This window comes from Phragmites australis, chromosome 1 (assembly GCF_958298935.1).
Source record: "Phragmites australis chromosome 1, lpPhrAust1.1, whole genome shotgun sequence".
Classification (NCBI taxonomy): domain Eukaryota; kingdom Viridiplantae; phylum Streptophyta; class Magnoliopsida; order Poales; family Poaceae; genus Phragmites; species Phragmites australis.
Genome location: NC_084921.1, coordinates 48,329,887 through 48,390,834, shown reverse-complemented (window position 1 = coordinate 48,390,834; position 60,948 = coordinate 48,329,887). Strand labels below are relative to the sequence as shown.

The 60,948-nt window shown below is 42.4% G+C and overlaps 6 protein-coding genes and 1 long non-coding RNA gene across 10 annotated transcripts; 5 read left to right on the top strand and 2 right to left on the bottom strand.

Moving 5' to 3' along the window:
* Positions 1–1,068: 1,068 nt before the first annotated feature.
* On the top strand, positions 1,069–1,755 carry LOC133890360 (uncharacterized). Its single transcript, XM_062330758.1, has one exon. The coding sequence runs from the start codon at positions 1,329–1,331 to the stop codon at positions 1,587–1,589; it is 261 nt and encodes an 86-aa protein (XP_062186742.1). The 5' UTR covers positions 1,069–1,328; the 3' UTR covers positions 1,590–1,755.
* A 7,404-nt stretch (positions 1,756–9,159) lies between these two features.
* On the top strand, positions 9,160–13,306 carry LOC133924094 (serine/threonine-protein kinase AFC1-like). The gene is made up of 12 exons (XM_062369478.1): positions 9,160–9,538; positions 10,258–10,435; positions 10,950–10,976; positions 11,157–11,310; positions 11,393–11,441; positions 11,524–11,638; positions 11,819–11,910; positions 12,081–12,237; positions 12,368–12,432; positions 12,566–12,663; positions 12,816–12,921; positions 13,037–13,306. Exons 1-12 carry the CDS (start codon positions 9,428–9,430, stop codon positions 13,187–13,189), a joined length of 1,305 nt encoding a protein of 434 aa, XP_062225462.1. The 5' UTR covers positions 9,160–9,427; the 3' UTR covers positions 13,190–13,306.
* A 141-nt stretch (positions 13,307–13,447) lies between these two features.
* Positions 13,448–27,838, top strand: LOC133924103 (uncharacterized). Its single transcript, XM_062369490.1, has 2 exons — positions 13,448–13,568; positions 27,170–27,838. Exons 1-2 carry the CDS (start codon positions 13,491–13,493, stop codon positions 27,398–27,400), a joined length of 309 nt encoding a protein of 102 aa, XP_062225474.1. The 5' UTR covers positions 13,448–13,490; the 3' UTR covers positions 27,401–27,838.
* A 3,492-nt stretch (positions 27,839–31,330) lies between these two features.
* LOC133924083 (metal tolerance protein 5-like) lies at positions 31,331–37,165 on the top strand. 2 transcript variants are annotated; one of them, XM_062369469.1, is made up of 7 exons: positions 31,702–31,805; positions 33,128–33,262; positions 33,959–34,074; positions 34,195–34,440; positions 34,885–34,965; positions 35,815–36,048; positions 36,556–37,165. In XM_062369469.1, the coding sequence occupies exons 2-7, from the start codon at positions 33,259–33,261 to the stop codon at positions 36,904–36,906; spliced, it is 1,032 nt and encodes a 343-aa protein (XP_062225453.1). In that variant the 5' UTR covers positions 31,702–31,805; positions 33,128–33,258; the 3' UTR covers positions 36,907–37,165. The 2 variants fall into 2 exon arrangements, with proteins under 2 accessions (XP_062225445.1, XP_062225453.1); XM_062369461.1 differs by lacking the exon at positions 33,128–33,262 and having other exon boundaries at positions 31,331–31,805.
* Positions 37,166–39,753: 2,588 nt separating this feature from the next.
* On the bottom strand, positions 39,754–40,601 carry LOC133890350 (uncharacterized). The gene is made up of 3 exons (XM_062330751.1): positions 40,356–40,601; positions 40,150–40,255; positions 39,754–40,026 (listed from the first exon to the last, which is right to left on the bottom strand). The coding sequence occupies exons 1-3, from the start codon at positions 40,398–40,400 to the stop codon at positions 39,893–39,895; spliced, it is 285 nt and encodes a 94-aa protein (XP_062186735.1). The 5' UTR covers positions 40,401–40,601; the 3' UTR covers positions 39,754–39,892.
* Positions 40,602–49,256: 8,655 nt separating this feature from the next.
* Positions 49,257–52,585, bottom strand: LOC133924069 (uncharacterized). Of its 2 annotated transcripts, none has more exons than XM_062369450.1 (2): positions 52,048–52,585; positions 49,257–51,970 (listed from the first exon to the last, which is right to left on the bottom strand). In XM_062369450.1, exon 2 carries the CDS (start codon positions 51,852–51,854, stop codon positions 49,629–49,631), a length of 2,226 nt encoding a protein of 741 aa, XP_062225434.1. In that variant the 5' UTR covers positions 51,855–51,970; positions 52,048–52,585; the 3' UTR covers positions 49,257–49,628. The 2 variants fall into 2 exon arrangements, with proteins under 2 accessions (XP_062225434.1, XP_062225430.1); XM_062369446.1 differs by having other exon boundaries at positions 52,138–52,585.
* A 102-nt stretch (positions 52,586–52,687) lies between these two features.
* LOC133890339 (uncharacterized) lies at positions 52,688–56,221 on the top strand. Of its 2 annotated transcripts, none has more exons than XR_009904033.1 (6): positions 52,688–53,349; positions 53,964–54,288; positions 54,381–54,578; positions 55,068–55,208; positions 55,291–55,458; positions 55,568–56,221. It is a non-coding gene; the product is annotated as an uncharacterized LOC133890339 (long non-coding RNA). The 2 variants fall into 2 exon arrangements; XR_009904034.1 differs by having other exon boundaries at positions 53,931–54,288.
* Positions 56,222–60,948: the final 4,727 nt, after the last annotated feature.

Here is a 60,948-nt window from a genome sequence, read left to right as displayed (position 1 = left end):
CACTGAAAGAAACGATATATTGCGCAAGTGTCATCAGAAAACTTCCAATAAGAGACTCCTTTAGATTGATTTCGTTGGTGGATTCCTTCTTAGGTCTGCACTTGGGTCTCAGTTAACTATGCCAGAATGGCTCGTGAGTGAAGCACTAACCCAATAAAATTGTTGAGCTCGGTCCTAAGATTCCGGTACATACGCTTCATGAACACCATTTCTTTACTTACCAGGAAGCTTCCTGGAGACATCGTAAACGCACAGAAAATGCGTAAGAATTCAAGAACAACACACTCGCCAGGCAAGTCTGCAGACAGTTCGTGTCAAGTTGATCGTAGTTTGCGAACCAATCTGATCTGAGTAGGCAGAAACGCAGAAATCACACGCTTAGGTTGACCCCGATGAGGCGCCAGATGAGCGCCAATTCAGCAAAACTCCATTTCATCTGGCGATCAGGACGCTTAGGAGTGTTCGGTTTGTAGGATGAATTAAGACGGAACGGATCTATTCTATTTTTTATTTGTTTGGATGAAAAATAGTGGGATATAATTATTCAGAATCCGAGAATATTCTTTAAAGATTTGGGATAGAATCGTTTAAAAAATGGCAGAACGTAATTGTCTTATTTCGAACATAACACTGACAGTAGACCCAAGGTATTAAAATAGTGTTTGGTTCGTAGGATAGGATGTGACAGAGTTGATCCATCCTGTTTTTGAATTGTTTTGATACAGAGTAATGAGGTGTAATGGTCCGAAATTAGATAATATTTTTTAAAAATTCGGGACGGAGTCATTAAAAAAATAGTGAAATGTGGTTATCTCACTTCAAACGTGACACTGGCAGACCCGAGATACTAAAATAGACTCGTTTTATCCCACACACTAAACAAACATTATCCAATAAAAAACTATATATAAATAAAATTATCTTATTCCCAAATATATAAATAAAATTATTACTCTCCCCTAGCTCACTAACCAAACACTGCTTAATATATTGCCCGATCGATCGAGCCCCGACGAACTGCAGCAGGGCCATCCAGACGCACGTCTGCGCATGCATTCGGGTCAGCGCTCTTTTGGGAAGCAGAAACTGTCACGATGTCAGATCCTTATGCGTAGGCCCGCGCGATAGTACTAGTTACTGAACGATTTGTACTGGTTGTGGTCTTGAACTGTTCATGGAGACACATTTTCCATTTGATGCCTTCGCCGATCATGCGTTGGGTAGGCTATATATAGCAGCGACTTCCACAAGGTAGCTCAAGCACTCTTTGTCTAGTGAAAACAACTGCCCAAGTCTTGAAGGTTTTCCTGCTCTTGATTAGCTGCAAGATGTCGCAGAGGCAAGGCAGGCACCAGAGGAGGGCGTCGCAGAGCGTGTTCGTGCTGCCGGAGAACTTCTCCCTGGAGGACGTACCGGCGGCCGTGGCCGAGGGAGGCGTCGAGCAGAGGAAGCCCGCGGCAGCGGACACCTCCGACCTGCAGGCGGCGAGGCAGGCGGGGCGCCACCGGCGGGCCATGTCCATGGCCGTGGCCTCCAGGGATCTGGAGATGATTTCAGAGAACATTGGAAGCTACAAGTACGGGGAGTAGACCACGGTGGTTCTCGGGCCGTTAGGTGCAGAAGGAAGTGGCGGTATTTCGATCGAGTCTGGTGTCCTGTTCTGTCCTGTCATTGTTCGTGCTGTATTGATGCTTCTTCTACCAATTTGTACCTGTCTTCTTGATCTAGAAGTAAATAAAAAAATCTTCCGCTTTAGCAATCAGCTTACGGCTGCGCTCAGGTTAGGTTAGCTCTTTTAACAGAGCTCTCCATTATTTAAATTTTTTGTGAAAATTGATTTTTTAAGGAATTTTATAATAGTTCTCTAAAATAAAATATATGAAGGAAATGATTCTATGCGAGAAGTGAATCAGAAGAAATTATTTTTTCAGCTCCTGAGTTTTTAGTTCATTTTAGAAAATCACTTCCATATATTTCACTCAATAAGCTAAAAGATACTGTTTAACAAAAAAAATTTCTAATCCTAATCAGTAAGCTGCTATGCGAACTCTGCCAAATAAATTTTTAGAATAGGGGTGTAACTCATCCATGAAAAAAAAAACCCACAGCCAATCCCGTCTGCTCTGTACACACAACACGAGCATGCACACAACCAGTCTACCAATCCACACCAGCGCGGGCGCGCCCAGGCGCCGGCCACGAATGACGAACCCCAGTTGCGCCTTCCGCACGCGGGGCGCGGCCTCCGCCTCCGCCTCCGCCTCTGTCGTTTTGTACGAAACGCAGTTGGCATTCTGGGGCGAATCCGCGATGGTTTTTGGTTCGGCCGTCTGCTTGCCAGGTTACGCAGAGAGACAGCAGAACCGGTGGCCGCAACTCGATGGGGGCGCGCGCGTCGTGTGCGATTCAGCGATTGCACATGCGCCAGTGCGACCAGTCCTTTTTATCGATGCGGGCGCGCACGCGGCATTGCGGTACCGGCCCGGGTGCACGGGCACGGCTCAGCACAGCGCTCGCGTGCAGGACCGCAGGAGTGTAAGAAGAAGCGCGCGTGCTTCTGCGGTTCTGCTTGTCCTCGTGATCTCGTCCGCCGCGAACCTGTCTATATCCCCGGTACGGTCGTACGTGCACGTGGCAGGATTGATCACGAACGGATGAACCGGTTGTCTTTGCAAACGGGTGAACCTGGTGTTCCTGGACGACAGCTACTCGCGGAGATGACTGTGATCTATCTTGGTGAAACTGAGCCTTGGTCGCGTATTTTGCGATACAAGCTTGGTGATGGACTTCGACGCTTCGTGTAATCGTATCTCGTTCATGCTGCCTTTCGATGCGGCGTCACAGGCACGAGGCATCATTGTCAATTAGTAAGGTAACGTAATAATAATGTGCCTAATATCACTGTAATATTTTATTATGATAATATTTGATTAATTATATTTTATATATACTTCTTATTTAAGTATTTGATTTTTATAATAATTTGATTTTTTTCTAAGACTATATTTGATATGGGGTCCTTCTTTTTCTATTCTAACCCTAATTTCAATTATTATTTATTTTATTTGAATTTTTTATTTAGATATTTTGCTTCCTAAACCGTATGAAAATTGAACTGCTAATTTTTTATAATTTTTAATTTTGAATCGAACTATTTATTAATCATATTTGATATGGACTCTTCGATTTAATCTAAATCGTTAGAATGTTCATAATAATAAAGGATCTATATCTTTTTTCGATTAATGTGGTAATAGAAACAAGAGTTGTGTGCATTATATGCACTGCACGAGCGAAGTCGAGATGTTGATGAGAAAGGGGAGCTTGTAAAATGGATTTGTCTATCATAAAGAGCTATCTTCTCCTTAGTGAAATATTCATCCTTAAATTATTAACAAATAAAAAAAACAAAATATATCAAAAAATGTATATAGGAATCGAAATAGTCTTTTATTTTTTTAAAAAAAAGAAAAATTGATTTTATTTTTGTGATCTTGAGAGCAAGTGTGAACTCATGGAGGCTCATTTTCATGTGGTAAGGTTTTTTTTTTTCTATCGGTGGCTTGCGTAAATAGCACGACTAGACTTGCTTAAATATTTTTTTCATCATAATCCTTTTGATCGGAATTATAAGATCGAATTGCATTAAATCAAGAGAAGAGAAAAAAACTTTATGCTCCAAACGTAAATAGTATTACTAATACATTGTTCCGATAAAAGAATTAATACTAATACATTGTTATTGGAGAGTTTTAGGGTGAAATCTAATCATTTGAGTAATAGGAATTATAATTGAATATACAGCAATATAACTATATTTTCAACCATAAATATCATAGTTATATAGTTAATACAATTGTATTTCAAATCTTGTCGTACATATGTGTGGGCTGCTCTGCTAGTTATTTTACAACCAAAAATAGTTTATTGTTTTGTGGGCATGAGATAGCATGCACTGGACCTAATCTTGAGCTTTACCTTATTTTTGGAGAAGAAAAATCTAAGCTTTTTTAGCCCATGAACTTTTTAACGTCTGCTCCCATTAAAATCCACCCATAGTCCACTAGTCACCTAAAGTTTTTTCCTCCCATTCACTTCTGTCTCCCGCGAACCGAACAGGATCATCCCCCTTTCCTCCGCGTCCACAGCACATGCTGCTATCGCCGCCATCAAATTTGACGTTGGCAGTGGCTAATCTTAGCACCGCTGGTCATTGGAGGGTAGCCCTCGACACCTGCAATCCATTTTTGTGGCCCTCAACGTCATCGTCGGTCGGGTGCCCACATCATTGTCCTCCTTTTGCTCCGCCCCCACAACAAATAGCTGCCTTTTCTGCCGTCAAATTTGTCGCCGGCGGTGGCTAATCATCACCGATGGACATTGGAGGGCAGCCCTTGACGCTGGCACTCCGTTTTTTCATCCCCCGATGCCGTTGTCGGTCTAGTGGCCATGCCCTGGACGCCGCAGATGTGGTTGTTGCTGGATTTTTGCCACTCCATCGCTCGATCGCATCGTACCCTGTCCCGATCTAGCATGGGGGCTCAAATTGCATGCTCTTAGGTAGCGTTTGGTTGGAGGGTAAAGTTGGATGGATTTTTGTTTTTCAGGATGGGATGAATCAGTTTTCTGTTTGGTTGGATGGATGGGATGAACCAGTTTTCTGCTTGATTGGTGGGATTAGAGTGGATAGGATGAGTCAGTTTTCTATTTGGTTAGTGGGATTAGAGTTGATATGATGATCTATTTATATTTATATGAATTTCATAAGCATTTGAATGAATTTGTGCATGTTTGAATTTTTTTAATTTAAATTGAATTAAAAAGAGAATATCATATGAAATCATAAAAATGCATATAAATAGAGCATTACAATGAAACTTACTTTTTTACCAAATAACCTATGGTTGGAAATATTTTTATAAATTAATACATCATATAAGAAGAATATTATTGAATTTTTCCAGATTTTTGGGAATTTATTTGAGGTATTAAAATTTGTTAGAAGTTATAAAAGTAGGTTTTTTTAAGAATTTTAATTAAATATTGACTCATGCTTTTTGGATCAAACCAATTAAAACGGGTTGCTAGTGAGCTCTAATTTGCGCATGAAAATATTTAGAATTTTTGACCACTTTTTATACTTCTAAATAAAATTCAGAGTTAAATAAAAAATGTGAACACACACGTACATGCCTCTCTTGCGAGCAGGAACCGGACGGAATCATTCGGGTCTTTTTTCCGGATCGGCTCATCCAGGATATCAACGAATATTCGGATGACCATATCCGCCTGATCCATGAAACCAAACACTCGGCAAGCAAAAAAGTTGGACGGGGCGATCCCATCCACCCCTGGTACCATGAACCAAACACATCCTTAGAGGCCGATTGAGTCATGATCTTATGTCTCGCTGAATATCACTTTGTTCCTTGCTACTTAGCACCGCGCCCCACTGCAAGTTCACCGCCGGCACCAACCTTGGCGTTGACGTCATCTCCAGGATGCAGTGCGCCAGGACTCAGAGAGGGAAGTGGAATAAAGGTCTAAGTTCCGGCCCGATTTGTCCGCTTGAGGTAAGGGATAAGGCGGGAGGGGTGGGTCAAGTTCTACTCCGTCTCGTCCTACTCTGCTTGAATTATACGTTACATGCACGTTTAGCGAATTTATTAAAAATTTATTATCTTTTTTAATGAATTTTTTAGTAAACTAATTTAATGTTATGTTAGGTCTTGTGAATTTTAAATATTTTTTTTATTAATTTATATATTGTGATAGTTATTATTTTATAATTAAATTTAATCTAGAGTTTTTAATAATTTTAATCGGACTAGAACGGGACAGGTTGGGTCAAAATCAGAGCTCTATGGGATAAGACGGGGCAAGAAAAAATTTCACCGATTTCAGATTAGGACGGGAGACATACGGGTGGAGGTAAAACCCACCCCATCTCACTCCATCTAGATCTCTAAAACAGAATCTATCACCCTTGTCGCTGCTGCCACCGCCTACATGCCGCTGCTAGGGCCAATCATCTCTTGTCTCATCGTTGATGAATCAACTTCAATCTAGCACAATTGCTTCCGATTCAAACCTTATATACATAGAAATAGATTTCTGGTTCTTCACCGCCTCTAACAACCTCTCATTAAACTCCATCATTATAAATATTTATGTTATACTCGGACATCCTTTGTTTATAAAGAAGATAACAAAAGAAGAAGAAAATCTATCAAGTGCAGTCTTTTGGCCCAACATGGGTGGTTTTTTTAAGAATCTGATTATAACTCTTTATTATTTATTTGATTTGATTTTATTTAGATTCGTTATTTAGATATCTTGCTTTCTAAATTGTATGAAAATCGAACGGCTAATTTAATTATGAATTTAGCTAATTATTAATCATATTTGATATGGATTATTTGATTTAATTTGGACTGTTAGATGTTCATAATAATAAGTGGTTTATATATTTTTGTTATTAACGTGGTAATTTCGTAGTCTTAGAGTGAATATATAATCTTTTTTCTCTTGAAATATTAAGATAATAGATAGATTTGCTATCATGGTGAAGTTCACTGCGTGTCATTTTACCTTCTAGTAGCACAACAGCTCAGATTCTTCAAAAAAAAAAAAAGAAGTGCTTATTGGGAGAAAAGCAAGTTCGCAGCCTAACTAGGCGTCCTTCCGAGATACGAGAGAACGCTGGTTCTGGGACCTATCGATGCGCGATGCATCGTATCAGGCAAAAAATTGATGTTGCAACATGCCAACCGCATCATGCTGCATTGCTGCTACCTGTGTCGTGCTGCGTTTCGTTTCGACACCCCATCTGCCCGGCATGAATTTGGCAGCTCTGCTCTTGCAATCCTAAGCATTGTTCACAAAACGATACCCCGTCGCCAATCTTCACACACATGCATCAGATTTTGCTCCTTTTTAGCGGATGCTACCTGTATGTGCCACGCTTCATAGGCGGGGCTGTAATTTTTTTTAAGAAAAAGCTAAAAAGCACACGTTTCAGGGGACTCGAGCGCTCGATTTTCTGGTCTGCGCTATGCGATTCTCTAGCAAGCTATGGTTAGGGTTCTTGGTTCAGGATGAGATTTTCATCGAGAGGGTGGCAGTTTATAGTTAGAGGGAAGGCTACTAGCGGCAAGCTGTCTGGTATTAGTGGCGGATGCAGGGTAGGAAAGTGATACCATCAGCTACGAGATGCGAACGATCACTGATTAGATGGTGCAAAGGCAAGGGTGTCATATCTAAGATTAGCACGGTGACACATAAGACGACAATGGAGAGTTGTTGGAGACGAGGAAGACGAGCAGAGCAGAGGACGAGGACATGGAGAAGAAGCTCACCGGTATAGAGTAAGAAGGCGCAAGCCTGTCGGCACCAGAGAAGAAGCTGACGAGGCGATGGCGTTAGGTGGCGACAGGTTGAGAGAGGTGTTCAGAGGCGGTACTCGAAAAATCAAGTGCAACGAACCCTTTATTTAGGCAAGTATAGGGACTCCATTTATTATACGGATGGATATCCGAGCACAGTTTATCTCTGCCGCTAACAAAGACTTAAAACTTGTTTTCAATTGGCCTACTCTTTCTCAACAACCAGCACCAACAATCGATGGACCAAGAGCGCCGTAGGCCAAGTCGCCACCAGTCGCCACTTCGCTGCCACCACGAACACCAAAAGACATGCGACTATAGACACAAGTCAAAATACAGGGAGTTTTTATCTAAAGAAAATACAGCGAGTTTTTAAGAAAGACGATACCCGCGAATAGCTTGATGATGGCGTGCTTAAAATATTCCAGTTTCTCACGAGGCCATCATGGTATCCGTGAGTTATCCAGCGCATTGCCCGACGATATCTATCTGTGAGGAATGCAGGAATTGGAAGAAGGTGAATATAGAAGAGGGAAATGGAAACGTGCCCAACGAAGCAGCTGCAGGGGTACGGCTGGAAGTTCAAACCGTTTCCCACCAGCTGCAGAGGACAGGCCGGGCTGAAACTTGACGGGAATTCGTATGGGTTCTCTTGCAAAAGGGTCCCGCAGAATAAGCAGCAACTTCACATCTCCCCGTAGAAAATATGGAAATAATTCTATGATACCTGTCTCATATATTTAAGGTATGTACTTAATTTATAGTGTAATATGTAGTAATTTATTTATTTTCTTGTTTCATCGTATATGGTTTTCTTTATTTTTATCATAACTTTTATAGTAATTTTGCCACATATCACTATGAATTATATCGAGGGTTAATCCTGATAATGATTTCAGAGTTTACCGAGCAATATGTGCGTGATCTACGTTCTGAGTGTGTATGCTACTTAAGAACACAAGAGATTATCTAGGTTCAGGTATTCCGTGGGATAATAGCTCTATGTCCTTATGTCTTTCTCTCATAGAGCCTGTTTTTTGCTACAAAGATCTCTCCGTCCTCCAAACCGGACTCTCCTACCTTTATATGTCAGAGGGATATGAGTCTTATATGTAGATTAAACAAAAATACCTATACATACATAGATGATTAATATAAGCTATCTTACAGGTACACATGTGATGTGCCTGCTTTGAATCAATACAATGTCCGTCTCATCCATCGGTTGCATCTCTGCTTGTGCCTCCTGGATCGCCCAGCCTGCCTTATTTCATCACCGGTTTCTCACATGGCCTGCTATGCTTCCTGTTACGTCTATGAGCTAGTCCCATATCAATTAATGTTACAGGACGGGACACGAAAGTTTTCCGCCGGCCTCGGTCGTCTCAACCGAAGTGGAGCGTCTAGAGAAGTAAAACGGTATGAGTAGCGGCATTAAAATCGATTAGACGAGTATATATCCCGCGACCAGTAGAGGCTGATCGTAAGAATTCCAGCGAAAGTCAGAGCTATAGTCACACGGTAAACTAAAATTAGAGAAAGAAAACTGATCCTGTAAAACTTGACAGTTGTAAACTATCCTGACAGGAACCCCATATTCTTTACCTCGATAAATTAGATTTATACCATAAATACATGAGAGCATGTCTCTCGTAAAGTTATTTTTCCAGAAAACGCGTTGCATCAGCTAACTAACCGAATATCGCATAAGTTGAGGGTCCGGAACGTAACGGAGCTAACAATGAACTAACCATAGTTAGTTAGCATCGCCGCTCCCGCGGGGCACAGACCAAACCAGGGTTTCTCGGACGGGACTCGAGCGCAACCAGCCCACCACCACCTCCTCCTCGAGCTTCTTGCCTTCTTGGCCCCCCTCCCCAAGCCCCCATTCTGCTACAACCGCTTCGTTTCCTCCTCCAACTCCCCCAAATTGAATTCCGATTCGGCGGCTCGTCCCAAATCGCGCATCAATTCCGCATCAAATTCCCCCCGCTGGATTGGACACGTCGATGGCGTAACTGGTTAGGGTTCGGAAGCCGGCAATGGAGGCGCAGTGGCTCGCCGAGTACCCGCACCAGAGCTCCGACAAGAGGCCGCGCAAGCGGCCCCGGCTCGCCTGGGATGTCGCGCCCACGCTATTCCAGCCTCCCAAGGTATCGTGCTCGCGCTGTTTGCCGTCTCGATCGGTTACTAGGCGTGGGGTTGCGGTGGTCGTTTTGGCTAGATCTAGGCGCGGGTTTCGCTAGATTTGGAGCCCGTGGGCTCGATCAGGTCGTAGAGCTCGGAGAATTGCGGATCTGTGGTGCGGTTGCTGCGGATCATCGGGGAGATTTGGCGAATTAGTAGTATATATGGTGGGAGCAGGTCTCTTGTGGCAAGAGCAATTTTTGAGAAAACGGGGAAATTTCGTGGCCTATTCATGTTTTTGTTTTGGAAAATTTATGGAGCTTTCTAACATGACTTTGGAGTTTAGTTATTATTTTATCAATTGATAACTGTCTTTTTTGGCTGGAACATGTAAGTGTTACACCATGATTTTCTCAATTAATGGCTATTGAACAAAACTGATCGTAAATTTGGAGAGTGTAATTATTATTGCATCCATCAATAACGGTCTTTTTTGGTGGGAATATGTAAGAGTTATGTACTTACTTGAGGAATTTCTCAATTAATGGTTTTTGAACAAAATCGATAGTGAATTCAGATAATGTCAGGTCGTGTGACAGGTGTCAAATCATTACAGTACAAAACACAAGACACAAGAGACCGGCATTCAGTTGTTTTTTCTTTTGAATTGGGACTTTGTATTCATGTTGTCAATTTTAATTGTTTGTGGTCAATAAGAGTTTTAGATGGCTTGGTATTTTTGTAGGCAATTCCGATGCTATATTGCGGGCAGGAACTAATCAATGGTAATTTTGCGACTGCTTTTCTGCCGCCGCCACCAATTTATTACACCGGGCCTCCGCGGAATCTTTCGCCTCCTTGGAGACCAGATGACAAGGATGGGCACTATGTTTTTGTGGTTGGAGAGAATCTTACACCAAGATGTATATTTCCACAGCTCAATCATATTTTCTTTACTCTACGTGTGCTGGGTTGCTTGTTTTTGGTTTACATCACTGACCATCATATAGCTTGTTTAGGTGATTTTTCTTTGGAGGAGGTTTATTGTTATTGAAAGTTGCAGTGTTGGACATGGAGTTTTCATCCCTGTATTCGCTTTTACATAAATAGCTTCATGCTTCATGCTTCATGAATTAATCACTGGTTGAATGCAAATTCATGTTTCATCTAACAATCATTGGTTCAATGCAGTTTCAAGTTTCATATCAATCATTCATCAGATACTGTCAAATAAACGTTGGAAAAATGCTTGTGTTATTGGATCCAAACAAGTTTGATAATGTGTACTGGTCTTGGCCTCTAGATTTTGTTGATGATTGTGTTGACAACTGCTCGATCCTTGCACGTGTCTTATCTGGCTTTATATTTTTGTTTCCGCCGGCTATGACTATTTGATTATAATAATTCCTAACGCTCTTTTCCTCTTTGCTCTTGCAGATAGGATACTTAGCAAGATGGGTGAAGGTTAGTGTTCTTTGTCTGATCTACTATAATCTATTCTGTTCTGTAGTGATCTTGTTCTTAGTTGGCATGTTTAGTTTTCATTTGAATTGTACAGGATGAGGAGGCATGGTCTTATATGCTCTCAGTCCCAGTGCTTTCGTTGTTTACGCGTTATATTAATCGTTTTGATTTGTGTCACAGGGACATTTGGACAAGTTTTGGAATGCTGGGACTTGGAAAACCAAGAAGCAGTGGCTATCAAGATTGTGCGCTCCCTCCAGAAATATCGAGAGGCTGCTATGATAGAAATCGATGTGCTTCAGAGACTTGGGAAGCATGATTTTACTGGCAGCCGGTAAGAAATCTACCTCCCTTGTTTCACTTCTTGACCCTTTTTATGAGTTGATGGATTTGCATCAATGGTTCTATGCCTGCAGTTGTGTGCAAATACGGAATTGGTTTGACTATCGTAATCATATATGTATAGTAAGTACATATGCATCAAGAAGGCTATACTTTTCTCTTTTTTGATGATCAGATTATGATATTGGATTGATGTCCTCTTCAGGTATTTGAGAAGCTTGGTCCAAGCTTATATGACTTTCTGCGGAAGAATAGCTACCGTTCATTTCCTATCGACCTTGTTCGTGAATTTGCCAGACAAATATTAGAGTCTGTAGCATGTGGGTACTCAGTTTACTTTTGCATTTTGACACAAATCATCATTTCTTTTCAATTTCCCCCCAATATCATTAAATTACTAACCTGTTGAGTTTGTTCAGCATGATCTTGTTAAGTTGCATTTGCTAGTCCTATATACTTATCCCTTTAAAATGAATCTGATGTTTGTTTTACCTCTGCAGTTATGCATGACTTGCGACTTATTCACACGGATTTGAAGCCAGAGAACATTCTCCTTGTTTCATCGGAGTCTATCAGGGTGCCTGATTATAAGGTTGTTACTGAACTCCTAAATTGTTGATTCTGCTTCTGTATGAGATTTGTCGAGTAAGGTTCTTGTTTATGCTATGATTCTTATTTGTAAGGGATTTATACTGCTGATTACTTAATTTTATTTAGTGCATGAATAAATCTGTCTAAACTTTATTTTGATTTTCAATGAAGGTTTCTATACGGCCACCTAAGGATGGTTCTTTCTTCAAGAACCTTCCAAAATCTAGTGCTATCAAGCTGATTGATTTTGGGAGTACGACATTTGAGCACCAAGACCACAATTATGTAGTATCAACAAGACATTACCGTGCACCAGAAGTTATCCTTGGTATAAATAGCATTTCAGTTCTAGTTACCCCCCTTTCTAAAATGGACAATATGCTTCACTTTAATTTACTATACTTAATGACACCAATCACTTTGTTTTGTATTTTGATCTTCACCATTTTCCTTTTTAGGTCTTGGGTGGAACTATCCATGTGATTTGTGGAGTGTGGGTTGCATTTTAGTTGAGCTCTGTTCGGTTAGTTTACTATGCCTCTTTGTATCTGAATACTTTAATTAATCTTATCCATAGCTGTTGCTGCTATTGCAACTTTCTGGTGCTTGTCTTGATAAGTTGCTCTTGCATTTTTGGTTCTGCGTGGTAATACCAGGGGGAAGCTCTCTTTCAAACACATGAAAATTTGGAGCATTTGGCTATGATGGAGAGAGTTCTAGGCCCCCTTCCAAAGCATATGATTGTCAGAGCTGAGTACGTATAGAAGTCCTTTGTTATCTTTTTAATGGACTGTTTAGATAATTTCAGATGCTGTACATCCAGGATGAGGCAGTTGACGAATTTCGTTTGAACTTCCACTCAGATTAACTGATTACTCACATGTACAAATTAATGCTATTGTACAGTCGACGGGCTGAAAAGTACTTCAAGCGTGGAGTAAGGTTGGACTGGCCAGAGGGGGCGGTCTCACGAGAAAGCATGAAGGCAGTCTGGAAACTGCCTCGGCTGCAGGTAATTTGCTCTCTGATGTAGTTAATCTGTTACTTGTAGCTATGTTTTTTTTGCCCAATCGACATCTTATAGATGGTATGCCTCTTGAAAAATTCTAATCATGCAACTCATGCAGAATCTTGTGATGCAACATGTTGATCATTCTGCTGGAGATCTAATAGATCTTCTTCAAGGCCTTCTTCGGTATGATCCTAATGAGCGCCTCAAAGCACGTGAAGCTCTTCGGCACCCTTTCTTTACCAGATGCATCAGAAGATGTGGTTTCTGAGACTATACTGAGATCAAAATTCTCAATGCTGTATTTCTTCGTTTCGATGTGTAAGAACTACAAAAAAGTGGAGATGTTCTACGAAAAATGAAATATGCTAACTTGCATTCTGTTCAATGATGTGAAAGGTAACTGTTGTATATAAGCAGAGTTCTCCGACAGTCGATCCATTTTAACTGGATGTTATTTTCCATTTATTACAAATTCGTGTCTTTCGCATTCATACTAATTTTGCCGGACTCCTCAGTACTAGCAGGTAGCATGCAGAAATCTTCACTAGGTGGGAGTCAATCGAGGATAGATGGGATTTCAGTGGCTTGCATGGAAGACTGGCACACAGTATTTGGTGGTGACATACGGTGAGCATTCTGGTCAACAGGTAATCATTTTGTGTGCATTTAGATCTTGAATATTTCTTGTGCATGTTGGCAATGATACGTTCACCATGCCTCTTGTTTTTTTTTTTTGTGTTTTTTCTCATCTTGAAATGTGTGATTTGGTCCAGAAACAAAACAAGAGCGCCCAACTTGTTTTGCACTTGTGAGTTCCGCTTGAGATTGGCCTTATATTTTAAAACTAGTCTGTATTTACCTCATGCTTTGTTCGAACTAAGCTTGAGTCTGACATTTGGATTGAAAAAGTTTGTGACAAATTGTTGACATAAGGCTAAATCTCAATGCTGGAGCTCAACATAGATAAGTTCTAGGCACACTCATTACCAGCTCATATTTTCTACTTTCCCATAATGGAACAAAAATAAAAATATTTGTTTCTTAAGATATGCCGTATCCTGTATGATATCGGTAGACCTGTTTTCATGTTACTGTGGATCTACAAGCAGCTTGAGCATGAAATCAAACTTGGCTTACAATTTTTTGGTTTATGTTCAAAAGTTCATTTTACAAAAGGTTTTTTGTTCGGGTGCTCCCAACAATAGTGCATTTCCTTCTTTGTATTACTAGCGTCTTACTCGTGCCAAGGTTTTCTATGAGCTTAGGTGGTAGAAATTTGTCTTGAAATGCTATTATGTTAATCTCTGTGTATTTGCTTTTGAGTTTTATTTTTATTTTTGTACTGGAGCACGCGCTATGTTCTCTCGCGACTACTCATCTGATGAATGGAAAGGCTTCAATGCTCCATCTCGCGTTCAGCCAAAGTACGTGGTTCCAAAAAAACGTACAGCCAAAATATGTTTTGCATAGGCTAGATGGACATGAATAGCCGGTATGTTATCTGTAATAACAGGCAGACGGATCATGCAGTTTCTTGGGCGCTTCGGCCTTTCCACGACAGTTTTCTCGTTTTTTTTTTTCTCGGAGCGGTGTGACTTGATGAGTTTGTGACACCTCCGTTAACAGCCTGAGCCCTGAGGTAAGGGTCACCTGTATTCCTCTCAGAGGACTAAATGATGCGATGGTGGCTCAGGCTGACGGCTGGGGTTAGAGTGTAGACAGTAAGATCACGTGATTCACGGATGTGTCTGGTTATGTGACGTTGCCCCGACCTTGGCTTAGAAAGCGACAACAGCAATCCAAGTGTGCAACAGGACAGTGGAGTGTGGATGCGTTGTATGCTGCCATGAAGGTCAGTTGCTGCATCATGGAAATTCCGAATTGAAGTTCCAGACCTGGTGGAGAAAGGAAGCAGGAAGTATCTCTGCAGGACAGGGGCCTACACAACTTCAACTATGCACGTATATATTCTTCTGGCATGACGTGTTGTTGACTGAGCTTCCATATCTGCTTCGATCACGTTATGATTGCATACGATTGCGTGGGCGGTTCGTTTGGTCATAGAATTATTTCGGCCTTACAAAAAATTATGTTTGGGACAAACAACTCTGTAATTTGCTGTCTCTAGCAACTACACGGAATCAATCCAAGTTATAGTAATATAAAGAAATAAAATAATATACTATAATAAAAGAGTAATTTATTTGTATGATGATTGATTTTAGGTGATCGTGTGATGTGGAGATGGATGATGTTGAGTAGATGTTTGTCGTCTATCTATAGAGGTGGTGATGTTTGATGTGGTGGGTGTGAGTTGACACCCATCTGCGGAGGTAGCTAACACCTATCCTTGGAGGTGATTGACGCGTGACTGGAGTTGAGATTGTTGTCCATCAATCTGTATAGGCGGTAGTAAGGATCGGAGACTGTGATCGGATTTTAAAAATAGATTAAGAGAAGAAAAAGAGTATAATCGTTGGAGATTTTGTAGTTTTGAAAAAGACGAAGAAAATGATACATCATTGATTGGTATTGGTCTTTTATTATGTAATGATTATTTATCTTGATTTAAGTTTTGAAAATAAAGTGAAAGAAGGAAAGAGAACATATTGCGATCAAGTAAGACTATCAAGGATGACATGTGGGGACTAGTTTGATTGTTAATCAGCTAATTAATTGTGACTTTTCATATTATAGGAGAGAGGATGAGATAGAAATCAACTTAAATTATGAACCGATTGATCATATAAAATATATGGTGGAGATCGTTTAATCTATCACAACTTGTCTATTATATATACATATACACGTACATACACACACGATAAGTCTATTCTGCGTCTAGGTGCAGATCAGACTTGCATTATGCCACTACTGCACTACATTTGATCGAGCAAGCTGAGCCTATTGTGAGTCAACAAACTAAGAGACCAATCTGCTGATGTCACCTAAACTACACCCACCAGGGCATGCAACGAAGATTCTTTTTTGTTGATTCAAATCGTTAAAATGCAATATCTCTAAAAACACAGATTCAATTTTTGATCTGTTTGAAATATATTGTTGGAAAAAATACGCTTAACAAAATAAGATCTATAAAGACTATTTTGATGAAGTTTTAGGATCGTTATATAGTTATTATGGGTAAAAAGTAGAATATAGTAGAGTAGAAAGAAATGAACTCTTGTATTCATCGATAAGATTGTGGGTGAAGAATGGGTTTCTTTTCATCAACAAGCACATATTCATATGGATAACTGCTTAAGACAGTTAATCATCTAACTATAGGATAATTGAGTATTATTATTTATTACAACACTCCCCTTGATCAATTATCTTTAGTTGCAAACATCTCATTGAAAACTCCTCTAAAACCCTGTGAGAAAAATATAAGGAAAAAATAGTATATTGATATACCATTAAAACTACTTAAAATCTTATAGGAGAATATAAGGAGAAAATGATATGGTATATATTGGTTATGCTTCATTGAAGCGCATATGAGAAACCTAAATAGGAAAAGCTTATTGGTGAGCATAGAGAACAATAACTATGATATATGGATCATATTAATACCTCCGAAAACCTCTTGAGAAGATAGGAGGAATAATGATGATATGTTGTTAAAACTCTTTTAAAATCTAGTGAAAAAATAAGAAAAAAATAGTACATCATATATTGATTATTGTCTCTATGTAAACTCATATGAGAAAAACTTTAAAAGGAAAAACTCTTAAACGGGTTTAGAGAACAATAGATATATCTTTAATACCTCATTTAAAAACCCAGAAAGGAAAAATAAGAGATATGACATATGATCTTGTGTAGATATTGCCTCATCAAAACCTTATATGAGAAACCGTATAAGAAAAACTCATAAAAGAAAAGAGTGCAATATAATTATGAACATATTATTATTCAGGGATTAACTCCTCCTGAACCTTGCAAATCTTGTAATCATCGCATTCCAATTCTATGAATACATTTTAGAATGTGTAAGTTGGTAAAGACTTTATGAATTAATCAGCGAGATTATCACATGATTTAGTTTGCAAAATATCTATATCCCTATCACGAGGATAGAACAATTTAGGAGCAATATGTTTGGTTATATTGCTCCTTATATAACCTATTCGTATTTGAGCAATGCATGCTGAATTATCTTCATGGATAATGGTTGATGATTCAATAGAATCAATACCACATGATGTATGTATTTTATCATTCTATGAAGCTATATACATGTATGTGATATTTCAGAATGATAGGTGAAAACAGACACTAGAATATGTTTTGATGACTTCTATGAGATTGCTATATCATCAAAAAATCAACATGTGATCTGGCGTTATGGGGATCTGTTATATAGCCAGAATCTAGATATCCCACTATGATCATAAGTTGATTTTTCTGATAGAAAAATCTAGATCTTTGATACCATAAAAATATCTGTGGATATCTTCTTTGACTCCTGTCTAATGGCATTGTTAGAGCTGCACTATTTAAGCTAGCAATTTATCAGCAAATGCAATATCAGACCTGTTGTGATTTGCAAGATATATGAACGCTTTGATGATACTAAGATATAGAACTCTAGGTTTAATATGTTTTCAATATCAATCTAATGTATGAATGGATCTTGATTTATATTTAGGGATTGAATGACCATAAGTGTTTTAATGGATATAACTGTCCAATATTATTTGGATATTGGTGGACTGATAGATAAATATTCCTGAAGGAATATGCTCAAGTTGTAGATTTAAGTGAAACCTAAATCATTCATCTCAAATTCCATCTTTAAGATGATTACATATTTTGTCGTTTGTGGTTTGTGGTTTGAAGATGATACAAAATCCAATTGGGATTTTATTATGAACATACATATGTAATCGTTGTGGTTGGAGTAACTCTTCTGTGGAAGGAACTTATTTAGTCAATTGTAACACAATCAACTTAACTGCTTGAAATTATGAAATGACTTTTAGCTGTACACAATATATATTGCGATTTATATTTAGATTCAGAATATGAAGTCCATTAAGAACTTATATGTACGAATCTATCAAATTCATTTGATCTGCCAATGATATTGAATATGAGAACATAATTTTCACACATACCATGAGGTATGTAACATCGTAATTGATGTCGGGTCTCTGCGTGAACCCTTGTGCTGCTAGCCTCGCTATTTCACCACCTTATAAAATAAAAATTCATTTGGCTTCTATAGGTAAAACATTGAAAGTCTAGGTATTACTTTTATGGATATCTCTCTTTTTGTAAGTGAGTGTAATTCTACCTTAATTGTTTCATTCTATTTGGTCCAGTCCGAGTGCTTGAGGCACCCTGCCATGGCCATAGATTTTGGACCGGATCCAATTGAAGATCTTCTTTAATTTTTGAGGAGAAATATTTGGAGATAATTTGTAGTCTTTGGTATTGATTGATTCTATGGAATCAATGTAGTTTGTGGAAATATTATCCTATTTAACTCCATGTATTTTCCAAAACAATAGAGTTAGAGTGTTCCCATGATCCAGTGCCTGAATTTGTGTATACATTTATGCTGGGCATTTGGATGCTGAGCATCCATAAGCGTTTGGATAGTGAATACCCACAAGGTGTCTATCAACTTGATGTTAATTTGTATTTACTGTTTTGGAAGAGTAATTCCTCTATTTTTGCGGTAGCTTGTAAGAAGCTTTATCCTTTGTGACTGTATTTCACCATCTCTTATTTTGATTTTAGAGTTGAGCAGTTTTATTTGGTACACCCACTCTTTTTAGCACATTTCTTGTAGAAATATAGGATTTTGTGACACATTTATTGTTAGTAAATGTATTTTGGCAGGTATTTGTAATATATTGCAAATACAAGATTGTTCTAAATAAAGATTCAGATATCAGGTACGTGGATATGAGGATTGAATGTGAACGTGTATGACGTTCTCTTATAATTTCTGGCATTCTTTGTGGTATTAATCTCCTAATAATAACGGGAATTGTCCTCAAATTCTTATGAGCACACAGTCAATGCATATGTCCCATATGAGGGACTTGAAATATTATATGATTGACGGATAATTATACATCATATAGATCCACAATGTCCTTTGATGTATGCTGTACGATGGTGATATCGGTACGTACAGAATGTAACTGATTCGCAGATGGGAAAAACTTGGCTGAGGCTAAATTTTCACGTATTAACTATAATGGAGGGAGCCGTATAATTGCAATTGAATGAATTTGGTTTAATGATGCAGTGTGTAAAGCCGTATGTCACCAACAAGATATTGAAAAATTGCAATTTTATGGTTGGTCATGCAAATGAATTGATTCTTTTGGTGAGATATTCAGTTAGACCATTATGAATGTGCACATAGCGTACTTAATGCAGTAATGTCCAAAGCCAAACAATAATTGAATGCGCGGTAAGGAATAACATTATCTATGTGAATGGATTTGATCCTACGCTCAGGATAATTTTCTCTAATTTTAATTATGTGAGCAGTGCGTTTGATATAATTATGGTGCCTTATGTATAAGGGCACACGTGAGACTATTTTGTAGATGTATTAGTCAGTATTGTAGAGTACCTAGATGGTCCATAATATTGCTGAATAGAAGTACATATATGTTCTTGAATGTGTTCAAGAAAATGGTTGGCGCATTATGATTTTTTTTTGGTAAGAGGGTCTTAAATTTAAATTCCATGTGACACATGTGGAGCACATAAATCTGAAAATTTTGTGAATACTGTGACAAATAGAATTGTTAATAATTTTTCTCATCATCTCTAGGGTAGAGTGATAAAGGCAATCATGCCAAGTCTTGATGTGATTACAATAGAAAAATTATTTTGTACGCAATATGTGGTACGTGATTTTATATATGTATAGGACAATCCAGATGGTATATAGAGAAGCTTGCCATATTCGTTATTTTTTTTGTTATCATGGATTTCAATATGAAACCATTATGATAGATATCTCTAACTTAGTAGAGTACGAGTTGAATCAGGATACAATAGTGCATCATCAATTATGATTTGAGTAACTATATAGAGAATAATCATGGTGCCAATGCCAACAATCATAACATCGCCTCCAACGATTGTCATAATATTTACTTTACTCTTTTTAAGAGTTTGAAAATATTTGGTTTCCTTAAATATAGAGTTAGTGTTATAACTATCCACTAAGCAGATGTTATCTTCCGTAAAATTGAATCTCGTAGAAATCTATATATAAAAATGAAGAATTTAATATAAAATTCTTATCAAATATATAGAATACATACAAACTTTATGTAGTATCATAGTGCTGATACAATATTATACTATAACATTTTTTGGGACATAGATAACATGATATCTAAGGAATTGAGAGACTAGTTAAGATCTCCAAACATGTCAAGCGAAGCAAATTTGATAAACATGGGATCTTATGGTTATATAATAGTCTGGTTGTTATTTGGTTCTTGTGGAACATGTTGTGAACAACTAGCCTCCTTGATAGAGTCAGTTTGAAGATTGAAGTGTGCTTCCAATCTGTGACCTTGAGCAGGTTGGTTGCGCCTCACAAATTATAAATGCAGATCAACTAAATGTCTTGGGTTGTGACATTTTTAAATGGAGTGCTTGTAGCATCCACACTTACGATAAACATTAAATTTGTCAAGTTTGAAAATTCCTTTACCCTAATTCGATACATAGTGCTTCTGCTTCTTATTACGTTTGCGTTTGCCATTGAAGTTCTTTGGATGGTGTCTAAGAGAGCCATCAAACTTATTGTTATTCTGGATATTAGCATGTATTTCATGTAAAGGAGCAACCCTAATTGGACGGTGATGATGAGTCCTTAGCAGTTCATCATGCTTTTCGACCTAAAGTAATACATGTATTGAGTCAGAATAAACTTGGTATTCTTTGGCAAAAAACAATTTTGAACAGATTTTATGAACAACGTGATTGTATTCCCTGACGGATTTAAAGTCTTAGAGTCGGAGATTTGTTAATTCATGAAAAACAATTTTGCCTTCTGCGGTTCATATCTAGATCTAGCCATAGAGTGCTCATATTTGTTTCCATCAAGATACTCAGATTTGAGATCTGGATGGATACGGTGCCTTATTATGTATAAATCTCTATATTTTACTTGATCTGTTAGCAGTGGATCTCCCTCTTGGGGTGGTTGGAGTGTCACTACTATTTCGCAGACTCAAGATTGACCTTAACGTCCATGACCCATGTTGGGTAATTGTGACCGTCAAGCACGAGTTTATCGAACTCTCTGCCGTTCATTGTATTCTATATAGATTTGACCATAGATTTGATTAATTTACTGTTGGTAAATTAAAAATCATCATGTTAATGTTGTAATAATGATTTAACTTTTGTGAAGTCAAGTTGAGACATGAATTACATAATGTAGACCTCAAATTATGTAGCTAACACGGTGAAGATAATCACAAAATATGGTGTAGATCTTGTAGTAGTATGAGACATAATTTGATATTTATCAGTAGATGCCTATGTTCCTATTACCTTATATTATACTAAGTAGAATATTTGTAAGAACACGTTGAAGGTAATCATTAAGTCAAGGTGATTAAATATAGATCTCACAGTAATAGTGGATAATATGCGACGCCATTATTTTATTACCTTGTGTTTCACAAATATTAAATGGAGGTAATCATTTAATTTGATTTTGCATTTTAATTCTACTTGAATTAAGCACTATTGGACATAACAACACTTTGGACTTATGTCGGTGTATTTCATAAGACCGTGACCCTATCGCGTGATCATGGAAGGCTCTCGCGACCAGCCCTTGGCCACAAAGGTAAGCCCTGCGACCAGCCTCACTAGTCACAAGGTAGATATTTCATCTTAATCTATCAAGTAGCATTAAATACTATCTACTCAAGTGTTTTCTTCTCCAGGCAACCCCTCCATCGAACAAAACCTTGGACGACGCAGACGGGCAGTGTCCCATCCTGTAGCATTAATTTCTATAGGGTGGCGTTATACAGACAAGCGTGGCACTGCATGGTCGATGGGACGACATCGTAGGCGGGCATGCGGCGTGGGGTGACGGGACATGGCAGATCGGTCGACCAGTGTAGGGTATGCATACCTACCCTAACTAGGGGGTTAGACCGGTGACGCTATTTGCATGGTCTGTCTGTATACACCACTCCTGCTATATAAATAGAGGAGGATCGAGCTTGTAAGAAGGAGAGGAACACATCTGTAAAAAGTTTCAGACTATCCATAAAAGAATACATATGACGTAGGGCTGTTATCCTATGAGAGGCCTGAACCTGGACAACCCTGGTGTTCTTGAGTTCACACACACACTGAATACATCGATCACGCATCCATAGCCCATATACCCCGGAAGTATTATCAGAGATTAACTCTTGACATCTTAATTAAGGTGAATTAATGTATAATTTTTTGCAAGAAAATGAATCTCAATTGCAAAATTAAAGCGATCATAAACTTAATTGTATGTTATAGGGATTGCTTGAAGCAAACACATTGAACAATACATAATATTCTAGAAAAAACAGGGCCTGGAATGTTAAATTACAACAATAAACAATACTGAATGTAATTACAATAAATTATAGGGGCCTAAACATGAAAAGTATTTAATAAACAATACCGATAGTTGGGCCACCTTATAATTTTTAGAAACTCAGTGGGGTTTTCTACAAAATGGCCTAAGGCTCTGCGTGTTTGCCGAATGGGCCAAGGCAACTGGGTTGAGGCCCATTCGGCCTGGTGGGTGGGATGATCTACCTCATATAAAAATGATGGGGGGGGGGGGCAGTTAGGGTTGTCGATCCCCTGCCCACACACACCCTGTGGAGACACCGCCATTGCCTGGTAGCAACCGCGGGATGGGGCGAGGCGTCGGCCGAAGGATTGAGGTTGTGTCGCTGCCCATGGGCGTGTAGAGCCGAAGCGGGCACGTCACCGTGCCACGTTGGGGTCCGTCACCGGAGAGCCGCTGGAGGGCCACAGCCGGAAGAGATCCAGGTGGATCTATCGGGGTCGAAGGGCCACCATGTGGCTTGTGTCTAGTGCCGAATCCGTCCGTCGAGCACCTTCGGAGGGCCGATCGTCGAGCACTGATGAAAATGGTGGTGTGGTTGCCAGCGGCGGCCCAGAGCAATGCGTCTGAAGGGGCACTGCTGCCATGAGGATGGCACAACAGATGGTCCGCCGGATGATGTATGTGCTGGAGGAGACGCGACAGGAGATCGCCCCCGTCCTTGGGCTACCTCTGCCTGGAAGGTAAGCCAAGCACCACCAGATGGGCGCAGGGCGGGAGTAGCCAGATAGACAGACGCCATCGGATGGTGAGCGTTGCTCAAGGGTAGGCCGCTGGATCAGCATTGCCAGTGATGGTCAGCTCGAGCTAGGCCGCTGTGTGTGCAGGCCCTCACATCTGGCTTGGTTATCTCACATGCAGGTGGCTCGAGGCGCCGTGGATCGAGCGCGGACTGCCACTAGCCATGTCGTCGGTGCCACTAGAGGACATAAGAGGATTGCCTCCACCGAGTTCAACATTAATGGAAGATGACGTCCTTGTGCAGTGCGTCGGTGGAGACGGCAGACAGAAAGGTACCGGTGGGTGAAGATGCAGACGGTGAATGGCGTGAAGAGCCTCACACAAGAGGTGCGCTAGTCCGATCAAATCGGATTCATCGTTGTCATAGACGTGAATCAGAGGATGAAGGTTAAATGCTCCATGTCTCACCTTCATGCGTACTTGTTCTTCCTCTGTATGCGTGGTAAACATGTATGCCATGATTGAGGCATTAGGCTTACTTGATGGTGGCCTGAGGCCACACTGTTGCCGCCTTCGTGCGGTTGTCCAAAACGAATACCGTCGTCTCATTTGAGTGTTGATGGGCATTGCCTTTGTGCGGTCGCCGAAGAAGCACGCGGCTGCCATCATGTGTCTGCTGAATCGATTGTTCTCGCGGCCCTCTGTTCGTCTTTCTCTTGTCAATTGTTGCTCGAATGGAAGAATCCATTTAACTCTTCTGGGAGAGGCCTTTGTGCCTCTGTGTGCTTACTTGTTGTGGTGTGGCTGTTCAGCGATGAAGAGCGAAAGTGGCTGATAATGTTTTACAAGTAGATACAGAAAGTAGAGATCAGAGATTGAACTTAGAATAGAGAGAATGATTATTGTATTTATTGATGAGAATGTTTACATATTTATACATGTTGAATGGACATGATGATATGATATGTCTATTGGGAAGACAACCCTTCTCAATAGACACAACTCTTGTAGTTGACACCTAATTGATCACATGGTGTTTATTCTCAACATAATGATAACAAAAAATTGCATTATGTTGTATAAAGGACCATAGGGATAAAGAGTTCACTGAGGTTCCTGTATGCAAAAATTCTATTATGAGTACAGAAGTATGGTAGGTTTGGTCAGCGTGTCAGGTTTGCAAGAGTATTATAGAGTTCATATGAATTATCCATTCAATTGCATGTTCATGTTCCTTTTTCCTGTGATGTGTAGGTGTTCCATAGATCTGTTTTATGAGAGTTTTGTTCAGGACAGAGTGCAGCGGATGACATGATCAGGGCCGCAGATGCAGAGGGGACCCTCCACTGTTGCACCTACAACGAAGATGGGCCCCTTCATAGTTGCAAACACTCTTGTATTGCACCCCGTACCCGATGAGGAGTTAGGTCAGTTCAACATGGGTAGGATGACAAGGGAAGGAAAAAGGTGACCATCTCCAAGAGAAAGAATAAGGCAGAGCCGAAGATGGACCAAACAAAGTGTACATACGAGGAGGACAAGCTGCTCGTGCCCGCATGGTTAAACGTGAGCCAGGATCCTGCAGTGGGAACTGGTCAGACCAAGAAAACGTACTGGGGAAAGATCACCAATTACTTCAACATTTATAGGAAGCCGTTTATGATTGCAAGGTCAAACAAGGCTTTGATCAACCACATGAAGCTCATCATGGACACAGTTAGCAAGTTTGCGGTGCACGTGAGGAAGATGGAGCAGCTCAATCCTAGCGGGACCAACGAGTGTGACAAGATGTGCTCTGATAAGCACTTATTCATGTAGGAGCAGAATTTAACTTATGATATTTCCTGGGGTGGTACTAGCAAGCATGTATTATTCATGTTGGACCACCAAAGAAGACATGGTGTCATGTGTTGAATGAGAGATGCAGTCATGTTTAAATGAGTCAAATACTATGTCGGTGACACAGGAAACAGGGGTCCCCGAGTCCCGAGGCCAGACCAGCAGGATGACACGTGGCGACCTCCCGCGGGGATGATCTCCCCGAAGCGCGAGAAGACTAAGTCCCGGGAGAGGGCGCTCGGGGCCATGAACAGTGGTCTCCGAGTACCCGAGTTCCCCGATGATCTGCGAAGACCAAGTGCCGGGAAGAGAGTGCTCGGGGTCATGAACAGTGGCCCCCGAGCACTCAAGTCCCCCGACGACCAGAAAAGCTGAGTACCGGGAAGGGTGTGCTCGGGATTGCGAACAGTGGCCCCCGAGCATCCGAGTACCCCGAGGACTCAAGGAAGGTAGTTCCGGGAGAGAGTGCTCGGGGCCGCGAACAGCAGCCCCCGAGCACTCGATTCCCTAAGGATCTGAATAGTCGATTCCGGGAGAGACTGCTCGGGGATGTGAACAGTGGCCCCCGAGCATTCGGTTCCCCGAGGACCAAGAAAGGGCATATCCGGGAGAGAGTGCTCGGGGATGCGAACAGTGACCCCCGAGCACTCGGCTTCCCGACGGCCTAAGAAGTCCTTCGCCAGTGGCCCCAACAGAGGTCCAGCGGTGAGGTGTTAGCCAATGAAAGGCCCGATGCCGCATTTAAGAGGGCGCGTGTCCTGTCACTTCCAACTGCTCCAGCCACGCTCAGTGTCAGTCCCTGCTACATTCTGGTAGGAGGGCGTTGGGACATTTAATGCATGGGTCCCATCCCGCGTCATCCGGCGCGGCTCGGGATAGCATCGCGAGGCCCAAGGCGCCCCGCCTGCCGCCCTGCTGTGTCAGGCGTACCGGACCGAGCGGGCATGCCAGGCCGCTCTGCGGCTGCCCGGTGGGCCCTCTCCACGGCACCCGTTGCAGAGCACATCATGACGATCGAGACCGGGCGGGGGGCACGTTTTCAACCCCCTCGTCACTTCACGCAGCAGCCCATAATGGCTGCTTTTCCATTTATGGCGCCTTGGAACTCGTGCCCTCCCTTTCGGGGCACGCTACCGCAGGCGGGTATTTAAGAGAAGCCGGTGGATACAGAAAGGAGGATCCATCTCTCTGACTCTCTCTCTCGGACGGGAACGAAGACCAAAGACAGAAGAACACCCCAGTACAAGCACAGAAGCTGAGACCACCGAAGAACGAGGAGCCCGAAGCTCTAGGATAGACAAACATTCTTGTAACCAATAACGTCCCTGAAAGACATCCTCAATGCATTTATAGCATACACACAGGAGTAGGGTGTTATGCTCAGTGCGGTCCGAACCTGTCTAAAAATCCCCCCAGTGCATTTACTGCATTCTGTATTCGATCATTCCATTCCACCTGCCATCGTATTTACGCCCATTTACTTCACCCGCAAACAGATTCAGAATCATCCCCTAGGCCGAATCTCAAAGGGGGTTCCTCTGGATCCCTGTTTTAGGAGTTCACCCTCTGACATACTATTACTGTGGATTGTTGCGTTGCAAAATGGTAAATTGTGGTGGTGTCTTGCTCAGCTATTGCACCTGAAACATAGGAATAATTCACTTCCTGATGTTGGTAAAATACATTGGAATAACAAAGTACTTCAGCCTTTTGCATCTTTCCCCATTTCCAAAAGGAAAATACTGGCCACGATACATTATACAACTTGTCTATAGAAAAAAGAATGCACAAGTATAAGATTGGCTTCCTGAGGTATATAAAAACCAGAAATAGGTGAGCTTAGAAGTGAGAACTGACATCCCGTTTCTAAATAAAATAAGAAGTGAGAACTTACATCTTTCTAAGTAGATCTAGTAATTAGTACAATATTGTTAGAATTATTTTACTGTGAAGCTAATTGTGGTACTTCTATTGAATGCAAACTAATATGATTCCAGCTTCAAGCTTTCACCACTAGTAGCTAACATTGAGAACAGTAGCAGAGAGTTTTATTTACTGCTCAAAATATAGCTCTCTCATGTTTTTCTTGTTTCGCAGATGGCTCGTGCTTGCATGACATACAAGGGGATTGAGAGGAAGCCGTTTGTATACGTGCACTGTTGGGTCATGCTTGCCGACCACCCCAAGTGGCACGCGCACGAGGCCGCGAAGGCGCAGAAGATGCAAGAGGGAGACAAAGCACATTCCAGCCCAGCAGAATGCAATGAGGTGCCAAACGACGCAACATCGAACACATCTATAGAGATTTCTAGGCCCATTGGAAGGTAGACAGCTAAAGCGGCGCGTGCTCGGGTATCATCTTCTAGTATGTCTCTGCCTACCGTGTCAGATGGGATATATGCAACCCATCTTGCAGAGCTCACTGAAACTAGGAAGGTTATGGTGGAGTTAAAAAAGGAGCACATTGAGGTCATGCGTATGGAGGCATCCATTCACAAAGATGATCAGGATGAGTGTATAATGAAGATTGATTTGGACAGTGTGAGTGATCCCCTGAGAGAGTACTATAGGAAGAGCAGGAGGCAGCCATGGTGCGATGGAACGCCACCGAACGGAACCCATAGCCGCTCGTTGATTATGTCTTTGCAAGGTGCTTTTGGTGGATTTTTAAGAACTCATTTGAGTGTCTACTTATTTTACTTATTTGTAATAATTTTGAAATTCTTTTAAGCTGTGAGTGGATTTACGAGAATGCTATTGCAGTCACCTAGATTGAAGCAAGGGTGTGGTGCCATATACATTACTATGTGATGCTCCTGCTTTGGCTGAGGCTTTTGCTTACACCAATTCTTGTTGGCTTGAATATTGTCACAAGAGAAATTGCCTTTTAATGGTTTTACACTTACTAGAATACTGTCAGTTCGAATAAATGTAAAGGAAGGTATGGGCCTATAGGAGAGACAGAAGATAAAAACGTTTTTTTTTGTTTGGTGTGTGTGGATATCATATTAATTTGGATGGGCACAATGACTTACATTGCGACTGATAGAACTTAAACTATCAGTTTACATACGACGACTAACATTGCAACTGGCAGAATTTAAACTCACATTTTGATACATTATGATGACTAACATTGCAACTGATAGAACTTAAACTCACATTATATTACATTACGATGACTAACATTGCTACTGACAAAACTTGAACGCACTTTACGCTACATTACGATGACTCACATGCCAACGAGAACACATGAACTAGACGGAACGTGATGACCATTTTATTGTGCTCCATGAAGATTCCATAGGTGCTCCACGAGATCATCACGCAGTTGGTGGTGCAATGCCCGGTTCCTGATTGCTTGAGTTACTTCTATATACTGGAGGACAACTTGGTCTAGTTTGCGACCCACTGTGGTTTTCTCGCCCATATAGTCACACACCTCCTCCTCATCGGAGCCGCCCCTCTCATCCTCAATTATCATGTTGTGCATTATGACACATGCGGTCATAATGTTGTGAAGTGTGCTTTCATTCCAAATTCTAGCTGGACTGTGAATTATGAAGAACCTCGACTGCAGGATGCCAAATGCGTGTTCAACATCTTTTCGGATTGATGCTTGCATGGCGGAGAAATGCACGCTCTTGTTCCCCCTTGGTGCTGAAATTGCCTTCACTATGGTCACCCATTCGGGGTAAATTCCATCGCCTTGGTAGTAGCCCATGTCATACGTGTTACCGTTAATGGATGTATGATACAGGAGGCACAATCCTGTTCGTGAGCCTGTTGAAAATGTAGCGGTGCAAAATATTTATGTTATTCAGACTACCGGGCATTCCAAAGAAAGCATGCTATATCCATAGATCGTACAATGCAACCGCCTCCAAAACTATGAAGGGTTTGCGCTTATGACCAATATATGTTCCATGCCGCGCTTTCGGGCAATTCTTCCAAACCCAATGCATGCACTCGATGCTTTCCAGCATCCCGGGGACCCTCTTTGCTCGCCAATGGATAACAGTTGAGCAGTACCCTCTGCAATTGGAGTGCGGAGGTACTGATCGGAAAAAAGTAAGACAATAGCTTCCACAAATTTGGTCAGGGCGAGCATCGGTGTGCCACCCCTGATCCGAACATACTCGTCCACTGTGTTTGCACTGACTCCATATGCCAGTTGCTGTATGACGGCTGTTATCTTTTGGAGGGGGCTTAGGCCCAACTTCCCAGTGACATCCCTCCTCTGCCGAAACCAGGGGTCGTGGTCCTCCACAGTAACGGCAATTCTCAAGAATAATGGCCAACTCATTCGAAACTTTAGAGGGTGACGGGTCGTTAGTACTCATCAAAAGCTATAAATGCGTTTATACTAAAGATGGGCTTACCTACAACGGAACAATGTATCACCATACACTGGGACGTCGGTGAAGTAGTCTCGGAATAGCCTAGCAGCACCTTCCTAGTGCCCACGGTCTATGACCGCATGTCCTAGCATGGAGCCACGGTGACACGTGTGACCTTGGGCAGCAAGCTCTTCCTCCTCGATGGTGATCAACAACATCAATTCGTCCTCATCGTCGCTCAAGTCCGATGAGAACATGAACGAATCTCCGAATATAGACGCGCTCATTGTGTAAATGTGAAATGCGGAGTGCGGAGGTAATTGCGCATCTCTACTTTAGCAGCTGCCCTCTTTTATAGCAATGACAGTCTTCTCGAGCAAGTAACCGTGTCTGGCTTCCCATGCAAGCTAACAATTATGTGCTTCCTAGCTTCCACTGAAAGAATTGTGAAATGGGTATCACGCCTGGTTGATTTGTGCTTGGAGCCATGAAATGGGTATCATGCATGCTGCTCTGCTCTTTGGATTTAGGAAAATAATGAGGATTTAGGAAAGCAACGAAACACAGAAGAGAATGGTAGAGAGAATGGTGGCGGAAGAGATTTGGATTGGAGGCGCATGCACCATTCTTCTCTTCGTACAAAATACATTTACAATATATATGTATCATGTATTATAGTTGTGTTGCACGTGTCTGTTGATGAAAAGAACGAGAAAGAAAATACTATTGGAGCGAAGGAACCTGAAAGACATGAGTTTAAGAAAGAATTTTGAATTAAAAAGAAATTAAATGAAGGAAAACTGTTGAGAGGATGGTCTTACCTTATCCGTGCCCGACGGCTGCTGCTTTACCGTGCGGCCCCGCCGCCCGGTGCCCAACAAGGACAGACAGCCACTTGGACGCATGGCCGCGGCGATGCGAACGTTGCACCTCGCAGCCGTGGCGCGCGCGGGCAACAGGACGCCTTGTTCCAGTGGCTTCATCGTTGCGGAGACGTGTAGAAGAAGACGAGACGGCGAACTCAGTGGATGAGCACGGGGACGGCTCGGGTTGCCCCGTGAAAGCTACGGTGATCTCGACGCAGGGGGTCATTGTGGCCACACCGTACGTTTCCCACCGATTAACCATGCACGTTCCTGATTTTTCGTCAGAAATATTTTTACCGGTTTGAACAAGTAGTTCAATTGAAGGAAATAGCTAATTTCTTTGAAGTAATTAGATGCGAAACAAAGTTTACCTTGCCGTAACTTCAGACAGATTTGGCCTCAAAATTTGGGTAAAGTTTTCCCCCCGTTAGCTTCGCAGAAAATATGTCGTACCTCCTTAGTTTATAGATAACGAATTCGATGGCCGAACTGATAACGATTCCTATTTTTTCGAAGTTTATATATCTATATTTTTATAAAATATATGAGTTATAATAGATTTAAATAATCTTTGTTTTTTATTTAATTTGATCAAATGATTATCTTACAAAGTTAAATTATATTTCTCTTTTTAAAAATATTTTCAATTTTCTGTCAATGTTAGGGATTAACTCATTGTTACTGACAAGATTTATTCTATTATTTATTTTTTATATCTAAATACTCATTATTTATTTTTCATATCTTCATAGCTAAATTTTTTCAAAATAGATTTTACATATATAAAATACATATACAGTTGCTAATAGTAAAACGATCCGGGTCGCCAAACAGACACGCTCTCAATTTCCTTTCAATTTCCTAATGGTGGAAGCATATGTTTTCCTACTGATGCGGTACTCCCGCTCTCGGGCGCTCGCAACCGCGAGATCCCAATCCTCTCAAATCATGTCCCTCCACCTGTCTACCGGTAGATTGCTGGCCCACCAGCCCCCTACACCAAGACTACACTAGACCCACTCACGACCCACCGCTGCCGACCTGAGAACGACCCGTGAGGAACGGCGATCGCCTCTTCCGGCTTATGCACGTCAGCGCGACGGACCCCGCCTCCCTCTTTTGCCGATTTCGCCTGCTCGCCTCCCTCTCTAGTCACAGGGCGGCGCACGCGGGGTTAGTGCATTCGCGATTTCGCCTGCTCGTCCTGCTTGGCGAGTGGCTACACGTCAGTCAGTCTCCTGCAGCTGCGGCTGCTGTCGCTGTTCCTCTCACTTCGCATCTGCGCCGTACGGGAGGGGAGGGAGAACGGCGCGTAGGGTTGCGGAATGGCGGCGGGGGCTGCGGCGAGCTGCGGCGAGGGGGAGGAACTCCTCCTGCTCTCCGCCGTGGAGGCTCGCAACGCCGGCGGCGCGGTCACCGCGGCGCAGGAGTCGTGGCGGCTCAACTTCGACGCCTTCCGCCCACCGGAGGTGCACCAGGAGAGGCCGCCGACCCGCGCGCTCCACCACTGCCTCGGCGTCCTAGGTCCATCTCTCCCTCTGTCTGCTGTGTTGCGTCCATGATGCCTGTGTTGGGTGGGTTATGGTTTTTCCGTGTTTATTTATGCTTGATTTATCTGAATTTACGTGTCTCGTGTTCCTGCAGCTTGGTTCGTTTCGTTTGATGTAGTAGTTGCTAAAGTTGGCATTTTTTTCGTTTCTAGTAAGAGGTAAGTAGACAGTAGTGCGGGCTAGATTCTCCTTTCCAGCCCACAGATGGGGATTGGATCAGGGTATTGACGGTAGTGCTGGGTGGTTCACAAATTCTTTTTGGCAACAAAAACCGCTTGCCAGCGGTTACCGAGAAATCGCGGTTATCGCGATGACCGTGTAAAATTCGGCGAGAATTCGATCAAAATTAACTCGAACAAATTTGAAATTCAAATTCGGTCCGAATCGACCAAACGGTAACCGGTCAGTTTGCTATGGTTACCTACCACATTTAGCTATTTATGGACCGAATTTTTTACATTTTCCGAATTGTCGGTAACCGTTCGAATTCTTGGGTAACCATTCGATTTTAGCGATTTATCAAACGGTTTTCTCGAATTTCAGTGAAGTTCAACAAAAAAACCAAAAAATGGCCTAACCTTGTAAAATCAATAACTAATTCATCTGAGTTTCAAATCAAGTAAAACAAATATTGTTGGTTTCCTTGTAACATGATCTACATGATAAAAGTATTTATACTCATAAAAAAGTTGAATATTTTTTTTGAGAAAATGTATTTGCTAAACCAAGTTAAATATATAGTTTACGCTTTGCTAATCCAAAAATCATGAAACCAATTTTGTTACTCTTCTTACATGATCCTATGTCTTTTAAAAATAATGAACTCATGAAATAGTCATTGTTACATGCACGATTGTGTAAATATGTTACAACTAGATTAATTCATAACCAACTCATCATACCTCTAAAATTAGTGAAACCACTTTTATTAGTTTACTTATACTGTGCTTTATGTAGGAAAAATAATGGTAGACATGAAAAAGTTAATTACAGTGATGTTTCTTAAGAAATTAATAAAACTCTAAATGAAGTGAAACTAATTTTAAAGATCCTCTTAAGATACGTCCTTAAAAAAATGTGTTTACATGTTAAGCTTTTCCTTAATATAAGTTAATAAATGAGCTGCGCGCTTCAACTTTTTTTTTTTCAAACTTCCTCCCTATAGAATATGATGCAAACGACATTATTTTTGAATATGTTTTTCCTAGAAGGTCTTAGAATTGTCTCTAGTTTTTTTAGGATTTTTTTTAGAATTTTTTGAATTCAAATTCGATTACCGAATGATTTCTATTATAGGTGTGGAGCGGTAAGCTCGGTTACCACGATTTTCGAGCGGTAACAGACGCATTTGTGAACACTGTGCTGGGTTAGATGCGGCCTATTTCTTACGGATATGCTATTACGCCACTTTTGGGAACTGAGCACGAATGTGTACGTCTTCGTTAGTTTTTCTTACCTTTCTGCAAATTCTGCTCTTGCCTATATATATTGGGTTCGTACTTTACAGGGCTCATATGGGGAAGGGCAGTCTGCACGTGAGCTGCTCATTTCTTGGATCGCACATGCTAAACTCCTGGAAAAATAGTTTTTGTGTGTGTCTGTAGTCAGCAGAATTAAAACAGTGACAACTGACAAACTTGGTAACAAGAGTATAGGACATTAGGGTGGCACGTGAGATGTTGGGTTTTATGGGCAATAGCCGTGCATTCTTTTTCAGATATATGTAATTTTCCCCTGCTCTTTTCAAGTATGCTTTCAAGTAGTGGAGTTGAATGAAAAGTTAAATTCCTATCTCAATTAACTCATTTAGTCATATCCTCACATTCTGTTATATGAATGTATTGTTGTTCTGGCTTTCTGCTTTAGCTGCGTAGGATAGTTATATCTAGTCCCAATAGTTCTATTCTATCTCCAGTGCTGTATAGAGGAAAGGCAATTACAAAAGGACTCTGAAGTGTCAGTAGAACAGCAAAGGAGCTCTGGATGCATGTTCCAATAATATCTTAACTTTGCAAGCCACTCCAATTGTTTAGAACTCTTATATAGTTGGAGCCATTCACATATCTTCCTTCTTGATTTTCGAACAAAAGTTAGTTTCTGATATAGTATTTATGGTTCTATCAACAGCTCAAGGTCCTGAGGATGTTGTTGCTGAGTACTACCAACAGCAAGTGGAGATGCTAGAGGGTTTTAATGAGATGGATACGCTTACGGATCGTGGTTTCCTTCCTGGAATGTCCAAGGTCTGTTATATAAACTTTCTGCTGTAACATTAGGGGAGACAGCTTTCCTTAATTTTAAACAGACAGAATGTCCGTTTGACTGCATTTGTGTCTACTGATCACCAATTTATTTGCCTGCAGGAAGAACGTGACAAAGTTGCTAGGAGTGAGACATTAGCCATCCGGCTTTCTAACATCGCTAATATGGTTCTTTTTGCTGCAAAAGTGTATGCTTCAGTAAGGAGTGGCTCGCTTGCTATTATTGCTTCGACTTTGGATTCTCTTCTGGACTTATTGTCAGGGTTTATCTTGTGGTTTACTGCATTTTCTATGCAAACACCAAACCCCTACAGATACCCAATTGGTAAAAAGCGTATGCAACCGCTGGTAAGTTTTGCGGCAACATGTACTTCCTCAATTTATTTGGCTCATTTGTTCCTACTATAATCCACACGATTGGTTCCATTTAGCTGTTGAGAACTCCATTGAACTATCTCAATTATCAGTATACATAAAGCATATTTCAATTACTATGAAAAACTTAAATAAAGAGGAGAAACTATCTTCTCATGGTGTTCTTGGTATGGAAGTATGAAAAGAAGCAAGTGGATATTAGATCATAAATAAAATAAACTAATGCTAAAAATATGAAGTAGAATAGTTACTCGAAATCATGTTCTTAACTTCTGAGTCATATCTGGGTGTTAGTCCAATGCTAAACTAATTTCATAAATTTTCCATGCATCTGAGGTTTTCTTGCGATATAAGCAATCATGTTCCCTTTTAGTCCCTTTTCAATGTATTTGAAGTTTTTGTACAAATTTTCTTCAGGGAATACTTGTTTTTGCTTCTGTTATGGCAACCCTTGGCCTCCAGATCATCCTAGAATCAATACGCTCATTGGTGTATGAAGTAAGTCTCTTTCTATCTCTAGCAAATGTTTAACTTGTGTCGCTTTTTAGCTTTTATTGAATTTGAAAATGTATTTTCAATTTTCTTTTGAGCAGGACTTCTCTTATGATATGTCTTCTCTTTTGCAAATCACAAGTTATACCTCTCTGGGTCATTAGAATACTGCCGGGCCTTCAATATTAGTTGTGCTTATTGCCATAACTTTTGTTTTGATTGTTTTCTCGCTTATTGCTGCAATACGTTGAAAAGCCTGTCATACTGCCATGGATGATGGGTTCTTTGCCTCAGAAACACGTCTCTTTCTTTGTTTCTTATGGTTAACAATCTAGTCACATGATGGCACTACCACCACTAGCATTTGATCTCTTAGTTGTTCTGGTGCACATATTGCGAATTTAACAAGCTATAGCAGTGTAAGCTTTTGGGCAATCAAATTTGTTTTACCGATGTTTTTTTAACTTAATCTTACTCATGGCCAACCAGAAGATCCGTAGGTCATGCTGTGAACTAGAGATATGCCCTTGCTGCTGGCATTAAGCTTTCATACCGAATTATTTCTTGTTTTAGATATATATTCTTGGACTTAACTGCTTATCACGTCCTCAATATCCTACCTGTCTGCAAAATAACTAGCTGGATATGGGCCCTGGCTCTTGCAGCTTGCTGAAATACTTATCCCATTTCGTCCATAATTTGCATCCTATGGCACTCTGTAGTTCACTTTAGAGAAGCACATACCATATCCACAATCAGATACTGTCACTCTTGGACTACTAGTTTCCCTTGTAGTTGTTCCATAGACCACAGTGTTGTTTGCCTGTGCTGATTATCTGACATCTTGTTCTCCAGGGAGATGAATTCAGCCTAACAAATGAGCAGGAAAAGTGGGTTGTTGACATAATGCTCTCTGTGACATCGGTGAAACTTGGTCTAGCTATATATTGCCGCTCATTCACAAACGAAATCGTCAAGGCTTATGCACAGGATCACTTTTTTGATGTCATCACTAATGTAATTGGCCTGGTTGCTGCACTACTTGCCAATTATATTGAAGGTTGGATCGACCCAGTTGGTGCAATCATTGTAAGTACAAGAAAATTACATCTGACATTCTCACTTATTCCATATGTAACATAAGTAGCATCCAAGTATTTTCCCCTTTTGTTGTATCCAGTAGTATGGTCTTAAAAAAGTTAACTATGATGTGAGCCTAGTCATGCACCCAAGGTATCAAATCTAATAGACATTGTTTGGTTGACACCGACGCTTGTATTAACCTTTGGCTCCAGTTCACGATCGGTAGGTCTCGGGATCTATCTTAGCACCTAAAATAATTTTGACTGGTAAGTGATAATCGTCTTGAAAAAATAATAGGTAGTCTTAGAAGGAAAAGTATAGAGAAAAAAAGTAACTTCTGACTCATAACATAATAGGACAGCTGTGACTTACTGTAACTCCTCAACTAGAATACTGGATAGGCAGGTATTGCACTTGAACTTGCAAGCACTTCATGCATGAGCATAACTCAGAATCGCCATTTCGCCACGGCGTGTATTTTCAGAAACTGACAGCTTACCTGCTCCTTTGCAGCTGGCTATCTACACGATCAGAACATGGTCGATGACGGTGCTGGAGAACGTCCACTCCCTGGTTGGGCAGTCGGCCTCGCCGGAGTACCTCCAGAAGCTGACCTACCTGTGCTGGAACCACCACAAGGCCGTGCGGCACATCGACACCGTGCGGGCCTACACGTTCGGCTCCCACTACTTTGTGGAGGTGGATATCGTGCTGCCGTCGGACATGCCGCTGCAGGAGGCGCACGACATCGGCGAGGCCCTGCAGGAGAAGCTGGAGCGCCTGCCCGAGATCGAGCGCGCGTTCGTCCACCTCGACTACGAGTTCACCCACCGGCCCGAGCACGCCCTGTCCCACGAAAAATAGCCTGCAAGTTTCCGGCCAGTGGAACGACACGGCTTCGTAGCTGAAACTATTTACGAGTAGCCGATATGGTTTCAGGAATCCGGTGCTCGTCTTGTCATCCGTCGCAGGAAACCATTGGGGTACGTGCGATGGAGTTGTGGGTACTAGAGTGCCTGGTGCGGCGATGCCCTGGTAGATTACAGTATCATGTACCGAAGAATCTGATTCTCCAGTAATGCAGATATTTTATACTGGTCTTCAACTCTTTGATTTTCTGTTATCTGTTTCCCTGCAGACTGGTATTTGAGCTGTGCATTTTTTGGAAGATCATGTACAGCTTATATCAGGCCATGCCTTTGGTCATCCGATTAAGTGCATGTAGGGTTTCACATTTCGTAAGAGAGATGCCACGCATGTAGATTAATCTAGCTCGTGCAATCTGTATTATGCTATACAGAGGCGCTCATTGTACAAAGCATTCGGACTAGCCACCTGTTATCGCAGCTTGTGATGGCCATTCAATCCGAAATCTGCCACTCGAATTAGGGCTGTTAACATGCTCAAGAGCCCACTGTCTCAAGCTTTTTCTGAGCTAAAGATATGGACGAGTCTATAATCAGGTTTGCGCTTGTTTTGTTAAGAATCTTGAGCTGAGCTCGAATTGAGTTTAGAGTGAATTGAATTCGAGTAGCTTGTGAGCCTTGAGTTTTTTTTATAACTATGTTTATAAGTCACATATGTATGTAGCCACATAGTTTTGAGGTTTGACGATTAGACTTTAAGTTGCATGATGAGGTTTTTAAAAATAAACTTAACTAAAGTAAATGGATGCTAGCTTTGTTTTGATGGAAAGCAGTTGAAGTTAGTCGAGCTTTTAACAAGCTATTTGAGCTTGATAGACTCGCGAGCGTATGGCTAGACTCAAGCTTAGCTTATTAGTGTTTTGAGTCAAACTCGAATCAAATCTATAGCGAGTCGAATTCGAGTAGCTCATAAACTTTAAGCTTTTTTTTTTTTGACCTAACTCGAATGGAGGTTCGTTATCCGAAAAACACCTGCTTTTTTCTAGACGGAAAATTACCTGCTTTGGTTTGGGCTTTTTTGACTAGGCCTGAAACTTGGTCCGCTAGTCTTCAAGCCTACCCTCCTGAAAGGAGGCGCCCTAAGTGCCGAGCAGAATTTACAACGAAAGAAAAAACGCCAGTCAAACATTACACAAACCTATTCTCCCTAAGTACCACACCCGAGCAGATGTCCAAAGATCTGCCTCCTCTTCAATCCTAGGTGCTATTTGATACTAGGCTCGTGATGCGCACGTCAGACCGATCCATAGATGTTCGGCCATAACTTTGCTGCAAGGGCACAGAACGGGCTTCTTTTGCTTGTTGTGCTAGATGATGCTCCGCGTACGTGATTGGATGGAACAGGTCTTTAGGGCACTCCTCTCAAAAAAAAAAAAAAGAAGAAGAAGAAAAAAAAGTCTCTAGGGCACGCTTATACAATTGGCAGCTGGAGGAAAATGACTAAGTTAGGTCGACGTGTTTGGCATATTTTAGTAGAAGTAAATTTTATAAAATTCTGTCTAGAAAGATCGTTATAAAATACTATCTATATTATGCATCGTGTGATCTAATAACTAAATTGAAGAGAAGAGAGAAAGAGTGGATACGTGTTATAGAAAGAGTGTTTTGTAGTTTTAGTTCTTCTACACCAGCTAATGTTAGATCTGCCGAACTCATCGACCTATTTTAATTCGTTTAAGGACATCTCTGATTTTTGGATGAACAGGGCAGCTGCCCTGTCCTATTTCATTACAACTTGCAAAGGCAATTGTCTATTTTTGTTTTGTTTGAAGAACGAATAGTGCATTGCTGAGGCTAGCACCCAAAACGAAGAAGAACCCCATGAATGTATCATGTGGGGCATGACAAAATCGTGCGTGCTAGCTCGCGAGCGTGGCAGCAGGCGAAGCCCGGCCGGCAGGCGACAACGACGTGCGCGTACGTACAATCGTATATACTGGTGGTAGGCACGAGCGAAGGAAGACCACAGCACGGCCGGTGGTCTGCAGCAGCCAACGATCCGAGCACGTTAGCACCCGCTGTCCAGTTCCCGTACGTATGACATCTGCACAAAAGCTCATTTCACGTTGCCCAAATATACACTCCAACGTACTCTTAGAGTTCCGTCCTACTGTGGCTGTCGTCGCGAGAGATCGATCCATCGATCACCCAAGTCGAATGCGACCTGGACCGGCGGCCCCAATGCCAGCCAGCCTCGATTCGTGTGACCGATGCATCACGTCGTGAGTGCATCGCATCTGGCCAGTATCGGTCACAGGCACGTACGATGTGTCAACCTCAACGTACGAGAGTGAATCGATCCTTGGGCCAGTTGTGTGCTGTTGCAGGTGATCGAGCCAGCTGCTACCGACCAAATAGAACGGCCGGCACGCCTGGGAACGTGGGAATTCATCCGCGGTCTCCACGGACCGCGGGCGCCGTAGACGTCCAACTCGACCCCGCGCGCGAAGCCAAAAAGAGCGGCGAAATCGCGCGGGCTTGGCCTGGTCTGATCGCCAGAGCACGTACGGCGACCACTGGGAGTCTGGGACGAGACAAGAACATCATCTTTTTCTTCCGACAGTAACCAGTCCTTCACACAAATGGGAGTACACGTTGTCGGTTGTATGAATAGCCGCCCGCCAAGTGTGCAGGGCCGGCATGCATGCAGCACCTAGCTACTACACGGATCGAGAATCGACCGTCCTCCATGCTGGGCTGTAATCTACCCAGTAAATTTGACCATGCAGGCTCCTACGGTTACTCACGAACAAATTATACTGTTGATGCTGACAGCATTTATACATACTAGCTACGGATCATGCATATATATATAGCTCTCTCAATATCTGTACCATGCGCGCTGACGTTGAGAGTCAATAAATTAAGCTTCTTTTATCCAAAAAAATGTACCATGCGCGCATCGATCATAAGAGGAATCTTAATTAGTCGCCGTCGTCGTCTGAGCTCTTGGAAGGAGCCGCCTGCTCAGATGGATTCTTCTGCGAAGACCCTTCTCCTCGATCCTTCTTGTACGTCTCGAAGAACTCCCTGTTCTCCTTCTCCAGCTCCTTCCACACTGGCAATGCGCAGAAGAAATTAATAGGGATTTCTCGCTAATCAATCCATTGCAAGAATGCAAAAGGAAATCGTATTATCGACAATCAAAACCAAGGAGAAACATGGATCGATCCCGACGTACCAGTGGAGGTGATGACGGGCTTGATGTTGGCGTGCTTCTCCAGCGTCTCCATGCATTCCTCCTTGTTCATGTTGTAGCAGATGCACTTCTCGATCAGATGCTGCACCTACATGCGTACATACCCTATATATATATTAACATGCATACCGCCAATGCTTCCGTATGTCTTGCTCAAGACAGCAGATCCATCACGCGCGCGCACTTACCAGTCTGATGTACGAAGCCGGCGACGAGGAGCCGTCGTCGTCCATGGCCGCCGGATCGGAGATCGATCGAAGAGCTAGCTAGCTTCCGAGCTGAAACTGCAGCGCGCGGGAGACCTGTGCTAACGTCCGATCGCGAGGATGAGTAGACGGTGGAGAGCGCGACGAGTGGCGCCGGCGGGGAGGTAGTCAGGTAGAAATAGGGGAGAGGGAGGAGAGGGACACGCCTGCCTGCTGATTGATGCATGTCAGCGTGTGGGGGCGGGCCGCTCACGTGGGTGCCGCCTCCTCATTCGCCGAGAGGTGGCCGAGGGGATTTTTCCGGGCCCACGCTCCCTCGCCTTACCCTGTTCTTTTGTGGTTCAACTTTGATGGTATCCTCCGCCGTCCGCATCAGAGATGCTGGGATGGCGTCTACTTTAGAACCGTCCGATCGGCGGAGCTAGGTTAGTCAAATTAGACGACAAGTTAATTTCGGGGTTAGTTTATTAGATCTTCTTTTATTACTAATATAACATATATCTCTCTTGTCGGTTCGATTTTAAAACGGTTCGGTTTTGAAATTTTGAGCATTTAACTTTTATTATATATTTTTTTAAAAATAACTCCTGCTCCCTTAATGCAAGAGGCATCACTCCTGCCTCCGTTCAAAAAGAATATTTTTTTTAGCGTTTACTATAAGTTTTTGGCCTCTTTTGGGACTCAGAGAAATTTCTCTCCTTCATGTGGTAATTAAGTCATTTTCTACGAAATTCTGGCAAATTTTCTACGCAAAGCATGCACGAGGCATGACTCAAATTTTCTTTTTTTTTTGACCCTCTAAGTATTGTTCTCACATAAAAAGGTCGAAATGAGCCAATGGTGGTCAGGCTGTTTAGATAAAAGTAACCAGATAAATACAACAATCTAGATTCTAGCTTGGGAAGCATTGCACACTGCATTTGCTGACACGCCAAAGCGATGGCAGTAACTCTCTGCAATAATCGTGATTATGGCAGAGGATCCAAGTCCCTTTCAAGTACTGTGACACAGTATTACCAACATGCGGCCTGCCAAGTACCATGGACCTGGATCCTCTGCTATAATCACAATTATCACATAGAGTTACTGTTTGAACAGTTTAATGTGTCCGTTGCTACAGTACTCTACACTAATTAATTGTGGTACTGTAGTAAAGTACTGGAGCAACAATACTTCCATTCACTGCATCGACGATTTTTTACTGTTCATTAGTACTGTATCATTTTCATCTGGGTCGCCAGATTTTGATCCGACGGCTGTAAACAACCCCAAATGCACATCACTGTTGATCCTCTGCAGTGGCTCCTTCACTGCAGAGGATCCCGATTCACTTGAAAGACAGGTATATAGATGTAGATGAGTACAAGAGACAATTATCCCCATACCCTCATTGCGAAGTCTAATAGTTAGGTTGCTCTTATTTTTTTCCAACTTTGTACCATTGCCCTTACTTTGACCAACCAAATGCGCCTTTTGCCCCACTTTTGTGCCGCCGCATGGTAATGCTATCCTTTTTTATTTAAAAAAATAAAAAAATTAGAAAATCTCTTTTTTCCTCTCCTATCTCCATATCTCGACACTCATCTCTTTATCCTCTTCACTTCCCTCTCTCTCTACATTGTCACACGACTGAGGGGACAAGAAGAGCACTGGGTGACACCATTGTAGAAGCAAGATCTAGGGTTGCGACGTGGAGAGACTAGATCTAGGCCACCGTGAGCTGAGGGCATCGACGAGACCGAGGGAGAAGAAGGTCACGCATCAGACACTACTAAAGAAATGATTTGTACAAACAGTTCACAAATCTTGTGCAGGATGTTTTTTCAAATCGTCTGTACTAAATAATCTTGTACAGACAATTTTTGAATCACCTGTACAAATATTTAGTACAGACGGCTCGATGATTAAACCGTCTGAACTAGTGAAATAGTATAGACGACTCGATATAGGAGCCATCTGAACTAGCACAATAAGTACAGATAGCTCGTTATATGAGCTGTCTGAAATGGAAATTCAGCTCATCTAAAATTCATCCCCGTTTGATGATCTGCGTCTCACATCATAAATCAATTCGAGATACAGTAACCTCACGGATAAGAGAGGCACTTGCGCAAGCAAAGCAAGACTGCAAGATCAGATTCAGAAACAAGAAAAAAAAAACGAGCCACTTGCCCTTCTTCTCATTAAATCATCAAACCACGGAAATCCCAACACAAACAACTACATCTATAATTAGACTAGACCCTACCCAAATCTAATCATGCCATACATGATGCAACACTGGATATATAGAAGACAAGAACACCACCACCACATGACTAATCAGATTAGATCAACGCTTGCTACTTATTAGGGGACTTGGTGTAGACCTTCTTGGGTGCCTTGTACTCAAGGACGGTGGCAAGGTAGACGAGGGCGCCGGTGCCCACACACTGCACGTACCGACCCTTCTTGAGGTAGCGCCTGATGTGACCTATGGGGAACTAGAGCCCAGCCTTCACGGACCGCGACACCAGATTCTTCTTTGGGCCGAACAGCTTCCTCCCCGCCGCTGCCGCCTTCTTTAGCTTGCCACTAGCGCCGTTCATCTTGTGGGATCCGAGGGGATTTGGAGGTGAAGGAGGGATTAGATTGGTTTTTTTTTGTGCGATTTGAATTGGATGGGCTTCGTTTATAGGGTTTCGGGGGAGCGATCCACGTGATGTGGGGTGGTGGCCGTTCGATTTGATGCTAAGTTAACGGTGGGGATTGGATTTTTGGGGTGCGATCCGTGGGAGGGCGTAGCGGGCCAATCAGGAGCGAGGGAGTGGACAACTGTCTGTACTAATGTAAAGTGTCCCACCTCCTGCAGCTATTTTCTTCGACCGTTCCTATTTGGATCCGTCTATGATATTTGTTTTATCACGTATAGCTCCAAATACGATACATCTGTATTAATATTATAGACAGTTCCAAATTAAAACCGTCTGTACTAAAAACGTCCCACCATTCTAGACTGTCTTGTCATCTTTGCAGACGGTTCTTGTTTAAAGCCGTCTGTGATAATCTTTGCACAGACGTCTCTATAGAACTATCTGTACATAAAAGTCTCACTAAATCATTTCTGTAGTAGTGGGAGTGAAGGAGGTCATCACAATAGAGTGTGGCATGGTGGTAGTCGAAAACAGGTGGCATGAATTCGTGTAGGGCAACTAGATCCATAGATGGTAACAACAATCGGATGGCTAGGAGCCCGTGGGCTCAAGTGCCTACCTTAGCTGTGGCAACGATTGAAGGCAAGCTTTGCATCACCAGATCTAGTGGGCGGCACGAATCCCCTCCCCTTCATCCATTTCCAACAAATTTGGTGGCACCCTACTGTCGACCGTGCAACCATCAAGGGCATGAATCCCCTACCCTATTATGGGCTTTTTCCTCGTGGTTGAAAATGGATTGGAGTTCATCTGTCTGATTGATTGTTTTTAGAGAGATAAAGGCAAAGAGATCTTTTGTTCTTCTATTTTTTATTCTAGGGGCAATTGTGTCTTTTGTACTAAGTGAGGACAATTCCATTGCTCAAATCATCAAAATAGGGGCAATGGTGCAAAGTGGAAAAAAAGAGGGCACGGGACCAATTAGAATTGGAAGTTGAGGCAAATATGCAAATAGCCCTACAAGTTGACGCTGCATGATCCGTATTCACTGTTGAGCACGTACGTACTCCGGGAATCCGGGCGAAGCGCGGAAGGGACACACGGCCTTCACCCACCATTCCCATCACATCGATCGTTCTCTCTATCGCTGCCACGTGGTGGCCCCCCATTGGCCCGCCAAATTCTACGGGTACAAATGATTGGCGGTGACACACTGGCAGAGTGTACCTGCACTGTACGACCGAATTGGCATCCGGTCCGTCAGGTTCCTTTCACATTCCACTGCAGCAATGCTGCACTGCTACTACTGACATGCAACAGTTCCTCTTTCTCACGATGAGAACCAAACAGGACAGACGAGCCCATCCTCTTTCTCACTAGGAATATGCAATCATACGACCCGCGGCACAAAATCTGCAAATGGCCAAAGCTCCATCTATGTTTCCATACACGCCACATAAATGGGAGCGGAGCGAAAAGAAAAAAGCACAGAGGCTAAAGAGCAAAAGGACTTGTCACCTACTGTGAGATATTTCGAGCTCCCTATCCACAGCTCATGATCGATAGCTCATCCAACCAGGATCACAAGTTTTAGTTCGATGTACACATCGACGATTCAAATCAAATGCTAGTTGCAACATCCAACCCAGCCCTCACGGGACTTCTTCGAGGGCGATCGATCTGAGAGGTGCAATGCACCTAGTACGCACTGTTTGAAATTTTGGCGCTGGATCGGTGTCTAACGACCAATTTGACATACGTGCGCGCGATTCGAGTCATGGAACTGATGTTACTTGGCAGCCATATGTGTGTGCGGCTGCAACGCCGATCGGGCCGCGCGGGCGTGTCGCGTTGCAGGCGAATTGGTGTCAGCGCGTGCGTCATTTCCCGCGCCCTCACGTTGTTGTCGCGGCGATCTGACGGAGGCACTGCGCGCGCGAACGGCGAACGGCGGTGCCGTGTGAGGCCTCCCTCCGAGTGCTACCTATTTCCGCACAGGTGGCGGGGTTTTGGGATTGCGCGCACGCACAGTTACTTTCCTCGATCCTTGCCAAGCTGCGATGCAAATGCGTGTAGCATTTCACCGATGCTTGCCAGATTGCTTGGTGAAGATGACAAAACGTTTTCGCTTCGTGGACGTTCGTCTCTGCCCGTGGTTCGGGCCTGTTAGGCTAGGCAATGGGTGATTTACGGACAGCTGGTAATCGTACGAGGAATCGAACAAGCTGCAGGGCATTTCGCTCTCTGAAAGATCAAGAATCCGCGTTGCTGGAGCCTGGAATGTCATCATATGTCAATATATGAGACGGAAGAAAAGGCCCGGCCGATAGTATACGACACTGGAGGGAGCGTATATACGAAAGGACCGTCGCGGACATATTTTTTAAAGGATCGTCGCTGACCTGCTTCACTGGATGGGTGATTCAGACAGGTGGTGGATTTCTTGCAAAAAGTGCTTGTGCTTGTCCGGAATCCGGCCTAGGTGCGCTCCCACCGGGAGGTGCACTGGACCGTGTTCGTATTCACAAAACCCCCTCATGTCCTCGCAGTTCTTACCCGCAGCTGACAAAGTTTGAGATCCTTGACACGCCTCATCGGATCCGCAGTGACGAGAGAGATGAAAGGGGGTGGCGTTCGGGATGAATGACCACGCCTTCGCTCATGCGGCTTCCTCGCGCGAACGCGAGCATGACACCTCCACGATTGTGGACTGCGCTGAGGAGCAAGGAGGAGGAGAGGGTGGTTGTGCTGCGTGCACGGGTTTAAATTTTAGTAGAATTTCAGTGAAATATTATGACTCCAATTATCTACCGGTGAATGAAATATGTAAATATCGGTCAAGTTTGATTTGTATTTTGCATTTTATCTTATATAATCTAGATACCCTTAAGGAGCAGACCTAGCCAACTAGGTTTGATAGGTGGCTCGGCACGGGTATAGACACGTCTAGGCACAGTCTGGTTAGGTGCAATCTGTCAGACTTGACTAACTAACTGGACCGTGACGTGCAATCTGTCAGACTTGAAACTAACCGGACCGTGACATGTAGTACCGTCCGCGAGCCGGAGGCTCGGCCCACAACATGGCCCATGATAGGCCTTGTTATGCTATATCGGTCTGGGTACGAATGTGGTATGGTAGGCACGGCGGGTCTGACATATCTGTTTCTAAAAAAAATCCTTAAAAACAAAAAATTCAAAAATAATAGCTAAAAAATTAAAAAAATCAAGAAATTTTTAAAAAATAGATAAAAATAAGCTTTATTGATTGGTTGGCTTGTTAAAAAACCTTTCTATTAGAAGGAAAAAAATTACAATATATCTTCAAAAATTATACTCCAATTTTTTTCTTGCAACATGTAATATGCTTCCTCAAGTGTTCCGTATCACATGTAGACCTTATATATATATTATTATTGCATATATTACACTAAGTAAATCTTACATGTCCTCTGTCTATTTCTCTATAGATCTTCTCAAAATATTGCCATATTGATGATCATGCCCGCGAGTCCTCGATATCTTGATCCATGAATGAAATTGATTTATTGAAGTGGCTAGTAAGTAGCAAAAGAGAGATAATAAGATAGAGAATTAGAGATGTACAAAAGTGAGTGGTTTTGTAAGTGGTGCTATGATGGGCTAGTGACAACTTATAAGTCAAGTGGAAGGTCGTTTTTAAGAAAAAAGAAAAAAACAAAAAATAATAAAAATTAGAAATAGTATAGACACATAATTAATTCTAGAAATGACTTTTATTGATAGGTTGCCTCATTAAAAAAATTTCTAGTAAAGAAAAAAAGAGTATAGCCTAACTTAAAAAATTAAAAATTACACGTTCTCATCAACATCTAGACACAATTTCTTTTAATGAGCGTTAAGCTCATTATTCTCTGCAGTGTGTTGCCTTCATGCTTCAGTTTATTCTCAGCTTTTACTATAGTGAGTATTTACACCATCTCACTTGTAAGACTTATTCTTCTCTTTTCGATTATCCTTTCAGTAAAACTAAAGATAGCCTCTAAAAAAAAACTGTAGATATGTGAACCTTTAACAAATCTCATACTAACAGTGAAAGCACTAATAACCTGAGTTTTAGCATTTAGAAATACAGAAAAATTCACTCCTTTTTTAAAAAAAATCTAACTATTAATCTAGTATAATATCAAGGAATTATATATTTGATGTATATATACTTGTATGTATATATTCAAATATATTGTTTTGGATAAGTATTCCAGAGATCACTAAATTAATTTCTAATATGATCCCTGCATTAGATTGACCATATGCATTTTGGTTTAATTGCTTTTATGGTTCTTTGAGTGGATATTTGAATTTGAAGCTCTCTCAAATTCAAATATATTTCTTAGATTCTTTTCTTCTGAAACTCAATCAAATTCAAACATTACCAGCCTATTTCTGCTGGGAGCCACATTCTACACCACCCTTTGGAGGTCAAGAAAAAGCAATCCTGGCATTCTACAAGCATGCAAAACCAATTTCCTCATGATGAAACACTTATTACCAATCCTGGCACAGACCACCTATTCAAATATTCAAATACTGGTCATTTCTGGTTCGGATATAGATTAAATCGGAAATGTCAGTTCCGATTTTTAGATTTTTTATAACTGTCAAGAAACTGAGTATAATAATGCTATATTGTTAATTTCCAAATCCCATTCTGATTTTTAACGTTAAATTTGACTGCTGTATTTATGTTTCCTGACAACATCTGGCAGTAAATATGTGATATGGAATGGGACCTACAGACCTCAGTGCGCATCAAAACTGGTCAGAGACCATCAGCAGAAATCAGTTCGATTCTAACAACCGAAGCAATTTAGGGTGCCCTCTGATAAGTACACAGCTATGCAACAAACTCTTCGGCCTTAAATGCACATGATGAGATATCAACTTTATTGTTTTGAGCACAAGATAAGAAATACTACCACCGTAAAAAAAAAAAAAGAACAACAAATAATGTCAGATTTTGTGTCTAGTGAAAATACATATTAGGATGCCATGAATATAACCATCAAAAGAAAATTGTAGTCAAAGCCAATGTGTTTTACCAAAAACAATTGATAAGTAACCATTATGTAGCCACTAAAAATTCAAAAATATAGATAAGTAACTTTTATGTGTTTTACCAGAAAAAATATTGATAAGTAGCTGCTAAGAGTTCATGTGCCCAGATATAAGTGCCGCTCATAATTTAGTTCACATAGAGAAAGCAAATCTTCCCAAAAGAAGAAAGCTTCCCTGACAACAAGGACAAAGAATAGATGTATTTTGGTGACAGGTATTAGTACTAATATTGAAGTCTACAACTTGTCAATTGTAACCAGTAATCGTATGGTGGTAGAATACCAAACGATCCTCCATAATGGTGACAGCTGGCTGAAACTGAGTAATTGAACAGACAAAATAGCAAGACCTTTCATTCCCATACATCTAGAGAACTAAACTATAGTTCTAACAGGGAAGAGATATAGGCAGTGGAAGGTTCTCTCTTGCTTAAGGAATTGAAGATACAATTCCCATCATTATATTCTTGAATGGATTTTGGATTAACCTCTACAGAATGTACCCTAACAAAACAAATTGTGATCCATCATGAATAAACTTTTAATCTAATTCTCCTGCTAATCACCTGCCTCCCCTTGTGTGCCGGTTGGCTTGGGCCCACACCGGTGATATTGTTGGCCTACAAAGGCGTATAAAATAGCCTCCTGAGGCAAACAAGCCATGCAGGCTACACCATGGAATGGCTTATTCTAGTTATGCTGTGTTGGCAGAATTTACTAATTGAGTGCCCATAATTTGTGATACAACCATGCATCCTAGATGTCTAGATATATCAAAGAAACAAGAATGATGTGGTAAACCCCTATATACATATTGCAAAAGTTTGAACAAGTGCATAACACCCATATTATGTTTATGAACATTTGTTATGGTAGGACAAGATCCTAACATATAGCGTCTACCATACAGCAAATGAATCAGCTTGGAAATGAAAGTAGTTCTATCATCAGTTAAATCAATTCAGACACAAATGATTCCTAATGTTAATAAAATCATGCAAAGATACCCAAAATGAATGCCACTTCTTTAAGAGTTGTATTCCCTCGTATGCAAAATGAGCAGGTCGAACTGTAACATGACATCGATGGAGTCATGCAAGGTTGTTTTGTCAGATACAATCTATGGACACTTTTGAAATAGTAGACGACAAATGAATATGAGACACTATTTAGATTAGCATTTTCATTCCCCACAAAAAACATTAGCTCCACTCTCAAGAAATAAAACATGCCAACACTGACCTTAGATAGTCCAAAGGCTTTCACTGAGAAACTGACACATGAGTTTCACGTAAATACTCCATCCACATCTAAAGTTACTAAGTATAGTTATCACAACAAAATCCATGCCACAGCACCCCAATTACACCAGAAGAAGCTAACTCCTGAATGACTGGCCCCATACTAACCCTCGTATGCAAAGGTAATGGTCAAAAGCTGTAGAAGTGAAAACTATAAAAACTAGTAAATGTCAACAACTATTTGCTTGATTGCTTAAAAATTGCAGGTCAACCAACGCATCTAAGAATATCAGCTGTCTACCTCCTTCGCTGTTTCTGTGATATCCTGAAGAAGTTCTTTAGAAATAGCAGCTGGATCTAGCTCATAGCTATCCTTGGGGACATTTGGAGCTTCTTCCCCTGACATCCTGTAAAAAGGCACTTGATGTGAAAACCGAAACATCTCTTCTTTCGGAATCTTCTTGGTGGCATTCGAGTTCTGATGGTGCTGAAACACTGTTCGAAATCCGGCAACCTTAACCAATGGAATAACAGAAATGCCATGATCTTCATCGTAATCATCCAGTACCTCAACAACATCGTAGGCATGGAGCTCATTGTCTGGAGTACCTTCATCCCAGTCAGGGCACCAATTCCGATAAACAGCCCAGATGTCGCCTTTCTGTGGATAAATTTTGATGACCCCACGTTGACCTTTCTCCCATTTAATCTGGTGAGAGAACATGTTGAGTATATCACAGTTTTCATACCTACAAATCCTGAAATCACCACATGTCTTTGTGAAGCCAGAAGAAACCCAATTCAAAGGCCCAAATTCACTATTAGTCCTTGATGTGAGAAAGCTTATTCTGAGCTTGAATGGTTTCAAGGAAAGAACTTTCTGAATAAATGCATAATAACGAGGCATGCCATCTTCGTCATCATATGTAGCCCAAATTTGATCACTCTGAAAAGATTCCTCGGTACGATCCTTGTCAAAATCATGGAAATCAGGATCAGGAACATTATAAGACAAGGTGTCGTCATCTTCATTTTCAGCATCTGTGCTATCACCAGAACCATTCTCTTCTGGATCAACATGAGAATCTTTTTTTGTAGTGTGATCATCTGATGCAAGAGTTCCATCATCCCCACCATTTTCCTTGACCACATGTTTCTTGCTCACTTTTCCACTAGCAGCAACTTGAGATGTTTTGCGGTCCGTTAGCTTGTTCTTTAACTCACTTTTTGCTTTTTCCAGCAAAATACTCCTAACATCGAATGGAGGGGTCTTGGACAAATTAACACGAACAGGAGGCCTGGGTTTCCAATTGGGTCCACCATTAAAGCCTTGAAACCCATAGGCTCCACTGTTGGTAGAAAATGATATACTTCCACCTGGCACTCTACAACAATTTGCTCCTGGACCTGATACGACCGATGAAGAACCAACTCCAGCATCTTTACCCATAGTCCTTATCTTCTTACCAGATGCAACATCGCCTGTCCCAAGATTAACATTCTCTGACATGTTTGCATGCCTTTTTAGAGGGTTGTACTTCCTCCGAAGAGCCTCCTCCCTTCTTGCTGTTGCTTGTGCCTCCTCCCTCTCTCTCCTAACTTTCTCATACGTTTGATGAACCACATTAGCAGCTTGAGCAGCAGCAGCAGATGATGCAGTAGCACTAGCTGGGCCAGCAGCCCTTGAGAATGGACCCCATTGGAAATTTCTATTAGAGCTTGCATTTTGATTTGCACCATTGATGTCTGAATCCTGTACCACATTCTCAGTTGGTGGCATTGGTACCTCTTTTGCTAGGAATGGCTCACGGCAGCTAGGGCAGCGAAGATGGTGATTTAGATACACCTTGAGGTACTCATAATTCATCTTGCATTTGTTGCATGAGGTCCAAAATGTAGGGGGCTTCGCCAAAGGTGGAGTAGGAGCAGGCACAGGAGGAGGAGCGGATGGGGTTGGAGGTTGAGGTGGGCGCGGGCGCACTGCACGGGTTGCTGGTCCTGCTGTTTGCTTGTATACTGTCGCCTTGGAAGCAGCAGTTGCAACATTGTAGAAGCCATTGGCTGCACCAGGAGCACCACTTGCTTTACTCGATTGAAATGTCCTCTGTTGGAGTACCCTTATATTCCTCTTTTGGTCATATACTGCTCTCTTGGTTTTATCAGATAGCACCGTATACGCCTCTTGGACCATCTGAAAAGCACCCTCAGCGCCCACTGACTTGTTCTTGTCAGGGTGGAACTGAAGAACCAACTTCCTGTACTGTTTCTTCAGAGTTTCATCATCTGCTGTTGTGGCGACAGAAAGGATCGAGTACCAATCCTTCTCCCCAGCAACCTTCACCTCCGAAGCAAGATAGATATCCAAGGTGGCGATCGTCTGAACAATGCCTTCAAGCCCAGGAAAGAGAGCCTGAGCCTTGAGGGCAAACTTCTTGGCACCCTGCAGGTCCCTGGCTGCGAACTTCTTCTCCGCAATCTCCTTCGCCCTTTGGGCCTCATCCTTGTTGCATTCCATTTCGTCACGCCTCAGAAAGTACAAACAGCCACACCTTCACGACTGATTCACAGAATTCCGGTCCTCGGAATCAGCACCGAACACTAGATGGGCATACAAGAAGCAGCTTCCAACCCCTGCCCAAAACGAAACAAACGTTACCTAAAATTACGAGTTTACAAACCGATTGCGGACAGAGAAACTTGGTACGAACACAGCCATCAATCAGGGGCGGACTTAGGGGGCTTGTTTGGATGCCACCCTGAGCCGAATTTGCCTAACCGTAGTCCTCCCTGAGATTTACCGGAGTGGTGTTTGGTTGGTGCCCTGATGTGCTGCCTGACTGAGGCAACCGAGCTCAGGCGCAGGCGCAGGAAATCGGACGCCTGAGCTCGTTGCGCACCCCCTTCACGCAAGCCCGCAAAGCATCGCCACCCAAGAAGCTTCACCACTCAACATCGTCGCCGAGATCCACGGGGTCCGTCCAGGCAGAGAGCCTCCCCGCCCAATCGTAGTCGACGAGATCCACAGCGCCCGTCCAGGCGCCGCCGCCCGTGCCCTCACCCCTGCGTCTGCGCGCCCGACGCCCGGCTGCCCGCCTTCCGCTCGACCCTGTGGCGAAGCAAGCGTTTCGGTTACCGATCTACGTTTTGGAGGAGCAGAAGGCTTTGGGGGTCGATGGTATCTGGGGACGGATCTATGCCTTCGCCTTTTCCTCTCTCTCTCTGATCGCGTTAGATCCCTTGCACCGAATGAAGCTTAAAAGGCGTCTCTCGTAGCTTCGCACAGTAACAGATGAAAGCGTACTTCTGATTTTCCGTTTTCCTCGGGCATGGTTTCCGATCTCTTCCTATTAAAAAAAGCAGTAAGGGGTCTTCTTCAGCTAAGCATATTCCTCTGCTTTCTCTGTGATTCCTCCTCATTGCGTCCCGGTTTTGCTCTGGATTTTTCGCTTCCATCCTTCATCGCCTGCTCCAGTTCCGCTCCCTTCCCCGTTTCCTAAGAGATACGTTGGTGGAAGTGTTCTGCCTCCCCCTCCCGCTCCTCCTCCACCGCCTCCACACTCACGTCACCTGCGCGCGCCTCCACCTCCCGAGTTATCGGCGGCGGCAGCTCTAACCCTGCCGCGATGAAGGTGGGGAGCCGCGGCTAATCAGGGCACGGTGGATGCGCTACGTCGTCGATGACCTCGAGGTCGGGGTCTCCGTGCTGGCTTGATGCTCGGGCTATGAGGGACGCGTCGGCTGGGTTTGCACTCATGACGGTGAGCTCAACGCTGATCTCTAGATCGCCAAGTGACATGGAGGTGGCGCCAGCGAGGTCGTCGTGGACGCACCTACTGCTGCTGCACCCGCTGCCGCTGCCGGGCGAGGGGGAATGGCGTGCCGTGGGTCCGGGAGGTCGCTTCCATTGCCGACGCCGAGGATGGTCGACAGGGACTGGAACGTGCCAGCAGCGGAAGCGCCCAGGGTTTTAGAGACAGTGGGCAAAAGGATGTCGTCGTTGCTCACGCGAGGTGATTCATTTTTTACATTTTAGTATGTTTTACCTCGCTAGCAGAATTCCTGAAAATTGGGCAAAGTTAATCAGTGCGGTTGTAAATCGTGAAGAGATTAGAGTGTTCGCAAGGGTGTCACCCTCCTAGCTTGAGGATTCCAGAGTCAGTTTGTGATTACTAGCAATCTGAACATCGCTGAAGGATAACACTATATACTCATGATGTTGCATCACTGAGATATTGAACACTTAGGAGGGTAGACTATCTCGCTGAGAATGAGAACAGATTTGGTCAACCATGAAGTGCTCAGGGGTTTAGAGACCAGAGATGGTATCCGATAGAGTATAATGATTTTGATGATATGGGTATTAGGGATTAGGGCTTTCATATATACATATACTTGATATACATAAGAGTTACGTTGTTATTCTAGCAATTTTAGTACTTCACAGCAGTGGAGGGGTGTTACTAGCTCATAGTATACTGGGAGATCATGAGTCATGACATTAAACAATATTAAGATGATATGCCACAATTATTTTTCTTTTGTACTTTGTATGTATATTGCGTTTTGATTATTTGTGTGTGTGATGCTTTAGTTATTGATTTGGACATATATCATGATGAGGTAGCTGTCGGGGTGCGCCCTCGACGAGGGCACATATGAGGCTCGCGGTGCCTGCGCTGGCGCGTGTAGGAAGGATCGACGCCGCCCGCAAGATGTTTGGTGAAATGAAGCAGAGAGAGGGAGTCAGGCACGCGCTAACGGGGGTGTATTCCGTGATGGTAGACGTGCTGGTAAGGCAGGGAGGCTCGACGCGGCCATGGGGATGTACAGAGAGATGGTGGTCGTGGGCCATCGGGCGAGCACAACAGTGAGCACCGCCATGGTGGAGGGACTGGTGAGGTCTAGGAAGTGTAACTCATTTCAAGACCTAACAAATACATGGTGCAATGGTAAATTAGTGCACCAACAATATGCAGCTACTATTTCATGCTCTTATCTGACGTGCAAGCATCTAATAACATGCAGCAACTCCCACATGTAGTGATCAGCCATTGCATGGAAGTCATCCTGAACATAAAAAGCAAAGGGGTCAAGGGTGATATGGCTGAATGTCTGAACAACAGAAAACAGAGTACCTAAAGAAGCAGCGTGAGGCGGGCTCGCCAACAAAAGTGATGTTTCCCAGCTAACTCTATTGATCCTGAACATCCTTAATCATCCACGCCACTTGTGTCACCTGGTATGACAAGTCGTGCCTTGCTATCGTTCATCATAGTGGCATGAAGCAGCTACTTGTTTATAACGTCTATCACATCTCTTTATAATGCTGTGCATCTCACTTTTGGTGCTTCCTTAATGTCTGTAGATGTTGTGTGGTCATGCACTCCTGGTGATCTTACAAATGTATGTTCGCATGTTTCTAACTTGACACAATGTACAACCCTCATTCTTAAAAAATCTTATTCTGAATGCAATTCGACGATTTAGGTTATCCCGGTAACTTTATATGTTTGCAAAATTGTATGCAGATAAATTCGACGTGTCATACATGTAACTTTATATTTTGCAAAATTGTATGCAAATAAAGTTACTATAGTTGCAATAGCATGTTTTTGCAACTCCACTATCTAATTCAAATCAAGGTCCATCCATCAAATGTAATTGTTAGATTGTACTGGTTTACATTATTTATAGCAATGCAACTCCTTTTCGTGTTCCTGATTTCCAGGCATCTCGAGGTTTGCTACAAAACCTAACGTTCAAGGATGTTCTTCTGTAGTAGGCAGCCCGGTCCTACCGCGGCAAATGCGTGTACCTCTGGGCAATATTTCAAATGTTTATTCAACTCCACAGTCGAATGTCAAACAAGGTACAACCTTCTTTTATTGTTTTTAGTTGCAATTTTTTTTCCATCATATCATATTAACCCCTTTTCAAATTCTTGGTTCAAGGCATATCGATGCTTGCTTTGGGCTCCGCAATTCAATCATGTTCCTCTCCATTCGGAGTTATATTAGGCATGAATTCTGTGGGTACACAATACAATTGGAGCACTTTTAGGCAATGTACCCCTGATGTTCAGATGGTCCCAACTCAACAATCTCTCATCTGTAGTCCAGGTACCCACTCAAATTTTGACTATTGAACTGATATGTTTAGTTCCTTTTGTGCTTGTCCATCTTGAATACTAGATGAATGATGCATATATTGATCTCCAACGTGTAATAGGCTTGATTTCAATGGATACCCAGATGTGCAAGTGGTACTGCCACAATAGTCTCATACCTCTCCAAACATGCCAAGCACTGTCAATGTCGGTACTTAGGGGTATAACTCCCCTGGGACTGCTATTCAAGGTTCGAACTATGTTAGGAACTTGCTTGCAAGCTTCCAGACTGGTGGTGTTTGGTTATGTTTTTGGTATAGTTAATGTACTTTACAGGAATTATGCACACTTCATAGGTGGTGTTCTTGTACATAAATATTTCTATGATGTTATTGTGAAGATGCTATTTTTGTTATATTTATGGTAGATAAGAAATCAAGAGTCATGGTATTGTCCTAATGTTAGACCTTAGACATCGTAGAGCACTATTGCATTATGAATTAAGTATTACTTCAGGATCAAGTTAGGATCCACAACCGAGTGCTACCACTACTTCCTCGCAGCAGCAGGGTAAGTTTTTAATAAAAATGGCTCCGCTCCCTCCTCAGAGATAAAGTCTTCGTGTTGATTCCATTAACAAGCTCAAGGAATGCCTTGTGTTTGTCTGCTTATTTGCAACCAACAACCAGAATCAATTCACTGGCGTGCAAACTTACGCACCAGTGCAATCTCTGTGGCCAACAACTAGCCCTGCCACCGCTGCCCTGTCATTGTTCATCCGCAACCCAAGTTCAATTGGTAACAAACATTCCTTGCTGTAGGTGAATTTTTTCTCCTGTTGTAAGGCACAAACATTTGACTAGATCACCCATGCATGTTTGATTGTTGTCCCGTTGCAACGCACGGGCATTAACTAGTCAATCAACAAATCTTTATAGGTGCACATAAATCATCATCTCGTCAGCAGGTAAGGGCCAGTTTAGTTGCTTGTATGGCTAAGCCTAATTCGTATCTAGTGAGTTAGGTTAAATTAAGTCAGGCTAGAGAGATATAGTAGGGTCTGTTTGGTTGGTTGTATGTATTCAGCCTGGCTGAGAAGAGATTGTGTTTGGTTACTCGTATGACTATATGTTGCATTGCAAAAGAACTCACTTTTTCACTAAATAAAATAGAGTTGAAAATATTTTTATAAATTAGTACATCACATGATAAGAATATTAGTGAATTTTTCCTAACTTTTAGGAATCTATTTGAGGTATCAAAAATTGCTAGAAGTTATAAAGGTAGGCTTCTTTGGAGAATTTTAATTAAATATTGGTTTATACTTTTTTTGATCAAACCAATTAAAATGGGTTGCTAGTGAGCTCTAATTTGCTCATGAAAATATTTAGAATTTTTAGACCACTCTTATACCCTTAAATAAAATTGAGAGTTAAATGAAAAAATATACGTATACACCGACTGTGTCGAGCGAGCCAGGCCCATGAGGAACACGATCAAAATCCGTTTCCCACGAGCTTGGCCGGCACAACTATTTTGTACGAGTGGGGGCCTAGCCAGCCCATGCTCATAGGCAACCAAAAACATCGGGTCTGCACGTGCGAAGCCAAGCCGAAGCTCGTGCAGCCAACCAAAGGCGCTATAATAGATCGAAAGGTCTGCTCTCTTCCTAGGTTATATAGGTCGAAAGGGAGGTAGACCGGTAGCGAGCTACGGTGATGATGGACCATGAGATGGTTGCGGAGTGAAGGCGGAGGGGGCATCGGTCGACGGCATGGAGTGAGATGAGACGGAGGGATGTAGTGAGAGGAAGAAAGGAGTAGGGGAGGTCTCAAACAACAAATTATGTCTCCTTAGTCATATCAAGCTCAAGTTAAAATAATGATTATGAAAAAGGAAAGAGCAATGAAGAAGATGAGCAAACCTCAAGTGATGAAGAGATTAATCCTAAGATGGTCAAACTCTTCTCATAAGTGGAGAAGAACATCATGAGGATCAATACCAATATTGATCATCCAATCTCTTTAAAAAATTTGGTCAAACAATTGATCATATCAAGAAAGAGAAGAAGATCAAGAACAAGAAGGAGACAAGAGGAAGAAGCAAAGCATTTGTAAGTATAAAAAGGTAGGTGAGCGAAGATGAAGAGTCAAGCTCAAATAATGAGCGTCTCACCATCCACTCCTCCAAGAGAAGCTCTTCCTCAAGGTCATCACTACGCAAGTCATCGTCACGCAAGGCATCTCACAAGTGTCTTATGACTAAATGTATGGAAAATAATGTAAGTGGTGATGAATCCGATGAGGATTCTCCCTCACATGAAGAACTTCTTGATTTGATAAATGAGCAACAAAGGGTCTTAAACAAACAATATAAAGAACTTAAGAAATTTAATGCTCTCAGTGACATTTATACTCCCTTTGTTTCTAATTATGAATAATTATTGAGCAAATTCTATTTGCTAAACAAGAAGCATGAATAGCTTAAGACTAAATTTGAGTGCATTGAATATTAATCTAAGGTCCTTTTGAATCTCTCTCTCTTTAATGTCAATCATAAGGTAGATGATTCCACTGCTTGTGGTGATCTGATTGATTTATCGAGCTCACCCCTTTACAATGAGACATATATTAAGAATGTTATTACAGAACCATCTAACGAACTTATTGCACAAGAGAACGATGAGCTCAAACAAGAAGTGAAGAAGCTCAAGAAAGACTTGAAAAGATTGAAGGGCAAAGGACATGTCCAATCTTTTTCAAAATAACCGTGATAGCATAGTGAAAAAGCTTGCATAGAGGTCCAACATGACATGTTTCAAATACCATCAAGAAGGTCACAAGTCCTTCCAATGCAAGAAAGTCAAGAAGAAAACTGTCGGTGAATCAGGAACCAGGGGTCCCCGAATCCCGAGGCCAGGTCAGTAGTTTGCCACGTGGCGCCCTCCCGCGGGGGCCATCTCCGCGAAGTACGAAAAGACTAAGTCCCGGGAGGGGGTTCTCGGGGCCATGAATAGTGGTCCCCGAGTACCCGAGTTCTCCGATGATCTGCGAAGACCAAGTGCTGACAAGAGAGTGCTCGGGGTCATGAACAGTGGCCCCTGAGCACCCAAGTCCCCCGACGACCAGAAAAGCCGAGTACCGGGAAGGGTGTGCTCGGGACTGCGAACAGTGCCCCCCGAGCACCCGAGTACCCTGAGGACCCAAGGAAGGTAGTTCCGGGAGAGAGTACTCGGGGCTGCGAACAGCGGCCCTCGAGCACTCGATTCCCCGAAGATCTGAACAGTCAATTCCGGGAGAGAGTGCTCGGGGCCGTGAACAGTGGCCCCTGAGCACTCGGTTCCCCGAGGACCAAGAAAGGACGCTTCCGGGAGAGAGTGCTCGGGGATGTGAACAGTGACCCCCGAGCACTCGGTTCCCCGATGGCCTAAGAAGTCCTGCGCCGGTGGCCCCCAAAGGGGTCCAGCGGTGAGGTGTCAGCCAGTGAAAGGCTCGATGCCGCATTTAAGAGGGCGCGTAGCCTATCACGTCCAACTGCTCCTGCCACGCTCGGTGTCAGTCCCTGCCACATCCTGGCAGGAGGGCGTGGGGATATTTAATGCACGGGTCCCATCCCGCGTTATCCGGCGCGCCTCGGGATAGCATCGCAAGGCCCAAGGCGCCCCGCTTGCCGCCCTGCTGTGTCAGGCGAACAAGACCAGGTGGGCACGCCGGGCTGCTCTGTGGCTGCCCGGTGGGCCCTCTCCGCAGCGCCCGTTGCCAACGCCATCATGACGACCGAGACCGGGCGCGGGGGGGGGGGGGGGGGGGAGGGGGGAGGGCGTTTTCAACCCCCCCCCCCCCCCCCGTCACTTCGTGCAGCAGCCCATGATGACTGTTTTTTCATTTATGGCACCTTAGAACTCATACCCTCCCTTTCGGGGCACTCTACCGCCTGCGAGTATTTAAGAGAGCCGGTGGGCACGGACAAGAACAGACTCGGACCCAGCTCTCTGACTCTCTCTCTCGGACGGAAACGAAGACCGAAGATAGAAAAACACCCCAGTACAAGCACAGAAGCTGAGACCACCGAAGAACAAGGAGCCCGAAGTTCTAGGATAGACAAACATTCTTGTAACCAGCAACATCCCTAAGGGACGTTCTTAGGGGCATTTATAGTATCCACACAGGAGTAGGGTATTACGCTCAGTGCGGCCCGAACCTGTCTAAAAACCTCCAGTGCATTTACTGCATTCTGCATCCGATCATTCCATCCCACCTGCTATCGCATTTACACCCATTTATTTCTCCCGCAAACAGATTCAGAATCATCCCCCAGCCGAATCTCAAAGGGGGTCCCTCCGGATCCCTGCTTTAGGAGTTCACCCTCCGACAAAAATCAAGGAGAAAAAGAAGATGAAGAACCTCTCCAAAAGGACCTCCAACATCTACACCAAACCCAACTACAAGACCAAAAATAAGAGCAACCATTACAAGCTTAAGAAGAAGAAAAATAGTAAGGTGATTGCACATATGGTTAGGAGAAAGTACCGGAGGTGGAACCAACCCATTTGGGTGCCCAAAAGAGCCATCACTAACATGAAGGGCCTCAATCGGTTTGGGTTCCAAAGAAGACTTAAGTTCACGTGGCTCGAGAATTTAGAAACTTGACTCATAAGATGAAGTGAAAGTTCAAACAAATAAGTCAAGTGTACATGATTGAGCATATTGATGAAGATTATGATCATCATATACCCAAATCCCAATCCAAAGGTGAAAGGAACTAAATGCAAAATCCTTTTAACTTGTATCTTTGTCTTATCTAGGATTATATGCTCTTAATTCAATTTATTGCAATTTCTAGTGTAGATTTTTCATATTATAGGTTGCTTGTGTTTCTCTCTTTCTTATGAGCAAACTACATGATTTATTACTTATAGGTTCCTTATATGACACTAGTTTTACAATTAGTATTAATTATGTGTTATGATTCATGAACCTATCTATAGGGTACCCTCCTTATAGTTATCAATAATAAGTGGATATCTCTTACAAGTGTTCAACATTTGTATGCACATATTTAGGAAGAGTATATCCTATGGGTTATGATGGGTTATGATTTTGAGACTATATGTGTTTCAAATAATATCTTTCGTAGTCTCATAGAGTGATCAATAAGTTCTTAGAGTTATGCAATATTTAAGGGCTTCAATTGTTATAGTTGTCAATTCATGTCTATATTTAATCTCCCTTCGTGTATGATATAGCTTAAACTTACTATCTCTACTTATTATCTAGTTGTACATATACTGCTACTTTTCTATAAGTGGTATTCACAAGTGGATCTCATTATATATGCACACATATATGGGGAGTTAAGATTATATTATGTGAGTTTGATGAATTATGATCCTTGTTTGTGTTTTTTAATTGATATCAAGGTCTCATATTCTTACAATTAGTATATATTTTTAATTGGTATTGATTCTTTATAATTTTTCATAAGTTAAATCATTCATATAGAT

What these genes read in the sequence shown, in the direction of transcription:
- LOC133890350 (XM_062330751.1), bottom strand. Translation starts at nt 40,400, where the DNA reads ATGGACGACGACGGCTCCTCGTCGCCGGCTTCGTACATCAGACTG. An exon ending in CGGCTTCGTACATCAGACTG is followed by an intron (nt 40,256 to 40,355) that starts GTAAGTGCGCGC and finishes GTACGCATGTAG; the next exon opens with GTGCAGCATCTGATCGAGAA. An exon ending in GCCCGTCATCACCTCCACTG is followed by an intron (nt 40,027 to 40,149) that starts GTACGTCGGGAT and finishes GCGCATTGCCAG; the next exon opens with TGTGGAAGGAGCTGGAGAAG.
- LOC133924069 (XM_062369450.1), bottom strand. Translation starts at nt 51,854, where the DNA reads ATGGAATGCAACAAGGATGAGGCCCAAAGGGCGAAGGAGATTGCGGAG.
- LOC133924094 (XM_062369478.1), top strand. Translation starts at nt 9,428, where the DNA reads ATGGAGGCGCAGTGGCTCGCCGAGTACCCGCACCAGAGCTCCGACAAG. An exon ending in TGCACCAGAAGTTATCCTTG is followed by an intron (nt 12,238 to 12,367) that starts GTATAAATAGCA and finishes TTTCCTTTTTAG; the next exon opens with GTCTTGGGTGGAACTATCCA. An exon ending in CATATGATTGTCAGAGCTGA is followed by an intron (nt 12,664 to 12,815) that starts GTACGTATAGAA and finishes GCTATTGTACAG; the next exon opens with TCGACGGGCTGAAAAGTACT.
- LOC133924083 (XM_062369461.1), top strand. Translation starts at nt 31,607, where the DNA reads ATGGCGGCGGGGGCTGCGGCGAGCTGCGGCGAGGGGGAGGAACTCCTC. An exon ending in TCCTTCCTGGAATGTCCAAG is followed by an intron (nt 34,075 to 34,194) that starts GTCTGTTATATA and finishes ATTTGCCTGCAG; the next exon opens with GAAGAACGTGACAAAGTTGC. An exon ending in AAAAGCGTATGCAACCGCTG is followed by an intron (nt 34,441 to 34,884) that starts GTAAGTTTTGCG and finishes AATTTTCTTCAG; the next exon opens with GGAATACTTGTTTTTGCTTC.
- LOC133890360 (XM_062330758.1), top strand. Translation starts at nt 1,329, where the DNA reads ATGTCGCAGAGGCAAGGCAGGCACCAGAGGAGGGCGTCGCAGAGCGTG.
- LOC133924103 (XM_062369490.1), top strand. Translation starts at nt 13,491, where the DNA reads ATGGGATTTCAGTGGCTTGCATGGAAGACTGGCACACAGTATTTGGTG. An exon ending in GTGAGCATTCTGGTCAACAG is followed by an intron (nt 13,569 to 27,169) that starts GTAATCATTTTG and finishes CTTGTTTCGCAG; the next exon opens with ATGGCTCGTGCTTGCATGAC.